This window comes from Oncorhynchus masou, chromosome 20 (genome assembly GCF_036934945.1).
Source record: "Oncorhynchus masou masou isolate Uvic2021 chromosome 20, UVic_Omas_1.1, whole genome shotgun sequence".
NCBI classification, from domain to species: Eukaryota; Metazoa; Chordata; class Actinopteri; order Salmoniformes; family Salmonidae; genus Oncorhynchus; species Oncorhynchus masou.
Genome location: NC_088231.1, coordinates 22,582,849 through 22,654,937, shown reverse-complemented (window position 1 = coordinate 22,654,937; position 72,089 = coordinate 22,582,849). Strand labels below are relative to the sequence as shown.

The window sequence follows — 72,089 nt, the reverse complement described above, 5'->3', positions numbered from 1 at the left end:
ATTAAATTGTTGCTAGCAGCGCAGTTACAGTCACCAATGCTCTGGATAACAGTGACGTGTTCTCTCATTTGTGCCTGGAAGTATCCAGCAAGCTAGCCAATGTTAGCCAGTTAGCTTGGGTGTTTGACTGCCGTTGTGAGGTCAGAATACTCACATCAACCCTACTTCTCGGCCAGAGCATCCAGTGTGCGATCTGAACGCTCCGAGAGCAAATGCTCTGAATTTACAAATGGACAATCTGACAACACTCTGAATTTATGAATGCCCAGAGCATACTCTGAGCACACTTTGGCACTCCAGATTGAATTTACCAGCACACCCTTAAAATAGTAAGATGTCTAGCTAGTAATTTGTTATGCTAAAAAGCTAGCAAGAGGTTGCATAGCAGCAGCATCAACTTCCGGTAGACATGCTTAGCACAACTATGCTCAACTGAAAGGATACCATTTGTTTACAGTATACTAAAATTAACTTGTAGTATATACTCATTAAAAAAAGATGCTCGACTATGCATATAATTGATAGCATTCGAAAGAAAACACTCTGACGTGTCCAGAACTACCGAGATATTTTCTGTGCGTGCCCTAGAACGTGAGCTTCAGGCAAAACCAAGATGAGACGGCATCCAGGAAATGAACAGGATTTTTGAGGCTCTGTTTTCCATTGTCTCCTTATATGGCTGTGAATGCGAGAGGAATGAGCCTGCCCTTTCTGTCGTTTCCCCAAGGTGTCTGCAGCATTGTGACGTATTTGTAGGCAGATCATTGGAAGATTGACCATAAGAGACCACATTTACCAGGTGTCCGCCCGGTGTCCTGCGCCGAAATTGGTGCGCAAAGTCACCTGCCAGTATTTTTCCATGGGATACAGAGAGGAAAGCAAGCTTCCACGAACTGCATATCAATGAAGAGATATGTGAAAAAACACCTTGAGGATTGATTCCAAACAACGTTTGCCATGTTTCGTCGATATTATGTAGTTAATCCGGAAAAAGTTTTACGTTGTAGGTGACTGAATTTTCGGTTCGTTTCGGTAGCCAGACGCAATGTAGAAAACGGAACGATTTCTCCTACACACAGACGCTTTCAGGAAAAACTGCGCATTTGGTATGTAACTGAGAGTCTCCTCATTGAAAACATCAGAAGCTCTTCAAAGGTAAATGATTTTATTTATTTGGTTATCTGGTTTTTGTGAAAATGTTGCGTGCTAAATGCTACTCAAAATGCTATGCTAGCTTTGCATACTCTTACACAAATTAGTCAATTTCTATGGTTCAAAAGCATATTTTGAAAATCTGAGATGACAGTGTTGTTAAGAAAAGGCTAAGCTTGAGAGCAGACGCATTATTTTCATTTTATTTGCGATTTTCAGAAATCGTTAACGTTGCGTTATGCTAATGAGCCTGAGGCTTTAGTCACAAACCCGGATCCGGGATGGGGAGTTCCAAGAAGTTAAGTATGTAGTGTATTATCTGTGGCATACAGCAGGTCAGCCACCAGGGGGAGACTCGTCGAGGGTAGCCATCCAATGCGTCCTCTGTCAGCTAGGAATGTCTCAGAATCGTTTGGTTGACCTGGAACGGAGTCAAGGGTAGGGAAATTCTTCACAAGTTTGTCAAGGTGTTCCGCGCCAAGTGGGTGGAGAGGATGGCTTCATCCTGTGGGGAAATTGGGGCCAAAAGGCCAAGAGGAAGAGCCAAGCTTTGGCTTTGTTGGCGAAGAGGTGCCATATTACTCAGTGCCGAATGGCCAAGAGGAGACTGAGGGACACGAGGGAGACAAAGTCTGAAACCTATCGTCTTCACTCCTTTGAATGCAGGGCTCCTGTTGCTTGGTTAGGTCGTCACGCTGTTGCGCATGAAAGTTCTGGAATTCCACAAGATTGTACCTAAGGCTGGTATTCTGCTGCATTGCAGAGTACACTTCAGAGCTTAAAGTAGATTTTGGACACGTGAGTGGCGCATTTGCTCCTTTCGGTCTCATACTTATCTGTCATGGTTTACAGATAGAGGTCTTGCGAATGGAGCGAGAGATTCAGTAATGAGATTTCCTCTGCTTGCTAAGAAATCAATATTTCCATCCTCATCACTTAAGTTCTCTCATCAGTCAATTGGTCAGCGACTTCAATGAATTCTGCTGATTTGTCATCCAAGTATTTCATGTGTGTTCATTAACTGATCGTCTTTGGTCTAAAGCTGTAACGCTCCGGGTGTCGTGGGTGTGGAGTCAGACGAAGGAAACAGAGTGTGATGCTGTGCTCTTTAATGTGCAAAACGCAACACAGGGTGCTCACAACCAAAATGCACGACCAGGAACAAACACGTTCCTCTACTACAAAACAGAAGGTCACAATTAATTAATCCCGCACAATGAACCAGGCGGGCCGGCTGACTAATAAAGCCTCACTAGTTATACCCAACTAAAAACAGGTGTACTCAATAAACACATAAGGAGGGGGAGGAAAGAATCAGTGGCAGCTAGTAGGCCGATGACTACGACCGCCGAGCGAGCGCCACCCGAACGGGAAGGGGAGCCACCTTCGGTCGGAGTCGTGACAAAAGCATTTGGAGTAGAACAGTGTTACTTTGAGTAACGTTCAACAAAACTGCATGCATGTTATCAAGTTTTGCGCTCCTGTCTGTAGATGACTCATCCGATTTATTGTATTTAGTTTTGGCTAAATCGAGTTGTTCCTGTAGAATACAATTTTGTTCCTGTAGAAGCCGATTTTGTTGAAGAGTTTGTGCTCGTTCATCGTCATAAGTTCTTGCAATTACATTAAACTAGGTGTACTTATTGTTTTGTTGTGCTATCGATAAACTTACACAAACGCTTGTATTGCTTTCGCTGTAAAGCATAATTTCAAAATCTGAGACGACAGGGTGATTAACAAAAGGCAAAGCTGTGTTGCGCTATATTTCACTTGTGATTTCATGAATATGAATATTTTCTAGTAATATTTTTTGACTGTTGTGCTATGCTATTCAGCGTTGCTGATGACAAATACACCGGATCTGGGAGGTGTAGTTCCAAGAGGTTAGGAGAATGGAAACACTAGGCTTTAGAACGCCAATCTTGGTGTTCTCTGGCAAATGAAAAACATCCTGCACGGTGTTGGGCTGTAAGCACAACCCCCACCTGTGGACGTCGGGCCCTCATACCATCCTCATGGTGTCTGTTTCTGACCATTTGAGCAGACACATGCACATTTGTGGCCTGCTGGAGGTCATTTTGCAGGGTTCTGGCAGTTCTCCTCCTGCTCCTCCTTGCACAAAGGCGGAGGTACTGGTACTGCTGCTGGGTTGTTGCCAATCCTACGGCCTCCACCACGTCTCCTGATGTACTGGCCTGTCTCCTGGTTGCGCCTCCATGCTCTGGACAATACGTTGACAGACACAGCGAACCTTGCCACAGCTCGCATTGATGTGCCATCCTGGATGAGCTGCACTACCTGAGCCACTTGTGTGGGTTGTAGACTCCGTCTCATGCTACCACTAGAGTGAAAGCACCGCCAGCATTCAAAAGTAACCAAAACATCAGCCAGGAAGCATAGGAAATGGTCTGTGGTCCCCACCTGCAGAACCACTCCTTTATTGGGGGTGTCTTGTTAATTGCCTATAATTTCCATCCGTTGTCTATTCCATTTGCACAACAGCATGTGACATTTATTGTCAATCAGTGTTGCTTCCTTAGTGGACAGTTTGCTTTCACAGAAGTGTGATTGACTTGGAGTTACATTGTGTTTTTTAAGTGTTCCCTTTATTTTTTTAGCAGTGTAGTTGTTTAAGGTCATACAAAGGTTGAGTGCCAATAGTTTGTAAACTCTGCAAATAATGTTTCAACTCTGAGAATGGATGGTTAATTGACTGTAATTTGCCTTTATTTAACTAGGCAAGTCAGTTAAGAACAAATTCTTATTTTCAATAATGGCCTAGGAACAGTGGGTTAACTGCCTGTTCAGGGGCAGAACGACAGATTTGTACCTTGTCAGCTTGGGGGTTTGAACTTGCAACCTTCCGGTTACTCGTCCAATGCTCTAACCACTAAGCTACCCTGCCCTACCCTAAGAGAATTTAATGTATCCAAATTACAGGATATAAGCAGTATATTTCCAGTGCCTACTGGTGACATATGTCATGGGGAATTGATAAACAATTTTAAAAAAGAGCAAACAATTCACACAATCAAACAAATGAATCAAGAATCAAGAATTGGAGGATGACAGCTGAGAGCATTCTGGAATTGCTGATGAAGTGCATCCATTCTGGAGAGAGATGCCTCCACCACACCCCTCTCTCCTTCTTCTTCTTGCAACATTTTACATTATACTCAAGACATTATCTTCACACATATTTTAGATGCTTTTCACTGACAGCCACAACTCAATCAGCTAGACCTACTGTCACGTGCGCTGCCCAAATTGCAGGCTTCCCACGTAGGCCTTGGCCTGCACACTTGTGATGGGTAACAATCCACAACAAAAATATATTTGTAAATAAGCTAATGATACTCTGTGGTGAAGTCATGCTCTCTTGTGAAGTATTTTGAATGATTTTATGTAGGCAGGACTAATAGATAATTTTGGCAAAACATCAATTTACTTTAGAGGAAACCAGCATCCAAACAGTGCACAGTGTGCACCCGGCAACTTTCCCTTCCATTTCGCAAGAGGCTGAAACCATAGATCTGTAGATAATGAGGTGATGCTCTGCCCTAACAATGGGATTAGTTGTCCCAAAGGCAGGAAGGCAGGCTACAAGCATAGGTCTGCATATTATGCCAATAGAAACACATTGGGTTAGTCCTGGACAGATTTAGGCGAGAGTGAGCCCTCCCGCTTCGCCTCATCCTCTTTGCTTAAACTATCTCACTGGAGAAAGCATCTGAGTGAGTGAAACAAAGCCCCCCTGTCTTACTACACAGTGTTTAGCCCATGTATCAGATGCTGTCTGGCCAGAAATCGCATGATATGCCATACTATTTTGGTCCAGACAGCATCAGATACATGGTCTACACGTACTGAGACAGAGGAGTGCCGTTTCACTGTCCTGACAGCATCAGATACATAGTCTACACATACTAAGTGTGGCAAAGAAGGGGGTCAAGTGATAAATGGCAGATATGTGAGAGCAGAACTAATAAACGGGCTCTGCCCGATCACAAAAATGGCCACCTGTCACACCCTGACCATAGTTTATTTGTATGTTTCTATGTTTTGGTTGGTCAGGGTGTGATCTGAGTGGGCATTCTATGTTGGATGTCTTGTTTGTCTATTTCTATGTCTGGCCTGATATGGTTCTCAATCAGAGGCAGGTGTTAGTCATTGTCTCTGATTGGGAACCATATTTAGGTAGCCTGGGTTTCACTGTGTGTTTGTGGGTGATTGTTCCTGTCTCTGTGTTTTGCACCAGATAGGCTGTAATTAGTTTTCACGTTCCGTTTGTTGTTTTGTATTTATTTAAGTTATTTCATGTATCGCTATCTTCTACATTAAAGACATGAGTAACCACCACGCTGCATTTCGGTCCGACTCTCTTTCAACAAACGAAGAACGCCGTTACAGAATCACCCACCACACACGGACCGAGTGGCATGGTTACAGGAAGCAACAGCAGGAGCAGCGAAGGGAGGACGTTATGGACAGCAGAAGCATGGAGTATACGACGTGGGATGAAATAGACAGGTGGGCGGTCGACCCAGAGAGAGTGCCGGAGCCCGCCTGGGATTCGCTGGAGCAGTGCGAAGAGGGCTATAGGAGAATGGAGTTGGAGAGACAATCACGACGGTACAGAAGAAAGCCAGGGAGTCAGCCCCAAAAAATTCTTGGGGGGAGGCTAACAGGGAGTATGGCTACGCCAGGTAGGAGACCTGCGCAAACTCCCTGTGCTTACCGGGGGGCTAGAGAGACCGGGCAGGCACCGTGTTATGCAGTGGTGCGCACGGTGTCCCCAGTGCGGGTGCATAGCCCGGTGCGGTATATTTCAGCTCCGCGTATTGGCCGGGCTAGATTGAGCGTCGAGCCAAATGCCATGAAGCCGGCTCTACGCATCTGGTCCAAAGTGCGTCTCCTTGGGCCGGCTTACATGGCACCAGCCTTGCGCTCGGTGTCTCCGGTTCGCCTACATAGCCCAGTGCGGGCTATTCCACTTCGCCGCACTGGCAGGGCGACCGGGAGTATTCAACAAGGTAAGGTTGGGCAGGCTCGGTGCTCAAGAGCTCCAGTGCGCCTGCACGGTCCGGTCTATCCAGTACCATCTCCACACCTCAGCCCTCCGGTAGCAGCTCCCCGCACCAGGTTTCCTGTGCGTGTCCTCGGCCCAATACCACCAGTGCCAGCACCACGCATCAGGCCTACAGTGCGCCTCGCCTCTCCTGTGCTGTCGGAGCCTTTCTCCTCTCCTGCGCTGTCGGAGTCTCCCACCTGTTCAGAGCAGCTGGAGCTGCCAGTCTGCAAGGAGCTGCCAGTCTGCACGGAGCTGCCAGTCTGCACGGAGCTGCCAGTCTGCACGGAGCTGCTAGTCTGCACGGAGCTGCCAGTCTGCAAGGAGTTGACAGTCTGCAAGGAGCTGCCAGAGATGCCAATCTACATGGAGCAGCCAGAGCCGCCAGTCAGCATGGAGCAGCCAGAGCTATCAGTCAGCGTGGAGCAGCCAGAGCCGTCAGTCTGCCAGGATCCGCCAGTCAGCCAGATTCTTCCTGATCCGCCAGTCAACCAGACTCTTCCAGATCTGCCAGTCAACCAGACTCTTCCAGATCTGCCAGTCAACCAGACTCTTCCAGATCTGCCAGTCAACCAGACTCTTCCAGATCTGCCAGTCAACCAGACTCTTCCAGATCTGCCAGTCAACCAGACTCTTCCAGATCTGCCAGATCTGCCAGACTCTTCCAGATCTGCCAGACTCTTCCAGATCTGCCAGACTCTTCCAGATCTGCCAGACTCTTCCAGATCTGCCAGACTCTTCCAGATCTGCCAGTCAGCCAGACTCTTCCAGATCCGCCAGTCAGCCAGACTCTTCCAGATCCGCCAGTCAGCCAGACTCTTCCAGATCCGCCAGTCAGCCAGACACTTCCAGATCCGCCAGTCAGCCAGGATCTGCCAGAACTGCCAGCCAGATGGGATCTGCTCTATTCTACTGCCTGGCTGAGCTTCCCCTCTGTCCCGAGCTTCCCCTCTGTCCCGAGCTTCCCCTCTGTCCCGAGCTTCCCCTCTGTCCCGAGCTTCCCCTCTGTCCCGAGCTTCCCCTCTGTCCCGAGCTTCCCCTCTGTCCCGAGCTGCCCCTCTGTCCCGAGCTGCCCCTCTGTCCCGAGCTGCCCCTCTGTCCCGAGCTGCCCCTCTGTCCCGAGCTGCCCCTCTGTCCCGAGCTGCCCTCTGTCCCGAGCTGCCCCTCTGTCCCGAGCTGCCCCTCTGTCCCGAGCTGCCCCTCTGTCCCGAGCTGCCCCTCTGTCCCGAGCTGCCCCTCAGTCCCGAGCTGCCCCTCAGTCCCGAGCTGCCCCTCTGTCCCATGTTATTTAGTAGGGTTGCCGTGGCTAGGAGGTCACAGAGGCGGACAAAGGGGGGGAGGACTAGGATGAAGTTGGGGCCACGTCCAGCTCCGGAGCCGCCACCGCGGACAGATGCCCACCCAGACCCTCCCCGATAGGTTCAGGTTTTGCGGCCGGAGTCCGCACCTTGGGGGTACTGTCACACCCTGACCATAGTTTATTTGTATGTTTCTATGTTTTGGTTGGTCAGGGTGTGATCTGAGTGGGCATTCTATGTTGGATGTCTTGTTTGTCTATGTCTGGCCTGATATGGTTCTCAATCAGAGGCAGGTGTTAGTCATTGTCTCTGATTGGGAACCATATTTAGGTAGCCTGGGTTTCACTGTGTGTTTGTGGGTGATTGTTCCTGTCTCTGTGTTTTGCACCAGATAGGCTGTAATTAGTTTTCACGTTCCGTTTGTTGTTTTGTATTTAAGTTATTTCATGTATCGCTATCTTCTACATTAAAGACATGAGTAACCACCACGCTGCATTTCGGTCCAACTCTCTTTCAACAAACGAAGAACGCCGTTACACCACCCCTATCAGAACTACAGATCACATGCTTCTTTCTGTCGGCACGCGTCAGGGTCAAATAAATGATCAATATATCAATATTTTATTTGGACGTTATGGATGTTATATTCTTCTAGAATAAATAGGTACGTATATATCATTCATTTAAAAGTAAAATTGATGTAGCAACTGCAGAAAGTCCCTTTAAGGACATTTTTCTCCATTCCCCACTTTGCATAGTTACTGATCTTGGCCTTTATAGGTTAGTTATGGACCTCAGGTGGCTGTCTTGGCCTTGGTCCTAGTCTGCTTCATGTCCCTCCTGTCACCATGTGTCCATCTTCCTGAAAACAATAGCACTACACATTGCTTTAAACCTGTTCTGACAGTTCATGTCCTTGAAGATTAGAAGGGTCCAACGTGATTAGCCAAGAAGATGTTAAGATAGTAAATCTGGATGATGACTGTGTGAACTGTCAAACAGATATGTCACATTTCTGCCTTGTCCATAACTTGTTTCCTGCTTGTAGGAGGGTGCGTTTACATGAGTTCATGGAAAATGTTTCTTCATTTGGCAGAGTGCAGAATATCTATTCTGCATTACAATGACAAACAGCATTAACTAACTACAAATTAAATTATTAAATAGATACTACAAAGCTGTATTTCTGGCATAACTAAATTTTGACAGAATGTTGGTCAAAATTGAGTTAGGTACTGCACAGCTGGATTTCAGTCCTATTTCATGTTCTGACAAAATGTCCTGGTTCAATTGTATTCCGTTTCAGAGAAAATTGATTGTAAAATGTGCAGTAACTAAACAATCCAAGTAAAAACCCAGGTAAACAGAAGTAAGTGAAGTTACTTTACTCTGCTTTGTTCCAACATGTTTTCACTACAGTCACTGCAGTTTGTCTTGGTATACATTGGGGCTCCACGTTCAGGCCATCCCAAACATGACACACACCATGAGACAGCCAGGGATCAAGTTTTTACCAGAATAAACATGACACTATCTCACTGGAAAATTATGGTTGAACTTACGTTGAAACGCAAATATCCACATAATGGTAACATAGCAAACAGAATATATAAAAGTTAGCGAACATAAAGCAACTGACAGAATTATAACTATATTCATGTAAAGTCAAATATTCTCCACGATTAAATAGATATTTCATTCATACTGAAAAAATGCTTGAGGGTTACTTCAATATAAAATTCAAAACATGAAAACATGGCTACATAAAACCATTATCTACATCTAGAATGTTAGAACTCTCAAACTGTTTCCATCAAACAGAAAAACAACATGAAAGTTGGATTAACACATTTATATTTCAGATCCTATACTTTGCATTTACCAATATACCACTGCTCAAAAAAATGAAGGGAACACTAAAATAACACATCCTAGATCTGAATGAATGAAATATTCTTATTAAATACTTTTTTCTTTACATAGTTGAATGTGCTGACAACAAAATCACACAAAAATGATCAAGGGAAATCAAATGTATCAACCCATGGAGGTCTGGATTTGGAGTCACACTAAAAATTAAAGTGGAAAACCACACTACAGGCTGATCCAACTTTGATGTAATGTCCTTAAAACAAGTCAAAATTAGGCTCATTAGTGTGTGTGGCCTCCACGTGCCTGTATGACCTCCCTACAATGCCTGGGCATGCTCCTGATGAGGTGGCGGATGGTCTCCTGAGGGATCTCCTCCCAGACCTGGACTAAAGCATCCGCCAACTCCTGGACAGTCTGTGGTGCAACGTGGCGTTGGTGGATGGAGCGAGACATGATATCCCAGATGTGCTCAATTGAATTCAGGTCTGGGGAACGGGCGGGCCAGTCCATAGCATCAATGCCTTCCTCTTGCAGGAACTGCCGACACACTCCAGCCACATGAGGTCAAGCATTGTCTTGCATTAGGAGGAACCCAGGGCCAACCGCACCAGCATATGGTCTCACAAGGGGTCTGAGGATCTCATCTCGGTACCTAATGGCAGTCAGGCTACCTCTGGCGAGCTCATGGAGGGCTGTACAGCCCCACAAAGAAATGCCAACCCACACCATAACCCACAACTCTGAGAATGGAAGGTTAATTGACTGTAATTTGCCTTTATTTAACTAGGCAAGTCAGTTAAGAACAAATTCTTATTTTCAATGACGGCCTAGGAACAGTGGGTTAACTGCCTGTTCTGTGGCAGAACGACAGATTTGTACCTTGTCAGTGTCACGAACCTTGCCGAAGATGGTGCCTCTTCCTGTTTTGGCGGTGCTCGGCGGTCGTCGTCGCCGGCCTATTAGCTGCCATCGATTCCCTTTCCGTTTGTTTTGGGTTATTGTGTAATTGGGTACAACTGTTTTGTATTAGGGTTTGTTTGTAGGGTATTTAAGGGCACTAGGCCCGCTGGGTATTTGTGCGGGCTTGTTCTTGTTACTCTGTTTGATGGTGTGAGTTATTTGTGTATTTATTCTCCGGACTATTTTGTCCTGTTGTTTGGACTGGCAACTTATATACGCCCTGTGTGTTGGCGTGACTGTTTTGTTGCGCTGGGGAATACATTTGAAAGAAACACTGAACCCTGCTCTCTGCGCCTGATTCCACCCACCACTCCTAGTTGATCGTAACAGAAGCCCGCACCTTCAGAAATGGAATCAGCAGGAGCAGCGACCACCCCTCTCCCCACTATGGAGGAGCGTGTCCATCACCACACAGCGGTCCTCCATCGGATTGGTACCGCGATGGACCAGATGATGGAGAGGATGGAACGATGGGAGAGGAGTGGTCTACCGATGTCTACCCCAGCCCCTGCCGACAACACCTACTCCACCTACGTCGTCCTCTGGGTCCAGCGCACTGCGTCTCTCCCCCCCAGGGAGTACGATGGTGCGGCGGCTGGGTGCCAGGGATTTTTGCTCCAGCTAGAGCTCTACCTGGCTACCGTGCGTCCGGCTCCCTCGGGTGAGGAGAGTGTGAGCCTCCTCGTCTCCTGTTTAACGGGCAGGGCCCTGGACTGGGCTAACGCGGTCTGGAACAGTCCAGACTCGGCTCGGGACAACTACCTGGAGTTCAACCGCCGTTTCCGAGCTGTGTTCGATCATCCACCAGAGGGTAAAGCGGCGGGTGAGCGACTGTTCCACCTCAGACAGGAGACGAGGAGCGCACAGGACTTTGCGTTGGAGTTTAGGACCCGAGCTGCTGGTGCTGGGTGGAATGACAGGGCCCTGATGGACCATTACCGGTGTAGTCTCCGGGAGGACGTCCGCCGGGAGCAAGCTTGCAGGGACACAACTCTCTCCCTGGATGAACTAATAGACATGTCTATTCGATTGGACAACCTGCTAGCTGCCCGCGGGCGTTCAGAAGGGGTCCAGTTAATTTCACCTTCCAGCTCTCCCACTCCCACTCCGATGGAGTTGGGAGGAGCTGCATCTAGGGGGATCAGAGGGGGCTCCTCCTGCTCCTATTGTGGACGGCGAGGACACACTTCGGACCGGTGTTGGAGGAGTCCCTCTGAGAGTCGAGAGGGTCGGCGGAACACTCCTCGGCCACCCCAGGTGAGTAAGCACCAAACTCACCCAGAGCTCCCTGTTGGTCACATGGTTTTGTAAAAAAAAAAAACCTGCGTTTTTCCCCTCTATTCAGCATAAGGTGCTAGTCGATTCAGGCGCAGCTGGGGGTTTTATGGATCGTGGACTCGCCCGTAAATTGGGTATTCCGTTAGTGCAGATAGACCCACCTGTCCCCGTGCACTCCTTAGATAGCCGACCGTTAAGGTCAGGGCTGGTCAGAGAGGCCACGATTCCGCTGGACATGGTAATGCAGGGGAATCATAGGGAGAGGATCAGTTTCTACCTTATTGATTCACCTGGGTTTCCGGTGGTGTTGGGCGTTCCCTGGCTGGCTATTCACAATCCCCTTATTTCTTGGAAACAGGGAGCTCTTAAGGGGTGGTTAGATGAGTGTTCAGAGAGGTGTATAGGAGTTTCCATCGGTGCCACGACGGTGGAGAGTCCAGACCAGGTTTCCACCGTGCGCATTCCCCCAGAATATGCCGATTTGGCTATCGCTTTTAGTAAGAAGAGGGCGACCAAATTACCACCCCATCGACGGTGGGATTGCGTGATAAACCTCCAGGAGAACGCTGCACTTCCCCGGAGTCATGTGTACCCGCTGTCACAGGAGGAGACGCTGGCTATGGAAACATATGTCACGGAAGCTCTGAGACAGGGGTACATTCGGCCCTCCATGTCACCCGTCTCCTCGAGTTTCTTTTTTGTGAGGAAAAAGGAGGGAGGTCTGCGTCCGTGCATTGATTATCGAGGTCTCAATTCGATCACAGTGGGTTTTAGTTATCCGCTACCTCTCATCGCTACGGCGGTGGAATCATTCCACGGAGCGCGTTTCTTCACAAAACTGGACCTCAGGAGCGCGTATAATCTGGTGCGTATTCGGGGAGGAGACGAGTGGAAAACAGCATTTAGTACCACATCAGGCCACTATGAGTACCTCGTCATGACGCATGGGTTGAAGAATGCTCCAGCCGTCTTCCAATCCTTTGTAGATGAGATTCTCAGGGACTTGCACGGGCAGGGTGTGGTAGTCTATATTGATGACCTCTTGATTTATTCTACCACACGCGCCGCGCATGTTTCCCTGGTGCGCAGGGTTCTTGGGTGACTGCTGGAGCATGACCTATACGTCAAGGCTGAGAAATGTGTGTTCTCCAAACCAGCCGTTTCCTTCCTGGGTTATCGCATTTCCATCACGGGGATGATGATGGAGTGTGACCGCGTTAACGCCGTGCGTAATTGGCCGACTCCGACCACGTTTAAGGAGGTGCAGCGGTTTTTAGGGTTTGCCAATTACTACCGGAGGTTTATCCGGGGTTTTGTCCAAGTAGCGGCGCCCATTACCTCACTGCTGAAGGGGGGGCCAGTGCGTTTGCGGTGGTCAGCAGAGGCTGATGGAGCCTTCATCCAGTTGAAGGCACTGTTCACTGGGGCTCCCGTGTTGGCGCATCCGGACCCTTCGTTAGCATTCATAGTGGAGGTGGATGCGTCCGAGGCTGGGGTTGGAGCCGTGCTGTCTCAGCGCTCGGGCACGCCACCGAAGCTCCGTACCTGAGCTTTCTTTTCTAAGAAGCTGGGTCCGGCGGAGCGGAACTATGATGTGGAGGACCGGGAGTTACTAGCTATGGTAAAAGCCCTGAAGGTGTGGAGACACTGGCTAGATGGGGCTAAACACCCTTTTCTCATCTGGACTGACCACCGTAATCTGGAGTATATTCGAGCAGCGAGGAGACTGAATCCGCGTCAGGCTAGGTGGGCCATGTTCTTTACACGTTTTAGATTTACGATCTCTTACAGACCAGGTTCCCTCAACACTAAGGCCGACGCGCTGTCCCGTCTCTATGACACCGAGGACCGGTCCATCGAACCCACTCCCATCCTTCCAGCCTCTCGGCTGGTGGACCCAGTGGTATGGGAGGTTGACGTGGACATCGAGCGGGCGTTGAGGGTTGAACCTGCGCCTACACAGTGTCCGACTGGTAGAAGTTACGTACCGCTTGGTGTCCGTGATAAGTTGAGACGGCACTTGTGAAGGTGGTAAATGAAATTTTAATGGCATCGGACCGAGGCTCTGCATCTGTCCTCGTGCTCCTAGACCTTAGTGCTGCTTTTGATACCATCGATCACCACATTCTTTTGGAGAGATTGGAAACCCAAATTGGTCTACACGGACTAGTTCTGGCCTGGTTTAGATATTATCTGTCGGAAAGATATCAGTTTGTCTCTGTGAATGGTTTGTCCTCTGACAAATCAACTGTAAATTTCGGTGTTCCTCAAGGTTCCGTTTTAGGACCACTATTGTTTTCACTATATATTTTACCTCTTGGGGATGTTATTCGAAAACATTATGTTAACATTCAATGCTATGCGGATGACACACAGCTATACATTTCAATGAAACATGGTGAAGCCCCAAAATTGCCCTTGCTAGAAGCATGTGTTTCAGACATAAGGAAGTGGATGGCTGCAAACTTTCTACTTTTAAACTCGGACAAAACAGAGATGCTTGTTCTAGGTCCCAAGAAACAAAGAGATCTTCTGTTGAATCTGACAATTAATCTTAATGGTTGTACAGTCGTCTCAAATAAAACTGTGAAGGACCTCGGCGTTACTCTGGACCCTGATCTCTCTTTAGAAGAACATATCAAGACGATTTCAAGGACAGCTTTTTTTCCATCTACGTAACATTGCAAAAATCAGAAACTTTCTGTCCAAAAATGATGCAGAAAAATTAATCCATGCTTTTGTCACTTCTAGGTTAGACTACTGCAATGCTCTACTTTCCGGCTACCCGGATAAAGCACTAAATAAACTTCAGTTAGTGCTAAATACGGCTGCTAGAATCCTGACTAGAACCAAAAAAAATTATCATATTACTCCAGTGCTAGCCTCCCTACACTGGCTTCCTGTCAAAGCAAGGGCTGATTTCAAGGTTTTAATGCTAACCTACAAAGCATTACATGGGCTTGCTCCTACCTATCTCTCTGATTTGGTCCTGCTGTAAATACCTACACGTACGCTACGGTCACAAGATGCAGGCCTCCTCTAATTGTCCCTAGAATTTCTAAGCACACAGCTGGAGGCAGGGCTTTCTCCTATAGAGCTCCATTTTTATGGAACGGTCTGCCTACCCATGTCAGAGACGCAAACTCGGTCTCAACCTTTTAAGTCTTTTCTGACGACTCATCTCTTCAGTGGGTCATATGATTGAGTGTAGTCTGGCCCAGGAGTGGGAAGGTGAATGGAAAGGCTCTGGAGCAACGAACCACCCTTGCTGTCTCTGCCTGGCCGGTTCCCCTCTTTCCACTGGGATTCTCTGCCTCTAACCCTACAGGGGCTGAGTCACTGGCTTACTGGGGCTCTCTCATGCCGTCCCTGGAAGGGGTGCGTCACCTGAGTGGGTTGATTCACTGATGTGGTCATCCTGTCTGGGTTGGCACCCCCCCTTGGGTTGTGCCATGGCGGAGATCTTTGCGGGCTATACTCAGCTTTGTCTCAGGATGGTAAGTTGGTGGTTGAAGATATCCCTCTAGTGGTGTGGGGGCTGTGCTTTGGCAAAGTGGGTGGGGTTATATCCTTCCTGTTTGGCCCTGTCCGGGGGCGTCCTCGGGTGGGGCCACAGTGTCTCCTGACCCCTCCTGTCTCAGCCTCCAGTATTTATGCTGCAGTAGTTTGTGTCGGGGGGCTGGGGTCAGTTTGTTATATCTGGAGTAATTCACCTGTCCAATTCGGTGTCCTGTGTGAATCTAAGTGTGCGTTCTCTAATTCTCTCCTTCTCTCTCTCGGAGGACCTGAGCCCTAGGACCATGCCCCAGGACTACCTGACATGATGACTCCTTGCTGTCCCCAGTCCACCTGGCCGTGCTGCTGCTCCAGTTTCAACTGTTCAACTGTTTCAACTGTTCTGCCTTATTATTATTCGACCATGCTGGTCATTTATGAACATTTGAACATCTTGGCCATGTTCTGTTATAATCTCTACCCGGCACAGCCAGAAGAGGACTGGCCACCCCACATAGCCTGGTTCCTCTCTAGGTTTCTTCCTAGGTTTTGGCCTTTCTAGGGAGTTTTTCCTAACCACCGTGCTTCTACACCTGCATTGCTTGCTGTTTGGGGTTTTAGGCTGGGTTTCTGTACAGCACTTTGAGATATCAGCTGATGTACGAAGGGCTATATAAATAATATATAAATAAATTTGATTTGATTCGGTGGGCCCACACACTACCGTCTGCGGGTCATCCGGGGATTGATAGGACAGTGCGGGGTCTTAGGTGGAAATACTGGTGGCCCACCTTAGCTAGGGATGTGTTGCTCTATGTCTCTTCCTGTTCGGTATGCGCCCAGAGTAATGCTCCTAGGCACCTTCCTAGAGGGAAGTTACAGCCCCTCCCGGTTCCACAACGGCCATGGTCCCATCTCTCGGTAGATTTCCTTACTGATCTTCCCCCATCTCAGGGGAACACTACCGTTCTGGTCGTTGTGGATCGGTTCTCTAAGTCCTGCCATCTCCTCCCATTGCCTGGTCTCCCTACGGCCCTACAGACTGCATTGGCTCGATTTACCCACGTCTTCCGGCACTATGGGGTTCCAGAGGATATCGTCTCCGATCGGGGTCCCCAGTTCACGTCTCGGGTTTGGAAGGCGTTTATGGAGCGTCTGGGGATCTCGGTCAGCCTTACCTCTGGATATCACCCCAAAAGCAATGGGCAGGTGGAGAGAGTAAACCAGGAAGTGGGCAGGTTTCTGAGGTCGTATTGCCAGGACCCGCCAGGAGAATGGGCGAGGTACGTCCTGTGGGCAGAGTTAGCCCAGAACTCTCTTCGGCATTCGTCCACGAATATGTCGCCATTCAAATGCGTACTGGGCTACCAGCCGGTCCTGGCTCCGTGGCATCAGAGTCAGACCGAGGCTCCTGCGGTGGAGGAGTGGGTACAGCGCTCTAGAGAGACCTGGGGGGCAGTCCAGGATTCTCTCAGGCAGGCCAGTGAACAGCAGAAGAGAGACGCTGACCACCACCGCAGCGAGGCCCCGGTGTTCGCACCAGGGGACAGGGTCTGGCTCTCGACCCAAAACCTGCCCCTCCGCCTGCCCTGCCGGAAGCTGGGGCCGCAGTGTGTGGGGCCATTTAAAGTCCAGAGGAGGATGTGTTATAGATTGCAACTTCCCTCTTATTATCATATTAACCCCTTGTTTCATGTGTCTCTCCTCAGGCCGGTGGTAGCTGGTCCCCTACAAGACAGTGAGGTACCGGAAGTCCCTCCACCCCCTCTGGACATTGAGGGGTCCCCGGTGTACACAGTACGAGCTATTCTGGACTCGAGACGCCGGGTGAGGGGCCTGCAGTACCTCGTGGACTGGGAGGGGTACGGTCCGGAGGAGAGGTGTGTCACGAACCTTGCCGAAGATGGTGCCTCTTCCTGTTTTGGCGGTGCTCGGCGGTCGTCGTCGCCGGCCTATTAGCTGCCATCGATTCCCTTTCCGTTTGTTTTGGGTTATTGGATAATTGGGTACACCTGTTTTGTATTAGGGTTTGTTTGTAGGGTATTTAAGGGCACTAGGCCCGCTGGGTATTTGTGCGGGCTTGTTCTTGTTACTCTGTTTGATGGTGTGAGTTATTTGTGTATTTATTCTCCGGACTATTTTGTCCTGTTGTTTGGACTGGCAACTTATATACGCCCTGTGTGTTGGCGTGACTGTTTTGTTGCGCTGGGGAATACATTTGAAAGAAAGACTGAACCCTGCTCAATAGCACTACACATTGCTTTAAACCTGTTCTGGCAGTTCATGTCCTTGAAGATTAGAATCGTCCAACGTAGTTAGCCAAGAAGATGTCAAGATAGTAATCCTGGATGATGACTGTGTGAACTGTCAAACAGATATGTCACATTTCTGCCTAGTCCATAACTTGTTTCCTGCTTGCAGGAGGGTGCGTTTAGATGAGTTCATGGAGGGTGTCTAATGCAGGTCAAGGTATCCTTGGATTGATTGTTAACAAGAGGCATACCAAGCATTGTTGAAATAACTATGCTATGGTAAAACCTGAACATAGCAGTTCACACTATTGGATTCGAGAATTTGAACATTTATATATTAAGTAAATGATAGGAAAGAAGCATAGAATCAAAGGAGAAAGAGACTGGGCCTCTGTAGAAAGACAGATAGCTGTGGAATGTGTTGGAATGGGTTGGGGGAAGGGAGCAGAGCAACGGTTGAGATAGGGGAGACAGATGGACCTCTGTGGACTAGGGGAAGGAGGTCAGGAGGTGAGGTCAGTTCCCCTTGAGGGAGTAATCAGAGATTAGTGTCTGGTTACCTTCTTCCTGTTGAGCATAAGATTTAAGGATTGGAGAGAAGGAGTGGCTTAAGTGGGAAATGATATCTGGATGGAACAAATGTTGGGTTGTCTGAATTACAGCTGTACAGAACCTTTGGGAAGAATTAAACTTGGTTAAAGCTTCTCTAGTGTCCATGGGTTATTTACTCTGAAAAATAAGAACCTAACAACACCCTAAAAGAAGACAAGGTTCCAATGTAGTTCATGAAGAGGTAGGCCTATTAGGATTATGTGCACAGCTATTCTGCCATACAATTACAAACAGCAGTAACTAACTACACATTAAATTATAAAATAGATACTACAAAGCTGCATTTCGGGCAAAACTACATTTGGACAAAATGTTGGTCAAAATTGAGTTAGGACTGAAATCCAGCTGTGCAGTATCTATTTTATGTTGTGACAAAGTGTCCTGGTTCAATTGTATTCCGTTTCAGAGAAAATGAATTGTAAAATGTGAAGTAAATAAACAATCCAAGTAAAAACCCAGGTAAACAGAAGTAAGTGAAGTTACTTTAATCTGCTTTGTTCCAATGTGTTTTCACTACAGTCACTGCAGTTTGTCTTGGTATTCATTGGGGCTCCAAGTTCAGGCCATCCCAAACATGACACACACCATTTATGTAGCCATGTTCAATGAGTTGCATAATTAAATAGTTATTTCCTTCAGACATAAGAAATGCTTGAGGGTTATTTCAATACAACATTCAAAACATGAAAACATGGCTACATAAAACCATTATCTACATCTAGAATGTAGTTAGAACTCTCAAACTGTTCCCATCAAACAGAAAAACAACAAGAAAGTTGGATTAACACATTTATATTTACCAATATAATTGTTTAAGGTCATACAATGGCAGAGTGTGGTATCAGCCTTTTGGGGTCATAAGGTCAGATCTGTGTGCATGGTTGATGTACCAAATTACTTCTTAATAAGATAATAGTCCAGCAGTGGATTATCACTTATCGACCTACAACATATTTGTCTTTACAACCAAACACTTTAAAGGGCCAATCCCCAGTTCAAACAATAAAAATGTAGGCACCTTGCCTATGTTTTGGTAAAAAGGTTACGGGCTGGGGCTGGGCCTGGATACATGTAACCGCTCTCAAATTCATAGACAATGCTATGGATGCAAGGACTGACCATCCATGAAATCAACAGTAAGGTTTAACCATGTGTTGAGGCTATACAGTGTATGTTTACTGTGGAAGGACCACCAGAGGGCAGGCTGGGCTCATGGATAGTAGCCCAACAAGGCATGGGAGACAAGGTAACCAGAGGCAATTAAGCACAGCTGACAGTACTAATGACATACTCTCCTTCCCCTATAAGAGAGAGAATGGAACCAGCAGAGAGGGGTTGAAACTATTTCTGGAAGATGGCCACGGAGAGAGAGGAGCTATCCAGGAAGAACCACTAAGACGGTGACAATCCTGTGACTTTTTGTTGTAGTTTAAAGATAATCCTATTGTGTTCCTGTTTCATCTGGAGAAGAAGATGTATGTTTTTCCTTGGAAGATTTTCATTGATTATGTTGGAATGTTTGTGTTGACCAAATGCCCTCAATAGAGAACTGTGTTCAATCAAGAAAACCTACTCCGGACTCGTTTATTCCACCTTCCCGCTTTAGAGTGACGCCCAATTACTTGGTCCGCTCATATTACATTTACATAGTTTACAAACATTGGAGTCAAACTTACTGCTTGGGCAGTGCGCTACCCTGAAGGAGCAGAGCTGTACACTATGTATACAAAAGTTTGTGGACACCCCTTCAGATTTGGCTATTTCAGCCACAACAGTTGCTGACAGGTGTATGAAGTCGAACACACAGCCACGTAATTTCCATAGACAAACCTTGGCAGTAGAATGGCCTTCCTGAAGAGCTCAGTGACTTTCCATGTGGCACCGTCATAGGATGCCACCTTTCTAATAAGTCAGTTCGTCAAATTTCTGTAGTGGAAACGCCTAGGAGCAACAACTGCTCAGCTGCAAAGTGGTAGGCCACACAAGCTCACAGAACGTGACTGCTGAGTGCTGAAGCTCATAAACATTGTCTGTCCTCGGTGGCAAAACTCACTACCGAGTTCCAAACTGCCTCTGGAAGCAACTTCAGCACAATAACTGTTTGTTGGGAGCTTCATTAAATGGGTTTCCGAGCAGCTGCACATAAGCCAAAGATCACCATTCGTAATGCCGAGCGCCGGCTGGAGTGGTGTAAAGCTCGACGCCATTGGACTTGCTAGGAGAGCGCTAACTGCCCCAATGCATAGGGTCAATTGTAAAGATTGGTGGAGCAGGAATAATGGGCTGTTTTTCATGGTTATGATTAGGCCCAGTAGTTCCAGTGAAAGGAAATTTTAAATCTACAGCATAAAATTACATTCTATACGATTCTGTGCTTCCAACAATGTGGCAACAGTTTCGGGAAGGCGCTTTCCTGTTTCAGCATGACAATGCCCCCATGCACAAAGTGAGGTCAATACAGAAAGAATTTGTCGAGATCGGTGTGGAAGAACTTGACTGGCCTGCGCAGGGCCCTTACCAACCCCATCGAACACCGTCGGGATGAATTTGGAACTCCAACTGCAAGCCAGGTCAAATCGCCCAACATCAGGGCCCGACCTCACTAATGCTCTTCAGGCTGAATGGAAGCAAGTCCCCGCAGTCCCCGCAGCAATGTTCCAACATCTAGTGGAAAGCCTTCCCAGAAGAGTGGAGGCTGTTATAGTAGCAACTCCATATTAATGCCCATGATTTTGGAATGAGATGTTCAATGAGCAGTTGTCCACATAATTTTGGTCATGTAATGTATATTGCCAATCTTATATTTTTTGATTTAACAAGTCACATTTAACAAGTGACAGTAAGGGATCATACCTTTCACCTGTATTCACCTGTATTCACCTGGTCAGTCTGTCACGAAAATAGCAGGTGTTCATAATCTTTAGTACACCGTGTAAACGCCTCATGAGCTTAGTTCTATTGTCATTCCCCATAGAGACCCCCAAAATAAGCTTGTTTCGCTCCAATGTTTGCTTAGTTCTACTGTCGTAAATATAGAGACCCAAAATATACTCTTGTTTTGCTCCAATGTTTGCTTAGTTCTACTGACGTAAATATAGAGACCCAAAATATACTCTTGTTTAGCTCCAATGTTTGCTTATTTCTACTGTCGATACCATAGAGACCCCAAAATATAAGCTTGTTTTGATCCAATCTTTGTTTAGTTCTATTGTCGTGCCCCGTAGAGACCCAAAATATAAGCTTGTTTTGATCCAATGTTATATTGATGCTTTGCTTGGGCAGTGCGCTACCCTAAAGGAGCAGAGCTTATAATCGCCAAGACTTGCATTATTCATTATTTAACCCTATGAGTCAATGTCCGTGCCCCCATGGACATCTAATTGGCCTAATAATAATAAACACTCCCCATAAAAGTCTATTCATCTTTTTTACATGGCCTGCCTCTCAATCCACCACATCCGCTGATGTCGGCCTTCCGCATCTGGCAGAACTACAGCGATGTTTGCCAGACCATTAGACATCTCACGAAAACGTCTGCAGCGTCCGAATGGTTTGGCCGACAAACTACTATGACCCTTTTATGGAAAGAACAGTATCTCCGTTTTGCTCTATGACCCCCACAAGCGACACGGGACTCGGCTGAAGTCGATACCACAGATCTGCCAACTTCTATTTGTAGCGCCTGAACAGTTTGGGTTACGCACTAATATCACCCCTTTGTGGAAAGACGAGTCTCTCACGAACACATAAACATCAGTATATTTTGCTAGCAATGGGTCCCGGACAGACGGGAGACTCCGGCAGCGCCGGACAGGTAGGAGCTGGCGTCGGCGACGTGAAAGGCGGGAGACTGGCATCGGCGATGTGAAAGGCGGGAGACTGGCATCGGCGACGGACAGGCGGGAGACTGGCATCAGTGACGTGAAAGGCGGGAGACTGGCATCGGCGCCGGACAGGCGGGAGACTGGCATTGGCGACGTGAAAGGCGGGAGACTGGCATCGGCGACGTGACAGGCGGCTCTGGCTGCTCCTGGCTGACTGACGGCTCTGGATGCTCATGGCTGACTGACGGCTCTGGCTGCACCTGGCTGACTGACGGCTCAGGCTGCTCCTGGCTGACTGACGGCTCTGGGTGCTCCTGGCTGACTGACGGCTCTGGGTGCTCCTGGCTGACTGACGGCTCTGGCTGCTCCTGGCTGACTGACGGCTCTGGCTGCTCCTGGCTGACTGGCGGCTCTGGCTGCTCCTGGCTGACTGACGGCTCTGGCTGCTCCTGGCTGACTGACGGCTCTGGCTGCTCCTGGCTGACTGACGGCTCTGGCTGCTCCTGGTTGACCGACGGCTCTGGCTGCTCCTGGCTGACTGACGGCTCTGGCTGCTCCTGGCTGACCGACGGCTCTGGCAGGTCCTGGCTTACCGACGGCTCTGGCAGGTCCTGGCTTACCGACGGCTCAGGACAGACTGGCGGCTCTGGCAGCTCAGGACAGACGGGAGACTCTGGCAGCTCAGGACAGACGGGAGACTCTGGCAGCTCAGGACAGACGGGAGACTCTGGCAGCTCAGGACAGACGGGAGACTCTGGCAGCTCAGGACAGACGGGAGACTCTGGCAGCTCAGGACAGACGGGAGACTCTGGCAGCTCAGGACAGACGGGAGACTCTGGCAGCTCAGGACAGACGGGAGACTCTGGCAGCTCTGGACAGGCGGGAGCACCTTTAGGAAGGAGATGGAGAGACAGCCTGGTGCGGGGGGCTGCCACTGGAGGGCTGGTGTGTAGAGGTGGCACCGGATAGACCGGACCGTGAAGGCGCACTTGAGCTCTTGAGCACTGAGCCTGCCCAACCCTATCTGGCTGGATAATCCCCGTAGCCAGGCCAATGCGGCGAGGTGGAATAACCCGCACTGAGCTCTGCCGGCGAACCGGGGACACCATGCGTAAGGCTGGTGCCATGTACCCCGGCCCGAGGAGACGCACTGGAGACCAGATGTGCAGAGCCGGTTTCATGGCACCTGGCTCGATGCCCACTCTGTCCCGGCCGATACGAGGCGCTGCAATGTACCGCACCGGGCTATGCACAAGCAGCGGAGACACCGTGCGCTCCACCGTATAACACGCTGCCTGCCCGGTCCGTCTCTCTATCCACGGTAAGCACGGGAAGTTGGCGCAGGTCTCTTACCTGACTTCGCCACACTCCCCGTGTGCCCCCCCAATAAAGTTTTGGGGCTGCCTCTCAGGCTTCCTTGCCAGCCGTGTTCCCTCAAAGCGCTGGCTCCCTTCAGCTGCTGCCTCCATTCTCCTGGCTGCCTCCATCTTTGATTACACACAGGTGGATTGTATTTATCATCATTAGTCATTTAGGTCAACATTGGATCATTCAGAGATCCTCACTGAACTTCTGGAGAGAGTTTGCTGCACTGAAAGTAAAGGGGCTGAATAATTTTGCACGCCCAATTTTTCCGTTTTTGATTTGTTAAAAAAGTTTGAAATATCCAATAAATGTCGTTCCACTTCATGATTGTGTCCCACTTGTTGTTGATTCTTCACAAAAAAATACAGTTTTATATCTTTATGTTTGAAGCCTGAAATGTGGCAAAAGGTCGCAAAGTTCAGGGGGGCCGAATACTTTCGCAAGGCACTGTATAAATATATATATATATACACACACACACACACACACACACACACACACACACACACACACACACACACACACACACACATACATACAACAACAGGGGTCCTAAAATTAAAAATCAAATAGGTAAATTATCCTTGGTATGTCCATCTTTAAAACAATTCCATATGTTAGCAAATCCATAACTTGTTTCCTTTAAGCAAGATGCTTTACCAGATTTTGTTCAAATAACCATTGTAATTATTTTTAATTAAATCTAAACATACCAGTTCATGCCCTAAAATAAGAAAATGTTGTTCTGTAGTAAATTTAGAAGAATTAGGATTATTTGCACAGCTATTTTTCTCATGTGGCTGCCTTGCCCTTGCCCTTAGTCAACCCGTGCCTTGCATCCTAACTACTGTATGACACTTGATCATTTAAAAAAAAACTAATCTATCCTTGATCGCGGATTTATAAACTGTTCATAAATATCCTGATAAGAAATCAGTCAAATTCAAAGTAGAAGTGTGAGGTTTTGTGTTACCTTCTCATTTGTTAAATGAATAACAGCTGTGCTGCTGCCCGTTACAAACAGGAATCCCTTTCCCATCATCTTGCCTGCTGCCTCCAGTGTGTCCCTGTAATGGGTGTGTGCTGGTGGCAGGGAAGTCAGGTGCAGGAGAACGAACTTCCTATAAATGGAATCGTTTAATAAGTGCTCACAAAACTCTGAAAACAAAAATATACAAAATAATGAAAGTGGGTACAAAACCTGTCGTGCACCAGAACATAACATGCACATCACATGCAAACAAACAATCACCGACAAGGACATGAAGGGAAACAGAGGATTAAATACACAACATGTAATTGATGAGATTGGAACGAGGTGTGATGTAAGACAAGACAAAACCAATGGAAAATGAAAAATGGATCAGCGATGGCTAGAAGGTCGTGACGTCGACCGCCGAACACAGCCCGAACAAGGAGCGGGACCGACTTCGGAGGAAGTCGTGACAGTCCCAAAGTGTCCTTCCTAACTCACTTTCATCCTCCAGATTCATCGAGCTTGCGCTAATTGTTTCATCCACAGCTAAAATTGTCTTTGTAGGTAGCCTAGCGGTTAAGAGTGTTTGGCCAATTAACTGAAAGGTCGCAGGTTTGAAAAAATTTACATGTGTCACGCCTTGGTCTTAGTATTTTGTGTTTTAGTTTATTAGTTGGTTAGGCCAAGGTGTGACATGGGTTTATTGTTTGTTGTATTTAGTGGGGTTTTTTAGTTATTGGGATTGTAGCTGATTAGGGGTGTGTGTTACATAGGTTTGGCTGCCTGAGGCGGTTCTCAATCAGAGTCAGGTGATTCTCGTTGTCTCTGATTGGGAACCGTATTTAGGTAGCCTGGTTTTCACTTTGTATTTCGTGGGTGATTGTTCCTGTCTCTGTGTTAGTGTTCACCAGTCAGGCTGTAATAGGTTTCACGTTCCGTTTTGTTGTTTTGTATTTATTAGTTATTTCATGTATAGTTTTGTTATTTGTTTTCACTAATAAACATGAGTAACAAACACGCTGCATTTCGGTCCGACTCTCTTTCGACAAACGAAGAACGTTGTTACAGAATCACCCACCACACACGGACCGAGCAGCGTGTCAACAGGCAGGAGCAGCCCAAAGAGGAGCAGCCCAAAGAGGAGCCGCGTATTAAGGATTTCTGGACATGGGAGGAAATCCTTGACGGTAGAGGACCCTGGGCTAAACCAGGGGAGTGTAGCCGCCCAAAGGTGCAGCAGGCGAAGAGGAAACAGGAGCTGGAAGGAAAAGGACCCTGGGCTCAGCCTGGTGAATATCGCCGCCCTAAGGAGGAACTAGAAGCGGCTGAAGCAGAGAGGCGCTGGTATGAGGAGGCAGCACGGCGACGTGGATGGAAACAGGAGCAGCCCAGAATGGAGTACAGTATGGATATTACGACGTGGGAAGAAATAGACAGGTGGGCGGCCGACCCAGAGAGAGTGCCGGAGCCCGCCTGGGATTCGCTGGAGCAGTGCGAAGAGGGCTATAGGAGAATGGAGTCGGAAAAAAAGACACGGCGGCGCAGAGCGAAGCCTCAAAAATTTCTTGGGGGGGGCTATCAGGGAGTATGGCTGCGTCAGGTAGGAGACCTGCGCAAACTCCCTGTGCTTATCGGGGGCTAGAGAGACCAGGCAGGCACCGTGTTATGCAGTGGTGCGCACGGTGTCCCCAGTGCGGGTGCATAGCCCGGTGCGGTATATTTCAGCTCCGCGTATCGGCCGGGCTTGATTGAGCGTCGAGCCAAATGCCATGAAGCCGGCTCTACGCATCTGGTCCCCAGTGCGTCTCCTTGGGCCGGCTTACATGGCACCAGCCTTGCGCTCGGTGTCTCCGGTTCGCCTACATAGCCCAGTGCGGGCTATTTCTCCTCACAGCACTGGCAGGGCAACCGAGAGTATTCAACCAGGTAAGGTTGGGCAGGCTCGGTGCTGAAGAGCTCCAGTGCGCCTGCACGGTCCGGTCTATCCAGTACCACCTCCACACCCCAGCCCTCAGGTAGCAGCTCCCCGCACTAGGCTTCCTGTGCGTGTCCTCGGCCCAATACCACCAATGCCAGCACCACGCATCAGGCCTTCAGTGCGCCTCGCCTGTTCAGCGCAGCCAGCGCTTTCTCCCTCTCCGGCGCTGTCGGAGTCTCCCGCCTGTTCAGCAGTTCTAGAGCCTTCCTCCTCTACAGCGCTGCCGGAGCCTCCTGCCTGTATAGAGCAGCTAGAGCTGCCAGTCTACATGGAGCAGCCAGAGTTGCCAGTCTGCATGGAGTTGCCAGTCTGCATGGAGTTGCCAGTCTGCATGGAGTTGCCAGTCTGCATGGAGTTGCCAGTCTGCAAGGAGCTGCCAGTCTGCAAGGAGCCGCCAGAGCTGTCAATCTGCATGGAGCAGCCTGAGCCGCCAGTCAGCATGGAGCAGCCAGAGCCGCCAGTCAGCATGGAGCAGCCAGAGCCGCCAGTCAGCATGAAGCAGCCAGATCTGCCAGTCAGCCAGACTCTTCCAGATCTGCCAGTCAGCCAGACTCTTCCAGATCTGCCAGTCAACCAGACTCTTCCAGATCTGCCAGTCAGCCAGACTCCTCCAGATCTGCCAGTCAACCAGACTCTTCCAGATCTGCCAGTCAGCCAGACTCTTCCAGATCTGCTATTCAGCCAGACTCTTCCAGATCTGCCATTCAGCCAGACTCTTCCAGATCTGCCAGTCAGCCAGACTCTTCCAGATCTGCCAGTCAGCCAGACTCTTCCAGATCTGCCAGACAGCCAGACTCTTCCAGATCTGCCAGACAGCCAGACTCTTCCAGATCTGCCAGTCAACCAGACCTCTTCCAGATCTGCCAGTCAGCCAGACTCTTCCAGATCTGCCAGTCAGCCAGACTCTTCCAGATCTGCCAGTCAACCAGACTCTTCCAGATCCGCCAGTCAACCAGACTCTTCCAGATCCGTCAGTCGGCCAGGATCCGCCAGTCGGCCAGGATCCGCCAGTCGGCCAGGATCCACCAGTCGGCCAGGATCCGCCAGTCAGCCAGGATCTGCCAGATCTGCTAGTCAGCCAGGATCCGCCAGTCTGCCAGGATCCGCCAGTCAGCCAGGATCCGCCAGTCAGTCAGGATCCGCCAGTAAGCCAGGATCCGCCAGTCAGCCAGGATCTGCCGGATTCAACTGCCTGGCTGGGCTTCATCTCAGTACTGGGCTTCTTCTCAGTGCTGGGCTGCCTCTCAGTGCTGGGCTGCCTCTCAGTGCTGGGCTGCCCTTCAGTCCCGAGCTGCCCTTCAGTCCCGAGCTGCCCCTGAGTCCCGAGCTGCCCCTCAGTCCCGAGCTGCCTCAGTCCCGAGCTGCCCCTCAGTCACAAGCTGCTCCTCTGTTCAGTAGGGTTCTGGGTGAGGACTATTCGGCCATGGTCGGTGGCGAGGGTGGATCATCCCAGGACGCGAAGGGGAGGTACAATGACATTTATTAAGTGGGGTCCACGTCCCGAGCCGGAACCGCCACCATGGACAGACGCCCACCCGGACCCTCCCTATGGTTTTGAGGTGCGTTCGGGAGTCCGCACCTTAGGGGGGGGAGTTCTGTCACGCCTTGGTCTTAGTATTTTGTGTTTTAGTTTATTAGTTGGTCAGGCCAAGGTGTGACATGGGTTTATTGTTTGTTGTATTTAGTGGGGTTTTTTAGTTATTGGGATTGTAGCTGATTAGGGGTGTGTGTTACATAGGTTTGGCTGCCTGAGGCGGTTCTCAATCAGAGTCAGGTGATTCTCGTTGTCTCTGATTGGGAACCGTATTTAGGTAGCCTGGTTTTCACTTTGTATTTCGTGGGTGATTGTTCCTGTCTCTGTGTTAGTGTTCACCAGTCAGGCTGTAATAGGTTTCACGTTCCGTTTTGTTGTTTTGTATTTATTAGTTATTTCATGTATAGTTTCGTTATTTGTTTTCACTAATAAACATGAGTAACAAACATGCTGCATTTCGGTCCGACTCTCTTTCGACAAACGAAGAACGTCGTTACAACATGGAATATTTTTCACATAATATGGTTGTGTTCTCTGTCTTTTAAGGGCTGTAATTTGTCTTACTTAAATAAAAGTTAAAGATTAAAGCACTCTCAACTGATTGGTGTTGGGATGAAGCATAAAATTGCAGAACAGGATTAACACATTTTCTCAGAATAATAGCAAAATAATGAATCTTAAAAATCAAAGATGTTGACATTCCTTTTCTTACTGAGGTATAATAGATTCCTGTCCCCCCTCAAAATAAAAGTTCTATGAAAATATTGGAAAATTATTAATTTGACAATACCCAACAAAAACAAACATTCAACCAGATCTTTCAGCACTCCATCAGACAAAAATCTGACGGTTTACATTTTAGTGGTACACTAAGTAGCAATTTTGTGTGGTTTTTGATTATAAAATGTAATCGAAATGAACATATTTGAACCTTAATTTAGATTCTGAATCTATAAGGAAGATGGAGGTTACATGTAATGATTGGGACCAGTGATATTGATCATGTTTGTTAAAACCTATCAAAAGTAGAGGACTTTCTGGACAATGAGTTGTCTTGTTGCACTGCATGTAATGAGGACATGAAGAAAGGTCCTGACAGAGTTGACTGTAACTCCAAATTTGTAATCACAATTTTGAGATACATTTTCAGCGTCACAGAGGGCTATTGTAAGAAACAACATAACATTATTTTTCAGTTAATATTAATTTTAAACACTTTGTGATCCTTTGCTTTGGACAAGGGCATTTCCTTGCACGGAGCCGACATGGAAATAAAAAATCTTGAAAATATTTAGAAAATTAAAAATCCGAAACTCTTTCCTTATAAAATTCCCCTTGAAGTAATTTGTAAGATAAAAATACAAAATATAAAAAATATATACTATAACAATGTAATTTCCCTACTGGACAAGGATCATCCCTACTTTTAAGAATCCCTGGCTGAATAAATGTGTTATGACAGGTGTTTTGAATGATACGTGTTATGACTGGTTTCATCAGGGTGTTATGTATACCCCTTCATATGTATACCCCTTCATATAAAGGGTAACGTGTGTGTGTGTGTGTGTGTGTGTGTGTGTGTGTGTGTGTGTGTGTGTGTGTGTGTGTGTGTGTGTGTGTGTGTGTGTGTGTGTGTGTGTGTGTGTGTGTGCGCGTGTGTGTGTACAATCCAATGTGAGGTTGTGAGTGTGTGTTTGTGTATGTGTTCATGTGCATTGGTTTGTGTGTGTGCTTCCAATTGGTGGAGGGTGGTATGTTCATCAACATGAAGAAAATAATGCATAACAACATTGACTTTAGTTTTTACATGATCAGTTGAAGTTATTAGATTATTAATACAAAACATTGTTACTCACCTGATGTTGTAATTACAACATAATAACATAATAACTTGCTGGATAAGTTAAATATTTTTCTGAGAAATATACAGATTAGGTTGGTATAAGTATATTTTGTAGTTACCAATCATATCGTCTTATTTCTTTATTATGTTGTTAAGTATTTCACATATACTATTGCCTGTTTGTTTTTTGTTTTTCTCATGTTCTCTTATGCTCTTATTCTACCCAGACTACCGGGACCACTGAATTGTGGTTCAGATCGGACAATTCTGTCTTGTCTGTAGTGTTTCTGTAGTATAGTTGTTTTCTCTATCAGTGTGCCTGTTAGTCTAAATACATGAAACCACAATTGTCCCCCTTTCTTTTATTCCATAGATAATAACATTGTATATTTTAATGATATATTGACCACCAAACTGGAAATGTCCCCGGTTTTCATTTCAGAAATCTGGTCACCTTACTTTTGAGCCTGTGTAGGGACATGATAAGAATTAGTTTTTTTCACAGAAAAGCAGGTTGATTTTGTTTAGTTAATTATTATTTATTTCTATGTTTTTGATAGTTTGTATGATATTTGATTTATTTTTACCCACATGATTTCCTTTTTGGGGGGATTGTTGTTCACCTACACAGTAGGTGGCAGAATACACATCAAATTGTTGCAAACTCCATTATACCATAGAAGATGCTCATGTGAAGCGGGAAACGTTTTGTGTACTTAGTTTTTTCCTCTAAATGGGTTTAACTGCACTCTACTCTACTCACCTTAACAAAATAAGATTTATAGTTTAATATTTTAACGAGAGAGTCATCTCAATTCGCTTGCTGCTTGGCTGGATTAACAAAGGTTCCAGACGGTTCGGCAGCCAGCTTGGGTTTGTCGCATCGGGAGCTGGAGAGGACGGTTTGGTCTGAGGGAATTTGAGGGCTTCGTTGAATTGAATTATAAATAGGTAACAGCCTTGGAACTGTTGGTTTCAACAGGTTTCTGGAAAACCATGAGTAACAGTGGGGTTAGCCTAGTGTTTTTTTGAGCTCCAACGGCACCAACTAACATTTTCAGTTTAGCACCCAGGTTTAGGTTTAGTCTTGTTTTAAAATTGTATGGTGTCATGTGTATTGCGGATTGAATGAAAGTGTATCGTTCATTATTTTCTATATAACCATTCTATCTGTAGGTAAGAACCCTGGTCTCTGGTTTTTCCCTAGCAAGTTAAGTAATACCAGGTTTATTATATACCGAGTGTCCGATTCACCATACTTACTGGATCGATTTATCTGAGCCTGTGGTGAGAGGGTTACAGTTGTTTATAATACAGTATCTGAATTCATGTTTTCTCCCATTCCTGTGAGTCATTATGTCAAGGAGTTGATCTTCCTCTGCTTGCTTTAACTTCATCAGTAGTACAGTGTGAAACACTTGTTATTGTAGAGAGGATTTAAAATGATGTTTCCACCCCCATGCTTCACAGTAGGTATGGTGTTCTTTGGATGCAACTCAGCATTCTTTGTCCTCCAAACATGACGAGTTGAGTTTACCAAAAAGTTATATTTTGGTTTCATCTGACCATATGACATTCTCCCAATCTTCTTCTGGATCATTCAAATGCTCTCTCGCAAACTTCAGACGGGCCTGGACATGTACTGGCTTAAGCAGGGGGACACGTCTGGCACTGCAGGATTTGAGTCCCTGACGGTGTAGTGTGTTACTGATGGTAGGCTTTGTAACTTTGGTCCCAGCTCTCTGCAAGTCATTCACTAGGTCCCCCCGTGTGGTTCTGGGATTTTTGCTCACCGTTCTTGTGATCATTTTGACCCCACGGGGTGAGATCTTGCGTGGAGCCCCAGATCGAGGGAGATTATCAGTGGTCTTGTATGTCTTCCATTACCAAATAATTGCTCCCACAGTAGATTTCTTCAAACCAAGCTACTTACCTATTGCAGATTCAGTCTTCCCAGCCTGGTGCAGGCAGCCTCCTTGGCCTACGCACTTGTGATGTGTAACAATCCACAACAAAAATATATTTGTAAATAAGCTAATGATCCTCTGTGGCAAAGTCATGCCCTCTGGTGAAGTATTTTGAATGATTTTATTTAGGCAGGAGTAATTACATCATTTTTGCAAAACATCCATTTATTTTAGGGGAAGCCAGCATCCAAACAGTGCACAGTGTTCACCTGGCAACTTTCCCTTCCAATTCCCAAGAGGCTAAAACTAGAGACCCGTAGATAATGATGTGATGCTCTGCCCTAACAATGGGATTAGTTGTCCCAAAGGCAGGAAGGCAGGCAACAAGCTAAGGTCTGCATATTATGCCAGTAGAAACACATTGGGTTAGTTCTGGACAGATTTTGCAGGAAGCATCAGATACATGGTCTACATATACTGAGACAGAGGGGAGCTGTTTCACTGTCCAGACAGCATTGGATACATGGTCTACATATACTGAGACAGAGGGGAGCTGTTTCACTGTCCAGACAGCATCAGATACATGGTCTACATATACTGAGACAGAGGGGAGCTGTTTCACTGTCCAGACAGCATCAGATACATGGTCTACATATACTGAGACAGAGGGGAGCTGTTTTGCTTGTTTGGACTCTTTATCTGAGATTCATGCTTCTGTCTGGTAGGGCGGGCTAGGAGGCATGGTAGGGCGGGCTAGGAGGTATGGTTGGGCGGGCTAGGAGGTATGGTTGGGCGGGCTAGGAGGTATGGTAGGGTGGGCTAGGAGGTATGGTTGGGTGGGCTAGGAGGTATGGTAGGGTGGGCTAGGAGGAATGGTTGAGGGGCTAGGAGGTATGGTAGGGCGGGCTAGGAGGTATGGTAGGGCGGGCTAGGAGGTATGGTAGGGAGGGCTAGGAGGTATGGTTGGGCGGGCTAGGAGGTATGGTTGGGCGGGCTAGGAGGTATGGTTAGGGGGCTAGGAGGTATGGTAGGGGGGCTAGGAGGTATGGTAGGGCGGGCTAGGAGGTATGGTACGGCGGGCTAGGAGGTATGGTAGGGGGGCTCGGAGGTATGGTAGGGCGGGCTAGGAGGTATGGTAGGGAGGGCTAGGAGGTATGGTAGGGAGGGCTAGGAGGTATGGTAGGGAGGGCTAGGAGGTATACTAGGGCAGGCTAGGAGGTATGGTTGGGCAGGCTAGGAGGTATGGTAGAGCGGGCTAGGAGGTATGGTTGGGCGGGCTAGGAGGTATGGTAGGGCGGGCTAGGAGGTATGGTAGGGCAGGCTAGGCCTCCTAAGGTCCGCCCATAACATTGTCCCTGTTGCCAGGAAACAAAACCAAAGCATGGATTGCTGTCACACCTTGTCCATAGACAGCTTACAGGGTAAGGAATCCAATGTGTTATTTTCTAATTTGGGTGAACTATCCCTTTAACACATTTATATTTTAGTTACCACACTTTGCGTTTGCATTACCCATATACTGTAGTTGTTTAAGGTCCTACAATGGCAGAGGGCAGTATCCGCATTTTAGGGGTCAAAGGTGTCGTGTCTTTGGCTATGCCGGATTAAGTGATATGACATACTATTCTATAAAACCCTTTCTCCGTAATTAAATTACCTGATTGAGCTAATCATGTAAATGTAATTAACAAGAAAGTCTGGACACCACAAAATTATATTTATAGAGCTGTTATCTTCCGAATAAACTCTTAAAACCTGTTTGAGATCGAGTTACTTTTTTCAACATTCTGTTAAAAATCGCGCACCATTTCAACGTCCTGCTACTCATGCCAGGAATATAGTATATGCATATGATTAGTATGTGTGCATAGAAAACACTCTGAAGTTTCTAGAACTGGTTCAATGGTGTCTGTGACTATAACAGAATGAGTTCCGTTGTCAAAATCGCAAGAAAACCTGGTCACTAAATCGAAGAAGAAAAAATCATTCCGCCAGTGTTTGTATTGTCTATGGCTTTCCATAAATGATTGAACTGTGTTTGCAATTCCTACAGATTCCACACGATGTCGCCAGTGTTGTGATCTCCAGGCCCATTTATTCTTGGTCTTATCACTGAATACCACATCCGGTCTTCAGATGTGCACCCAAAAAATATCTCGGCTAGAAATTGCACTTCGTTTTCTAAACTTCTAGTTATTGAATACAGAACGCTCCGTGATCAATTTGAACGTTTATTAACGTTTACTAATACCTAAACTTGGATTACAGAAGTAGGTTGAAGTGTTTTGTCAAAGTTTATAGGCAACTTTATGAATTTTAAAAAATTACGTTGCGTTGGGAAACGTGCATTTTCCATGGATTTCACGGTGTTCATAAATGGACATTTTGGGTATATATGGACCGATTTAATAGAAAAAAAGACCCAATTGTGATGTTTATGGGACATATAGGAGTGCCAACAAAGAATCTCGTCAAAGGTAATGAATGTTTTATTTTTTATTTCTGCGTTTTGGGTAGTGCCGGCTACGCTAATTTCTTTGTTTACGTCCCCTTTGTGTGTATCTGGGGGCAGATAATAGCTTGTCATGCTTTCGCCGAAAAGCATTTTACAAATCTGACATGTTGGCTATATTCACAACGAGTGTGGCTTGATTTGAGTACCCTGCGTGTGAATTTTAATGAAAGATTCAGTTTTAACGAGTACAATTAGTTGGCGCTCTGGAATTTACGGCTCATTTGGTTCCTGTACAGGAACCAACTCCTGAAGAAGATAAAGACCTAGTAATATTTTACATCAACAGCAGTCAATATTAATCGTCACCTTAATTCAGTCTCATCTGAACGTTGTAAATTCTTGGTTACCTTCACGAACCCTGGCTAACAAGTTGAATCAACAATGCAAAATTGGGTTTAATTATTTATTTCCTAAATAACTAACTAATCACACAGAATTACATATACACAGAATGAATCATACCTTGATTACAAATGACGTCATAAAGGAAAACGTCCCTAGCGGACGGAACAGATATGACAGCTACACAAAAGAAAAGGGGGCTGGGTTTGAGTGAAAGAGCGAGAAGATTTGAGGAACAAAGGGAGACGCCATGCTATAGTTTTAACCATGTTTTGATGCTATACAGTGTTCTGAACTAAGCTCATCAGGCATTAATCAGTCATATTCTTCTAGACAAAATAGGCATATATCATTAATTTCAAAGTAAAATGGATGTAGCAACTGCAGATAGTCCCTTTAAGGACATTTTTATCAGTTTCCCTGTTTGCATAGTTACTGATCTTGGCCTTTATAGGTTAGTTATGGACCTCAGGTGGCTGCCCTGCCCTGTTTCCTAGTCTGCCTCATGTCCCTCCTGTCACCATGTGTCCATCTTCCTGAAAACAATAGCACTACACATTGCTTTAAACCTGTTCTGACAGTTCATTTCCTTGAAGATTAGAAGGGTCCAACGTGGTTCGCCAAGAAGATGTTAAGATAGTAATCCTGGATGATGACTGTGTGAACTGTCAAACAGATATGTCACATTTCTGGTCCGTCCATAACTTGGTTCCTGCTTGTAGGAGGGGGCGTTTACATCAGTTAATGGAAAATGTTTCCTCAGCCTAATGCAAGTCAAGGTATCCTTGGATGATTGTTAACAATAGGCATACTCAGCATTGTTGAAATAACTATGCTATGGAAAAATCTGAACATCGCAGTTCAGACCCTAGAAGAAGACGAGGTTCCAATGTAGTCCATGAAGAGGTAGTCCATGAAGAGGTAGTCCATGAAGAGGTAGTCCATGAAGAGGTAGTCCCTGAAGAGGTAGTCCATGAAGAGGTAGTCCATGAAGAGGTAGTCCATGAAGAGGTAGTCCATGCAGAGGTAGTCCATGAAGAGGTAGTCCATGAAGAGGTAGTCCATGAAGAGGTAGTCCATGCAGAGGTAGTCCCTGAAGAGGTAGTCCATGAAGAGGTAGTCCATGCAGAGGTAGTCCATGAAGAGGTAGTCCATGAAGAGGTAGTCCATGAAGAGGTAGTCCATGCAGAGGTAGTCCATGCAGAGGTAGTCCATGCAGAGGTAGTCCATGCAGAGGTAGTCCATGAAGAGGTAGTCCATGAAGAGGTAGTCCATGAAGAGGTAGTCCATGAAGAGGTAGTCCATGCAGAGGTAGTCCATGCAGAGGTAGTCCATGCAGAGGTCCAGAGGTAGTCCATGAAGAGGTAGTCCATGAAGAGGTAGTCCAGAAGGTAGTCCATGAAGAGGTAGTCCATGCAGAGGTAGTCCATGCAGAGGTAGTCCATGCAGAGGTAGTCCATGCAGAGGTAGTCCATGAAGAGGTAGTCCATGAAGAGGTAGTCCATGAAGAGGTAGTCCATGCAGAGGTAGGCCTATTAGAATTATGTGCACAGCTATTCTGCCATACAATTACAACCAGCAGTAACTTACTACACATTAAATGATAAAATAGATACTATACTACAAGGCTGCATTTCGGGCCTAACTACATGTTGACAAAATGTTGGTCAAAATTGAGTTAGGACTGATATCTGGCTGTGCAGTTTCTATTTAATCTTGTGACAAAGTGTCCTGGTTATGTTGTATTCCGTTTCAGAGAAAATGAATTGTAAAATGTGCAGTAACTCCACAATCCAAGTAAAAACCCAGGTAAACAGCATTAGGTGAAGTTATTAAGTGAAATTAATTTACTCTGGCTTTGTTCCAACATGTTTTCACTACAGTCACTGAAATTTGTCTTGGTATTCTATGGAGCTCCAAGTTCAGGCCATCCCAAACATGACACACACAATGAAACAACCAGGGATCAAGATCTTACCAGAAATAACATGACACTATCTCACTGGACTCGCATTGAAACGCAAATACCCAGATAATGGTAAGATACCAAACAGAATATGTAAAAGTTAGCTAACATTAAGCAACTGACAGTATTATAACTATATTTATACAAAGTCAAATATGTCTTAAGTATAAATATTCTCCACAATTAAAAAGTTATTTCCTTCATACCGAAAAAATGCTTGAGGGTTACTTCAATACAACATTCAAAACATGAAAACACGGCTACATAAAACCATTAAATACATCTAGAATGTTAGAACTGTTTCCATCAAACAGAAAAACAACAAGAAAGTTGGAGTAACACATTTAGATTTCAGATCCTATACTTTGCATTTACCCATATAGTTGTTTAAGGTCATACAATGTCAGAGTGCAGTATCAGCGTTTTAGGGGTCATTAGGTTAATCCAACTCGTTGTTTTTCGGGGCGGCAGGTAACCTGGTTAGAGCGCTGGACTAGTAATCGAAAGGTTGCAAGGTTGAATCCCCAAACTGACAAGGTATAAATCTGTCGTTCTGCCCCTGAACAAGGCAGTTAACCCACTGTTCCTAGGCCATCATTGAAAATAAGAATTTGTTCTTAACTGACTTGTCTAGGTAAATAAAGGTAAAATTAAACAAATCTGTGTGCATGGTTGATGTACCAAATTATTAATCGTAAAATAATAATCCCTCAGTGGATTATCACTTATCGACCTACAACATATTTGTCTATACAGCCTAAACATTTTAAAGGGCCAATCCCCAGTTCAAACAATAACAAAGAGGGTACCCCGCCTCTGTTTTGGTAAAAAGGTTAAGGGCTGGGCCTGGATAAATGTAACCACTCTCAAATTAATAGACAAAGCTATGGGTGCAAGGACTGACCATCCATGATGTCAACAGTAAGGTCTATACAGTGTACTTTTTTTACATTTACATACATTTACATTTACATGCACTACACTGAAGGAGCAGAGCCGTACACTATATATACAAACATATGTGGACACCACTTCAAATGAGGAGATTTGGCTATTTCAGCCACACCAGTTGCTGACAGGTGTATAAAATTGAACACAGAGCCACGTAATTTCCATAGACAAACATTGGCAGTAGAATGGCCTTACTGAAGAGCTCAGTAACTTTCATGGTGACACTGTCATAGGATGCAACTTTCTAACAAGTCAGTTTGTCAAATTTCTGTCGTGGAAACGCCTAGGAGCAACAACTACTCAGCCACAAAGTGGTAGTCCACACAAGCTCACAGAATTTGACTGCCGAGTGCTGGAGCGCATAGCTCATAAAAATTGTCTGTCCTCGGTTGCAACACTCACTTCCTAGTTCTAAACTGCTTCTGCAAGCAACTTTAGCACAATACCTGTTTTTTCGGGAGCATTAAATGCATTTCTGTGCAGCCACACACAAGCCAAAGATCACCATGCGCAATGCCAAGTGTCGGCTGGAGTGGCGTAAAGCTCGCCGCCATTGGACTTTGGAGCAGTGGAAACACATTCTGTGGAGCGGTGAATCTCGTTTCACCATCTGGCAGTCCGACGGACGAATCTGGGTTTGGCGGATGCCAGTAGAGCGGTACCTGCCCCAATGCATAGTGTCAAATTGTAAAGTTTGGTGGAGGAGGAATAATGGTCTTGGACTGTTTTTCATGGTTCAGGTTAGGCCCATTAGTTCCAGTGAAGGGAAATCTTAAATCTACTCAATAAAATGACATTCTAGACGATTCTGTGCTTCAAACTTTGTGGCAACAGTTTGGGGAAGGCACTTTCCTGTTTCAGCATGACAATGCCCCTGTGCACAAAGCGAGGTCCAAACATAAATAATTTGCTGAGATCGGTGTGGAAGAACCTGACTGGCCTGCACAGAGCCCTTATCTCAACCCCATCGAACACCATCGGGATGAATTGGAGCGCCGACTGCGAGCCAGGCATCATCACCCAACATCAGGGCCGACCTCACTAATGCTCTTGCGGCTGAATGGAAGCAAGTCCCCGCAGCAATGTTCCAACATCTAGTCGAAACCCTTCCAGAAGAGTAGAGGCTGTTATAATAGCAAAGGGGGGACAAACTCCATTTTAATGCCCATGATTTTGGAATGAGATGTATTTTCAGATTTAACAAGTGACATTAGTAAGTGATCATACCTTTCACCTGGATTCACCTGGTCAGTCTGTTATGGAAATAGCAGGTGTTCATAATCTTCAGTACACTCAGTGTAAATGCCTCATGAGCTTATTTCTAATGTTGTTCCCCATAGAGACCCAAAAAATAAGCTTGGTTTGCTCAAATGTTTGTTTAGTTCTACTGCCGTAACTATAGAGACCAAAATATACTCGTTTTGTTCCAATGTTGTTACGTTCTACATTAGTAACCATAGAGACCCAAAATATGAGTTTGTTTTCCTCCAATGTTTGCTTAGTTCTACTGTCTTAAAACCTGTTGGGGCCAGGGGTTCCGCTAGCGGAACGCTTCGACAACATCCGGTGAAACTGCAGCGCGAAATTCAAAGAAAATATAAAAAATATTTAACTATTATATTTTCACAGGTTCAACACACCAAATTAAAGCTGCATTTCTTGTTAATCTAGCCATGGTTTCAGATTTTAAAAAGGCTTTACGGTGAAAGCAAACAACACTATTATCTGAGGTTAGCACCCCATCAAACAAGCACAGAAAATCATATTTCATCCCGCCAGGTGCGACACAAAACTCAGAAATAAATATAAATCATGACTTACCTTTGAAGATCTTCTTTTGTTGGCACTCCAATATGTCCCATAAACGTCATAAATGGTCCTTTTGTTCGATTAAATCCATCGTTATATATTCAAAATGTCCATTTAGTTGGCGCGTTTGATATTTGTGGGCAGAACTGAAAAAGCATGTGCGAGCAAGGAGACCTACAAACCTGATTCAGTTACACCAGCTCTGTCAGGAGGAATGGGTCAAAATTCACCCAACTTATTTTGGGAAGCTTGTGGAAGGCTACCCGAAACGTTTGACACAAGTTAAACAATTCAAAGACAATTCTAACAAATATGAATTGAGTGTATGTAAACTTCTGACCCACTGGGAATGTGATGAAAGAAATAAAAGCTGAAATAAATCATTCTCTCTACTATTATTGTAACATTTCACATTCTTAAAATAAAGTGGTGATCCTAACTGACCTTAAACAGTTACTTTTTACGAGGATTAAATGTCAGGAATTGTGAAAAACGGAGTTTAAATGTATTTGGCTAAGGTGTATGTAAACTTCCGACTTCAACTGTATATATAGAATAATTTATTTAAATGGCGTTATTTTGATTTGATTTAATACTTGTTCTCCATTTGAAGAATACATCAAAAGTCATTTGTATTACATTAAACAAAATGTTGAATCATTTTGACACTACAGGAAATAGGTTGACTGCTATGTTAAACAACAACAGTCATGGCTGCCTTGGTTGTCAACATCCTTGTGGCTGTTGAAGTCTTTTTACCGTAGAAAAACAGGAATCCCTAAAGTTGTTGCTGGTGAGGCATACGGCATGTGGGGCGGCAGGGTAGCCTAGTGGTTAGAGCATTGGACTAGTCACCGAAAGGTTGCAAGTTCAAATCCCCGAGCTGACAAGGTACAAAATCTGTCGTTCTGCCCCTAAACAGTTAACCCACTGTTCCTAGGCCGTCATTGAAAATAAGAATTTCTTCTTAACTGACTTGCTTAGTAAAATAAAGGTAAAAAAAAAAAATGCAAGGGTGGGGCAACTGTTCCTGCCCCTGAACTAGACAGACTGGAACAACCTCCGTGACTTACAGGAAATCACCTGACTGTCTAGAAATGGAAAACCTTCAAACTAAGGGTGACCTATCACTTCATGAAGTACAACTTGGCCCCACATGACTATAAAACATCAGCTGTCAATCCTCCCGCAGACATACAACTCCAGATACCCAACTCAACAGGCAGGTAAAGACATCTATAAAGGCACTATTACAAGACACAAGCCTGATACAAGAAATGGGTGTTTTGTCTTTCTAAATTGACATGAAATGAAGTATGACTTTTGTAAAGGATATATGCAACTTATTTTTTACATATCTGGATGGTGAACGGTGGGACTAATGACAACAAGAGAAGTCATGTAAAATATACTGTGTCCGTAAAATGCTTTGGTTCAGAACTTTTGTGAAACAGAACAGTTAAAAATATATGGCAAATAGAAATCAAACTGGATGGACATCAGAAATAGATGGGAGAGGTTGAGGAAGGACATGACTAAAAACGAACTACATTAAACTAAATATAACTATTGTAAATTAGATTGCGTCTGTAAAATGTATATAGTATGTATTAGCTGGAAATAGAAGCCTAAGTGTTGTTGTTCATTAATTTACTCCAGTTAGAGGAGAGGTGGTAGGGTTAGGGCAAAACAATAAAATAAAAATTTATTTAAATACATGTGTATATGTATTTATATGTATGCATGTAGGTACGGTGCATTTGGAAAGTATTCAGACCCCTTGACTTTTTCCACATGTTGTGACGTTACAACCTTATTCTAAAATTGATTACATTAAATACATTATTCGCTCATCAATCTACACACAATACCCCATAATGACAAAGTGAAAACAGGTTTTTAGAAATATTTGAAAATGTAAAAAATAAAAAATAAAAAACAATACCTTATTTACATAAGTATTCAGACCCTTTACCATGAGACTCGAAATTGAGCTTAGGTGCATCCTGTTTCAATTGAAACTTGATGTTTCAACAACTTTATTAGAGTCCACATGTGGTAAATTAAATTGATTGGACATGATTTGGAAAGGCATACACCTGTCTATATAAGGTCCCACATTTGACAGTGCATGTCAAAGAAAAAAAAACAAGAGGTTGAAATAATTGTTCGTAGAGCTCCGAAATAGGATTGTGTTGAGGCACAGATCTGGGGAAGGGTACCATCAAATGTCTGCAGCCTTGAAGGTCCCCAAGAACACAGTGGCCTCCATCATTCTTAAATGGAAGAAGTTTGGAACCAACAAGACACTTCTTAGAGCTGGCCGCCCGGCCAAACTGAGCAATCGGGGGAGAAGGGCCTTGGTCAGGGAGGTGACCAAGAATTCAATGGTCGATCTGAGAGAGCTCCAGAGTTCCTCTGTGGAGATGGGAGAACCATCTCTGCAACACTCCACCAATAAGGTCTTTATGGTAGGGTGGCCAGACAGAAGACGTTCCTCAGTAAAAGGCACATAACAGCATGCTTGGAGTTTCAGAATCTCAGATTTTTGGTCTGATGAAACCAATATTTAACTCTTTGGCCTGAATGCCAATCGTCACGTCTGTAGGAAACCTGGCACCATCCCTATGGTGAAGCATGGTAGTAGCAGTATCATGCTGTGGGGATGTTTTTCAGCAGCAGGCACTTGGAGACGAGTCAGAATTGAGGCAAAGATTAACGTAGCAAAGTATAGAGAGATCCTTGATGAAAACTTGCTCCAGAGCGCTCAGGACCTCAAACTGAGGCAAAGCTTCACCTTCCAACAGGACAACGACCCTAAGCACACAGCCAAGACAATGCAGGAGTGGCTACGGGACAAGTCTCTGCATGTCCTGGAGTTGCCCAGTCGGAGCCCGGACATGAACCCTATCGAACATCTACGGAGAGACCTGTTTTTGCTTTGTCATTATGGGGTATTGTGTGTAGATTGTTGGGAAAAAACAATTGAATCAATCTAAAAAACTAAAGGGTTCTGAATGCACTGAATATGTCTATATGTGACTCACCACCTGGATTCGATCATATGTCGATCTTATGTCGATCTTATGTCGCTCTTGACGCTTCTGGTTAGATAGACATTTACTGACACCAGCCATATTCAACGGTTGTTGTACACACGTGACATTACGTTAGCTAACAAGCCAGCCAGCTAATGTTAGCTAGTTAAACAACAATGAGCAGTGGCAAAAATGCCACAGTGCAGTGAGCTAACCACCCAGGTTCGATGTTAGCTAGCTAACATTAGGCTCTAACTATAAAAGCAAACTGCTCTGGGATACGAATAATAACGTCAGCTAGAGAGCCAGACAGCTAATGTTAGCTAGCTAACAGTACACGTTAGCTTAAGACATATAGCTAGCTAGCTAGGTAAACAACGTACCTACCTAGGTAAACAAAGTTTAGGTTCACACACATCACTTAACGTTAGCTGACAAGCCAGCCAGCTTGCGTTAGCTAGTTAAACAACAATGAACACAGTGCCAACAATGCCACAGTGCTGGGATCTAACCAACCAGGTTCAATGTTAGCTAGCTAACATTAAGCTCTAACTAGCAAAGCAAACGGCTCTGGTATACTAATAGTAACATCGGCTATGGAGCCAGCCAGCAAACGTTAGCTAGCTAACTGTGCACTTTAGATTGAAATGAAACCACTTTCTGTCAAAATTAGAAACGTGTAATATCTGAAAATGTCTCAACTGTATACATCCTCATGCATGATTGACGTGTCTCCCTGTCAGGAATGCCATACCATGGTAGCCTTTAGATTGAAGATGTAATCCAGAGACAGACGAAGCTACTATATGGCAGACCAAACCAAACTCTTCTCTCGGCATGTCCAGCCCACTCATTATCTCAGCCAATCATGGCTAGTGGGAAGGTAGCTTCCTTTTTCCGTGGCTTTACCAACAAGGATCGTAATTAAACAACTGTATTCGTATTTACCAATGACATACAAGTTTGTTAATAAGGCCTATGATGTAGGCATTATGATGTCGGCATTATGATGTAGGCATTATGATGTCGGCATTATGATTTAGGCATTATGATGTAGGCATTATGATGTAGGCATTATGATTTTAGGCATTATGATGTAGGCATTATGATGTCGGCATTATGATTTAGGCATTATGATGTAGGTATTATGATGTAGGCATTATGATGTAGGCATTATGATGTTGGCATTATGATGTCGGCATTATGATGTCGGCATTATGATATAGGCATTATGATGTAGGCATTATGATATAGGCATTATAATGTTGGTATTATTACCATTCCTAAAAGGGACTAATATGGTCTTCAATATTTAATACACATTCTGAACTTCTGATTCTGCCTGGTAAATAATTCAACAATGTGAGCCTGCACTATAAATACTCTTTCACCTTTTTAACTGTATTAGATATGTCAACTGACAGTTTTGTAAAATACCTACAGTTCTGCTAAATATTTAAAGGAGGGTTCGGCTCCTCTTCCCGTGCAGTAGTGTCTGAGCATTGTCGGCATCCCCCTTGGCTGTGGTCTCGGGGGAAACAAATCAGACAAGAACAATCGTGATCAGACTCCCACCTCAGGAACACACCCAGATTGGACGTCTATCCATGTCCTGAGGACGTCTGTAAATGCTTTAAAAAGCCTCCACTAGTGCTATTGAGTGCCATGAGTGCTATTACCATCAATTAAGCTTGAGTTTAGCAGAATGTTGCATGTTCAACCCCTGGTTTTAATCCCTGGTTTTATTTGAACCATGTCCCAAAATGTAAGCCTTACTTTAATCACTTGGAATGAGTGCCAAAACATAATGTTTTATCCCTATCCCAAAACGTACCCCTAACCTTAACCCAGGGGTTCCCAAACGTTTGGGGCCCACAACCCCATTTTGATATATGCAAATTCCTGCGCCTCCAACCATATGTACAATTTTTATGTAATTAACAGCCAATATCATATCATACTTTTAAAGTGGGGCTATGACAGTCAATTACAAATTAGTGTGACATAATGTCTCTTATCTCACCACCACTAATGAGATGGGTGTGGCTTGATGCATGTCACGTCGGAGCTTCTCAAAGTCAGGGGGTGTGGTCAACAGTGCTCACCTCATCTCTGCTGTCACATCCAACCTGGATTGACATTTGTTTTAATGCATATGAGAGCACTGAATCAGCGTACCATGGGTTTTAATGCTCGGAGGGAGACGGCACAGTATTCCCTTTGAGTCAGGAACCAAAAACTCATCCATAGTGACTCGGTAATGCTTTGTATGCAGCATTCGGTGACATGACAGCTCAATCAGCTGTTCAATTTCACTTACATGTACCTGCATGTCAACTGAGCCAGGATCACAGTTAAATGGATGTCACTGATTCGGTCAATCATCTGTAGAACTTTTTTATATTTTTTATATTTCACCTGCATGCTGGCATTCAGTTTGTTCAGTTTCCCAAATATGTCTGTAGGCAAGGAGACACATTTTATTTTCATTACATAGAAAGTCAACAAAGCCTTTTTTTTTTACATCCATTGCGAATAACAGTTCCAACACTCCCCCTCGATAACCACCGAGCCTCGGTGTGAATAAAACATTGTCATGCTCTAATGCCATATATCCACATAGTTTTGCAAACAGGCGTGCACAATGTAGTTTACAATCAAAGTTACCTGTTGAACTTCTGCATATATCAGAGTCCTGCGCTCAACTCTTTTGCTGCTAGTTGCCATCGGTGTATCCATTATAGCTCAGTGGGTGTATCATACGCTCATAACTAGAGTGTAGAGGCCTGCCCGCCGTCTGGTAATAGATGGAGCCCCATCTGTGCAAAAGCCCACCATTGTTTCCCATGGAATCTGTTTTTTGTCAATATAGCCACGTAGCACACTGAACCGTTTCATGGTCGGGAATCGTGAGACAGAACAATATGTTCTTGTGAATAGCATCCCTCGACATGTAGCGAACATTAGTCAATGCATCTCGGCCCTCACAGCCAATGTTCTTTTGGATGGCATAAGGTGGTGAGATATAGCACCAATTCTTAGCTTCACAGTGTTTTCTGACGAAGGTATTGATGCCAGTTTGTGCCTCTGCCTCCCCACACATTGTTTTCACCATATTAGTGTCACACCCTGACCTTAGTATTCTTTGTTTTCTTTATTATTTTGGTTAGGTCAGGGTGTGACATGGGTGATGTATGTGTTTTTTTACTGTCTAGGGGTTTTGTAGGTTTATGGGGTTGTTTACCATCTAGGTGTTTATGTATGTCTATGGTTGCCTAGATTGGTTCTCAATTAGAGGCAGCTGTTTTTCGTTGTCTCTGATTGGGAACCATATTCAGGCAGCCATATTCTTTGGGTATTTCGTGGGTTATTATCTATGTCTATGTGTAGTTGCCTGTGTCTGCACTGTTTATATATATATATATAGCGTCACGTTTGTTGTTTTGTAAGTTTGTTCTAGTGTTCTTTCTTCATTAAATATATAACATGTATTCATATCACGCTGCGCCTTGGTCTCCTCCATTCAACGAACGTGAAAATTAGTGTGCACTTTCATAGCTTAGTGGGCTTAGTCATTCAGCGTGGGAATGACTCAAGTGCAACGGTCAAGTGCGGCTTTTTCCCACTATCTGAGGGCGCTCTGGTTTAATTTAAACTTTTAGATTTAATACATTTTCATTTCAATTTTTTTAGGGTTGACCACAATGATTTAGAAAGACTGAGACGATATAATTTACACCATTTTCATATAAGTGTGTGTCAAATCGGAAGGCCTGTTGTCTGGACCTCTGGCAGTCTCTATGGGGGTGCCACAGGGTTCAATTCTCGGGCCGACTCTTTTTTCAGTATACATCAATGATGTCGCTCTTGCTGCTGGTGATTCTCTGATCCACCTCTACGCAGACGACACCATTCTGTATACTTCTGGCCCGATGCTGAATGAAGAGCTCTTCACTAGATACCAACACACTCAAAGGCGATTTTCTGAAAAGTGAGTTTACAAGTTGATCAACTTTCAAAGCAGAATTGCTTTCGCATTGGTCCTCAAATGCAGTGTATGATATAACATGTTGTAGCTCTGAGTCTCTATAAGGTCAAAACATAATTTGTTGCTACATAAGACCGAATCTAGGTGATGAGTCACAGATAGTATTGTACATCAGCATACATGCAGAAAGTGGTTCTTATGCAGAATGAACATATGCATTGTTTCATTGTTGTGTATTGTGTCTTTATCCAAAGCCGCCAGAAAACGTGTGGCGAGACCCCATTTGCTCCAGTACTTTTCGATCTGCTGCAGCGCTGCTACACCACTTTCAGAGCAGCAGCACCAACCAAGACACTTCTCAGCACATTTTTTTGCATTCCAGTTCAACATTTACCTGCTCTGTTGCAGTCTATCGTTCTACTTCTGTGGGTTTTATGGCGGACTACAACCCCAAAATGTGTGTTCCCGCCACCAACTTCATGGGGTTGAAAAAACAAGGTAAAAATAAAATCCATTCTAACTAACCTAATCCACCCTAGTAAAAATAATACATAGAAAAACACAAAACTCCCACTTCTTCCTTCATGTCTCCCTTCTCAGGCTCTAGGGCCTGGGAGGGTGGTATGGCTTGTGACAATAGAGTAGCCATATCTAGGAAAACAATAGTTTAGAAGAGGTCTTACAATCAGTTTTGTAGTGATTATGTTGATGTAAAGAATATTTGCTGGTCTGTGGATGATTTATTGAATGATTTGGTACCTATTGGAGAGCTCTCCTTTGTCTACACCCATTCAGCATTGTTCACATTCTCTTAAACCAGCCCCACCCATCTCTTTACGGATTCACATGAGGTCATGTGCTAAACAGTGAGTAGTGTAGTAAAGATTAAGATAAAAGTGGTAGTAGCCTACAATAAGGAAAAACCCCAGGTAAACAGAAAGTGTCCAGATAAAAATCTTTTGCAAATATTAGATGACGCTTACCCAGACACACTTGTCTAAATTGATGGGTCATGTTAAATAAATGCTATAACCCCCAGCCATATTCAGTGGTGGAAAAAGTACTATATTGTCATACTTGAGTAAAAGTATAAATCATTTCAAATTCCTTATATTAAACCAGACGGCACAATTTGTTCTCTTGTTTTTATTGGCGGATAGCCAGGGGCTCCAACACTCAGACATCATTTACATGTGTGTTTAGTGATACATGTAACAAGTACTTTTGGGTGTCAGAGAAAATGTATGGAGTAAAAGGTACAATATTATCTTTTGGAATGTAGTGCAGTAAAAGTAAAAGTTGCCAAAAATATAAATAATAAAGTAATGTACAGATACCCCACCAAAATGCTTAAGTACTTTTGACCACTTCCCAAATGCCTTCACACCAGTACATTAGCATACTTTATATACTGTTACACACCCACTTATCAAATAGTATTCGATACAAAAGTTAAGGTCATGCAATCTGAGTTGAAACCTGAGTGAGGTGCACATGTACAGCACATAAAAGATGTATGCTCCATATACAGTGGGGAGAACAAGTATTTGAAACACTGCCGATTTTGCAGGTACTTACAAAGCATGTAGAGGTCTGTAATTTCTTTATGAGTACACTTGAGTACACTTCAACTGTGAGCGACGGAATCTAAAACAAAAATCCAGAAAATCACATTGTACGAATAAGTAATTACTTTGCATTTTATTGCATGACATAAGTATTTGATCACCTACCAACCAGTAAGAATTCCGGCTCTCACAGACCTGTTGGTTTTCCTTTAAGAAGCTCCCTGTTCTCCACTCATTACCTGCACCTGTTTGAACTCGTTACCTGTATAAAAGACACCTGTCCACACACTCAAACAGATTTTAACCTCTCCACAATGGCCAAGACCAGGAGCTGTGTAAGGACATCAGGGATAACATTGTAGACCTGCACAAGGCTGGGATGGGCTACAGGACAATAGGCAAGCAGTTTGGTGAGAAGGCAACAACTGTTGGTGCAATTATTAGAAAATGGAAGAAGTCCAAGATGACGGCCAATCACCCTCGGTCTGGGGCTCCATGCAAGATCTCACAACGTGGGGCATCAATGATGGGATCAGCCCAGAACTACATGGCAGGACCTGGTCAATGACCTGAAGAGAGCTGGGACCACAGTCTCAAAGAAAACCATTAGTAACACACTACGCCGTCATGGATTAAAATCCTGCAGCTCACACAAGGTCCCCCTGCTCAAGCCAGTGCATGTCTAGGCCCATCTGAAGTGTGCCAATGACCATCTGAATGATCCAGAGGAGGAATGGGAGAAGGTCATGTGGTCTGATGAGACAAAAAGAGCTTTTTGGTCCAAACTCCACTCGCCGTGTTTGGAGGAAGAAGAAGGATGAGTACAATCAAGAACATCATCCCAACTATGAAGCATGGAGGTGGAAACATCATTCTTTTGGGATGCTTTTCTGCAAAGGGGACAGGACAACTGCACCGTATTGAGGGGAGGATGGATGGGGCCATGTATCGCGAGATCTTGGCCAACGACCTCCTTCCCTCAGTAACAGCATTGAAGACGGGTCGTGGCTGGGTCTTCCAGCATGACAACGACCCAAAACATATAGCCAGGACAACTGAGTGGCTCTGTAAGAAGCATCAAGGTCCTGGAGTGGCCTAGCCAGTCTCCAGGCCTGAACCCAACATAGAATCTTTGGAGGGAGCTGAAAGTCCGTATTGCCCAGCGACAGCCCCGAAACCTGAAGGATATGGAGAAGGTCTGTATGGAGGAGTGGGCCAAAATCCCTGCTGCAGTGTGTGCAAACCTGGTCAAGATCTACAGGAAACGTATGATCTCTGTAATTGCAAACAAAGATTTCTGTACCAAATATTAAGTTCTGCTTTGCTGATATTTCAAATACTTGTCATGCAATAAAATGCAAATTACTTAAATCATACAATGTGATTTTCGTTTTAGATTCTCACAGTTGAAGTGAAGCTATGATTTTAAAAATTAGACCTCTACATGCTTTGTAAGTAGGACAACCTGCAAAATCTGCAGTGTATCAAATACTTGTTCTCCCCACTGTATTTGTGGTGGACACTTGATACGGCCACATGGTATTGTTGTGGTATGTCACAAAATCATGTTACGACCACATATCAACAAATGCTTTTTCAATATTTTGCTCAGTCTTGCTAAGTGGATGGGTCTCTAGAGAAGGTGTTAATGGTACAGCCAAATGGTTACTTGCATAGTAGCAATATCAGAAATAGAGTCAAAACAAAATACATTATGTACAAGAACGATATTGTTCAGTTATTTTTTTTCCCGAGTAAATAACTCACGGACACTAGAGAAGCTTTAACCAAGTTTAATCATTTCCAAAGGTTCTGTACAGCTGTAATCAGAGAGCAAAGCATTTCTTTCTTCACAGTTATATACATCCTACTTAATAAGACACTCCTCCTCCTTACAGATTATGGCTCCACAGGAACTAATAAAGAGGGTAACAGGATGACAAACCTTTATTACTGCCTTAAGAGAATCTGTCCTCACCTCCTGACCTCAACACATTCATCTAATCCACAGATGTCCATTGTTTTTCCTCAGAAAACCATTAACTTCTGACATAACCCAGTCTCTTTCATTTCCTATCATTTATTTCCTATCTCAATGATCATAGTTTAGCCGATTCCAATAATGATATCAGTGGCAGACGAGGTAGTTCTAGGCATACAATCAGGGGTAAAGTGGCTGAGCAGCAGGATAAAAAGAATTGTAGCAGCAACATTCCCCATCCAACCTGGCAGAGTTTGAGAGGATATGCAGAGAAGAAATGAGGAAAAGTACCCGAATACAGGTGTGCCCAGCTTGTAGTCATACCCAGGAAGACTCAAGGACTATAACGGCTGTCTTCCTCCTCCGACGACGAGGAGGAATAGTAAGGATCGGAGGACCAATGCGCGGCGTGGTACGTGTTCATGCTCTTTATTAAAACAAGCGAACACTGAAACAAAACAATAAAGGACAGGTGAAATAACTAACTGAAACAGTTCCGTGTGGAACACACAGACACAGAAAATAAACACCCACAACTCAAAAGTGAAACCAGGCTACCTAAGTATGGTTCTGAATCAGGGACAACGATAGACAGCTGCCTCTGATTGAGAACCATACCAGGCCAAACACAGAAATCCCACAACATAGAAAAAGGAACATAGACAACCCACCCAACTCACACCCTGACCATACTAAAATACATAATAAAATAAATAAGGTCAGAACGTGACAAGGATGTAATCGCTGCGAATGGTGCTTCAACAAAGTACAGAGTAAAGGGTTTGAATACTTTTGTAAACGTGATATTTCAGTTTTCCAAATCCATTATAGAAGAAGGTTGTAATATAACAAAATGTGGAAAATGTCAAGAGATCTAAATACTTTCCGAATGCACTGAAGATGTTACATTACAAATTCAACTTCTGCTGGATTTGGTTACTGGCCGAACACTCTAACCAAGAGGCTTCCTGCCTCTACCTTACCCCTACCTACAGTACCCTCTGTTAATATTGAGGCTACCAGCCTCTACCTTACCCCTACCTACAGTACCCTCTGTTAATATTGAGGCTTCCTGCCTCTACCTTACCCCTACCTACAGTACCCTCTGTTAATATTGAGGCTTCCTGCCTCTACCTTACCCCTACCTACAGTACCCTCTGTTAATATTGAGGCTTCCTGCCTCTACCTTACCCCTACCTACAGTACCCTCTGTTAATATTGAGGCTACCAGCCTCTACCTTACCCCTACCTACAGTACCCTCTGTTAATATTGAGGCTACCTGCCTCTACCTTACCCCTACCTACAGTACCCTCTGTTAATATTGAGATTACCAGCCTCTACCTTACCCCTACCTACAGTACCCTCTGTTAATATTGAGATTACCAGCCTCTACCTTACCCCTACCTACAGTACCCTCTGTTAATATTGAGGCTTCCTGCCTCTACCTTACCCCTACCTACAGTACCCTCTGTTAATATTGAGGCTACCAGCCTCTACCTTACCCCTACCTACAGTGCCCTCTGTTAATATTGAGATTACCAGCCTCTACCTTACCCCTACCTACAGTACCCTCTGTTAATATTGAGATTACCAGCCTCTACCTTACCCCTACCTACAGTACCCTCTGTTAATATTGAGGCTACCAGCCTCTACCTTACCCCTACCTACAGTGCCCTCTGTTAATATTGAGGCTACCAGCCTCTACCTTACCCCTACCTACAGTGCCCTCTGTTAATATTGAGGCTACCAGCCTCTACCTTACCCCTACCTACAGTACCCTCTGTTAATATTGAGATTACCAGCCTCTACCTTACCCCTACCTACAGTGCCCTCTGTTAATATTGAGGCTTCCTGCCTCTACCTTACCCCTACCTACAGTACTCTCTGTTAATATTGAGGCTACCTGCCTCTACCTTACCCCTACCTACAGTGCCCTCTGTTAATATTGAGGCTACCTGCCTCTACCTTACCCCTACCTACAGTACCCTCTGTTAATATTGAGGCTACCAGCCTCTACCTTACCCCTACATACAGTGCCCTCCGTAGTTATTGGGACAGTGAGCATGTTTTCTTCTAAGGCTCTATACTCCAAAAGTTTGGATTTGAAATAATGACTGAGGTTAAGGTGCAGACTGTCAGCTTTCATTTGAGGGTATTTTCATCCATATCAGGTGAACCATTTAGAAATAACACCATGTGTAATAAAGTTGTGAAAAGTTTAAAATTCTCGGGATATCAGGCACGGGCTGAAAAACATTTTAACATTGCATTTTTTTTAAGGGGCAGGATAATTACAGAGGAGGAAACTCAAATGAACTTTGAGCTCTTTAATTCACATTTTTACATTGCAAGCACTAAGAATTATTGTTCATGCCACGATCCGGAAAATAGGTTCTGGAATCCATCAGTCCAAAACTAAGAGCTGCTGGATCCTGTTCCTGCAGAATCCAGCTCAAATAAAACACTGATGCAGTAAAACGCATTAACACATTACCAAAGATCTGACTTTAATAACTTGTTATTCAGTACATTTTCAAAGGTGGAAGAGACCCTCCAGAGTTGCTGCAGTGTGTGTTCTACTGGCTGTGATCATAGGCCTGTGGGATTCCTGTAAGTGAACATTGACTACAAATGTTTTAGTAAAAAACAATGTTGAGACAGTTACACATTTTGATTGACTTTTCCCCTTTACAGATGCAACTGCAGAGAGAGACCAGCTACAAAAAAGTCTAAATACCTCAACCAGAGAGAGAGACCAGCTACAGAATAGTCTGAATACCATGACCACAGAGAGAGACCAGCTACAGAATAGTCTGAATACCATGACCACAGAGAGAGACCAGCTACAGAATAGTCTGAATACCATGACCACAGAGGGAGACCAGCTACAGAATAGGCTACATACCATGACCACAGAGAGAGACCAGCTACAGAATAGGTTAAATACCATGACCACAGAGAGAGACCAGCTGCAGAATATTCTAAATACCATGAACACAGAGAGAGACCAGCTACGTAATAGTCTATTTTCCACGAACACAGAGAGAGACCAGAAATGTAATAGTCTATTTTCCACAACCACAGAGAGAGACCAGCTACAAAATAGTCTAATTTCCATGACCACAGAGAGAGAACAGCCACAAAATAGTCTAATTTCTACGACCACAGAGAGAGACCAGCTACAGAATAGTCTGAAAACCATGACCACAGAGAGAGACCAGCTACATAATAGGTTAAATACCATGAACACAGAGAGAGACCAGCTACGTAATAGTCTGTTTTCCACGAACACAGAGAGAGACCAGAAATGTAATAGTCTATTTTCCACAACCACAGAGAGAGACCAGCTACAAAATAGTCTAATTTCCACGACCACAGAGAGAGAACAGCCACAAAATAGTCTAATTTCTACGACCACAGAGAGAGACCAGCTACAGAATAGTCTGAAAACCATGACCACAGAGAGAGACCAGCTACAAAATAGTCTAATTACCACGGCCATAGAGAGAGATCAGCATCAGAATAGTGTAAATACCATGAACACAGAGAGAGACCAGCTACACAATAGGCTAAATTCCATGGCCACAGAGAGAGACCAGCTACAGAATAGGCTAAATACTATGACCACAGAGAGAGACCAGCTACAGAATAGTCTAAATACCATGACCACAGAGAGAGACCAGCTGCAAAATTGTCTAATTTCCACGACCACAGAGAGAGACCAGCTACAGAATAGTCTAATTACCACTGCCACAGAGAGAGACCAGCTACAGAATAGTCTAATTACCATGGCCACAGAGAGAGACCAGCTACAGAATAGTCTAATTACCATGGCCACAGAGAGAGACCAGCTACAGAATAGTCTAAATACCATGACCACAGAGAGAGACCAGCTGCAAAATAGTCTAATTTACATGACCACAGAGAGAGACCAGCTACAGAATAGTCTAATTACCACGACCACAGAGAAAGAACAGCTACAAAATAGTCTAAATACCAGAACCACTGAAATAGATGAGCTGACGAAGAGTCTGAACACTGCGGCTATGGAGCGTGACCAGCTACAGAAGTTGATAGAAAGGCTGAACTGGGAGAACAAAGGTAAGGACAGCCCCCCCCCCCCACACACACACACACACAGGTTTGGTAGTTGACCTATTATCTCACACATAAGCATATTCAAGAAGTATTGTTCCACATTTAAGCTGCAACATAACTGAAGATGCATTTTCCAATCTGTGTCGAAAGTGTAATGTAATTAATTGTCCCAGTTTTTAATTAGTCATTCTAGAAGAGACTAGAGATGTCAGATACATTGGAAGTGTTTACTTGTACATCAAGCTGCCTCTACAGAAACAGGAGCAGGAGCGTAGATCCTATGAGCTCTTCTGGCCTCTCACAAGCCAAGGCTCGTGCAAAGCTACTTATTGAACGTGTGAATAAATAATAGTTGCACAAGTTATGTTTAACGTGTAAATGTCAGATACACTGAACAAAAATATAAACGCAACATGTAAAGTGTTGGTCCCATGTTTCATGAGCTGAAATGAAAGATACCAAAAATGTTCCATACACACAAAAAGCCAGTTTCTCTCAAATGCTCAAATTTGTTTTCATCTCTGTTAGTGAGCATTTCTCCTTTGCTAAGATAATCCATCCACCTGACAGGTGTGGCATATCAAGAAGCTGATTAAACAGCATCATAATTACACAGGAGCAACTTAGAAGTGCTTTATCTGTGTCATGTTCTTTTTATTTTGTGTAATATAAATGTTCATAACATTCGAGTGTCAAAGATAGTAAATGTGAAACTTCTAGGGTCCTGTCCTGAAGGATGGAGAAGGTTTGGCTGCAGCTGTTACTACCTCTCTACTGAGAAGAAATCCTGGGAGGAGAGTAGACAGGACTGTCTGGAGAGAGGAGCAGATCTGGTGATCATTAACAGGGAAGAGGAACAGGTGAGAGACAGAGATACTTTATTTATTAGTCCATCATGTATAATTAACAATGCTTTTCTGTGTCACAACAGACATTCATCAATGGGTTTGAATCAGTCAAATATGCCTGGATTGGTCTGACTGACTCTGTTACTGAGGGGACCTGGAAATGGGTGGACGGCACCCCACTGACCACAGCAAGGTAAGAGACTACTGATCTAATAACACTGACCACCCCAAGGTAAGAGACTACTGATCTAATAACACTGACCACCCCAAGGTAAGAGACTACTGATCTAATAACACTGACCACCCCAAGGTAAGAGACTACTGCTCTATAATAACACTGACCACCCCAAGGTAAGAGACTACTGCTCTAATAACACTGACCACCCCAAGGTAAGAGACTACTGCTCTAATAACACTGACCACCCCAAGATAAGAGACTACTGCTCTAATAACACTGACTACCCCAAGGTAAGAGACTACTGCTCTAATAACACTGACCACCCCAAGGTAAGAGACTACTGATCTAATAACACTGACCACCCCAAGGTAAGAGACTGCTGCTTTAATAACACTGACCACCCCAAGGTAAGAGACTACTGATCTAATAACACTGACCACCCCAAGGTAAGAGACTACTGATCTAATAACACTGACCACCCCAAGGTAAGAGACTACTGATCTAATAACACTGACCACCCCAAGGTAAGAGACTGCTGCTTTAATAACACTGACCACCCCAAGGTAAGAGACTGCTGCTTTAATAACACTGACTACCCCAAGGTAAGAGACTACTGCTCTAATAACACTGAACACCCCAAGGTAAGAGACTACTGATCTAATAACACTGACCACCCCAAGGTAAGAGACTGCTGCTTTAATAACACTGACCACCCCAAGGTAAGAGACTACTGCTCTAATAACACTGACCACCCCAAGGTAAGAGACTACTGATCTAATAACACTGACCACCCCAAGGTAAGAGACTGCTGCTTTAATAACACTGACCACCCCAAGGTAAGAGACTGCTGCTTTAATAACACTGACTACCCCAAGGTAAGAGACTACTGCTCTAATAACACTGACCACCCCAAGGTAAGAGACTACTGATCTAATAACACTGACCACCCCAAGGTAAGAGACTGCTGCTTTAATAACACTGACCACCCCAAGGTAAGAGACTACTGCTCTAATAACACTGACCACCCCAAGGTAAGAGACTACTGATCTAATAACACTGACCACCCCAAGGTAAGAGACTACAGCTCTAATAACACTGACCACCCCAAGGTAAGAGACTACTGATCTAATAACACTGACCACCCCAAGGTAAGAGACTACAGCTCTAATAACACTGACCACCCCAAGGTAAGAGACTACAGCTCTAATAACACTGACCACCCCAAGGTAAGAGACTACTGATCTAATAACACTGACCACCCCAAGATAAGAGACTACAGCTCTAATAACACTGACCACCCCAAGGTAAGAGACTACTGATCTAATAACACTGACCACCCCAAGGTTAGAGACTACTGATCTAATAACACTGATCACCCCAAGGTAAGAGACTACTGATCTAATAACACTGACCACCCCAAGGTTAGAGACTACTGATCTAATAACACTGACCACCCCAAGGTAAGAGACTACTGATCTAATAACACTGACCTCCCCAAGGTAAGAGACTACTGATCTAATAACAGTGACCACCCCAAGGTAAGAGACTACAGCTCTAATAACACTGACCACCCCAAGGTAAGAGACTACTGATCTAATAACACTGACCACCCCAAGATAAGAGACTACAGCTCTAATAACACTGACCACCCCAAGGTAAGAGACTACTGATCTAATAACACTGACCACCCCAAGGTTAGAGACTACTGATCTAATAACACTGATCACCCCAAGGTAAGAGACTACTGATCTAATAACACTGACCACCCCAAGGTTAGAGACTACTGATCTAATAACACTGACCACCCCAAGGTAAGAGACTACTGATCTAATAACACTGACCTCCCCAAGGTAAGAGACTACTGATCTAATAACACTGACCACCCCAAGGTAAGAGACTACTGATCTAATAACACTGATCACCCCAAGGTAAGAGACTACTGCTCTATAGTAACACTGACCACCCCAAGGTAAGAGACTACTGATCTAATAACACTGACCACCCCAAGGTAAGAGACTACTGATCTAATAACACTGATCACCCCAAGGTAAGAGACTACTGCTCTATAGTAACACTGACCACCCCAAGGTAAGAGACTACTGATCTAATAACACTGACCACCCCAAGGTAAGAGACTACTGATCTAATAACACTGACCACCCCAAGGTAAGAGACTACTACTCTAATAACACTGACCACCCCAAGGTAAGAGACTACTGCTCTGTAGTAACACTGACCACCCCAAGGTAAGAGACTACTGATCTAATAACACTGACCACCCCAAGGTAAGAGACTACTGATCTAATAACACTGACCACCCCAAGGTAAGAGACTACTGCTCTAATAACACTGACCACCCCAAGGTAAGAGACTACTGCTCTAATAACACTGACCACCCCAAGGTAAGAGACTACTGCTCTAATAACACTGACCACCCCAAGGTAAGAGACTACTGATCTAATAACACTGACCACCCCAAGGTAAGAGACTACTGCTCTAATAACACTGACCACCCCAAGGTAAGAGACTACTGCTCTATAATAACACTGGCCTCTACCTTACCCCTACCTACAGTACCCTCTGTTAATATTGAGGCTACCAGCCTCTACCTTACCCCTACCTACAGTACCCTCTGTTAATATTGAGATTACCAGCCTCTACCTTACCCCTACCTACAGTACCCTCTGTTAATATTGAGGCTACCTGCCTCTACCTTACTCCTACCTACAGTACCCTCTGTTAATATTGAGGCTACCAGCCTCTACCTTACCCCTACCTACAGTACCCTCTGTTAATATTGAGGCTACCAGCCTCTACCTTACCCCTACCTACAGTACCCTCTGTTAATATTGAGATTACCAGCCTCTACCTTACCCCTACCTACAGTACCCTCTGTTAATATTGAGGCTACCAGCCTCTACCTTACCCCTACCTACAGTACCCTCTGTTAATATTGAGGCTACCAGCCTCTACCTTACCCCTACCTACAGTACCCTCTGTTAATATTGAGATTACCAGCCTCTACCTTACCCCTACCTACAGTACCCTCTGTTAATATTGAGATTACCAGCCTCTACCATACCCCTACCTACAGTACCCTCTGTTAATATTGAGGCTACCTGCCTCTACCTTACCCCTACCTACAGTACCCTCTGTTAATATTGAGGCTACCAGCCTCTACCTTACCCCTACCTACAGTACCCTCTGTTAATATTGAGATTACCAGGCTCTACCTTACCCCTACCTACAGTACCCTCTGTTAATATTGAGATTACCAGCCTCTACCTTACCCCTACCTACAGTACCCTCTGTTAATATTGAGGCTACCAGCCTCTACCTTACCCCTACCTACAGTACCCTCTGTTAATATTGAGATTACCAGCCTCTACCTTACCCCTACCTACAGTACCCTCTGTTAATATTGAGGCTACCTGCCTCTACCTTACTCCTACCTACAGTACCCTCTGTTAATATTGAGGCTACCAGCCTCTACCTTACCCCTACCTACAGTACCCTCTGTTAATATTGAGGCTACCAGCCTCTACCTTACCCCTACCTACAGTACCCTCTGTTAATATTGAGGCTACCAGCCTCTACCTTACCCCTACCTACAGTGCCCTCTGTTAATATTGAGGATAGCAGCCTCTACCTACAGTACCCTCTGTTAATATTGAGGCTACCAGCCTCTACCTTGCCACTACCTACAGTACCCTCTGTTAATATTGAGGCTACCAGCCTCTACCTTACCCCTACCTACAGTACCCTCTGTTAATATTGAGGCTACCAGCCTCTACCTTACCCCTACCTACAGTACCCTCTGTTAATATTGAGATTACCAGCCTCTACCTTACCCCTACCTACAGTGCCCTCCGTAGTTATTGGGACAGTGAGCATGTTTTCTTCTAAGGCTCTATACTCCAAAAGTTTGGATTTGAAATAATGACTGAGGTTAAGGTGCAGACCGTCAGCTTTCATTTGAGGGTATTTTCATCCATATCAGGTGAACCATTTAGAAATAACACCATGTGTAATAAAGTTGTGAAAAGTTTAAAATTCTCGGGATATCAGGCACGGGCTGAAAAACATTTTAACATTGCATTTTTTTTAAGGGGCAGGATAATTACAGAGGAGGAAACTCAAATGAACTTTGAGCTCTTTAATTCACATTTTTACATTGCAAGCACTAAGAATTATTGTTCATGCCACGATCCGGAAAATAGGTTCTGGAATCCATCAGTCCAAAACTAAGAGCTGCTGGATCCTGTTCCTGCAGAATCCAGCTCAAATAAAACACTGATGCAGTAAAACGCATTAACACATTACCAAAGATCTGACTTTAATAACTTGTTATTCAGTACATTTTCAAAGGTGGAAGAGACCCTCCAGAGTTGCTGCAGTGTGTGTTCTACTGGCTGTGATCATAGGCCTGTGGGATTCCTGTAAGTGAACATTGTTTTTTACTAAAACATTTGTAGTCAATGTTGAGACAGTTACACATTTTGATTGACTTTTCCCCTTTACAGATGCAACTGCAGAGAGAGACCAGCTACAAAAAAGTCTAAATACCTCAACCAGAGAGAGAGACCAGCTACAGAATAGTCTGAATACCATGACCACAGAGAGAGACCAGCTACAGAATAGTCTGAATACCATGACCACAGAGAGAGACCAGCTACAGAATAGTCTGAATACCATGACCACAGAGGGAGACCAGCTACAGAATAGGCTACATACCATGACCACAGAGAGAGACCAGCTACAGAATAGGTTAAATACCATGACCACAGAGAGAGACCAGCTACAGAATAGGTTAAATACCATGAACACAGAGAGAGACCAGCTACATAATAGTCTGTTTTCCACGAACACAGAGAGAGACCAGAAATGTAATAGTCTATTTTCCACAACCACAGAGAGAGACCAGCTACAAAATAGTCTAATTTCCACAACCACAGAGAGAGAACAGCCACAAAATAGTCTAATTTCTACGACCACAGAGAGAGACCAGCTACAGAATAGTCTAATTACCACGGCCATAGAGAGAGATCAGCAACAGAATAGTGTAAATACCATGAACACAGAGAGAGACCAGCTACAGAATAGGCTAAATTCCATGGCCACAGAGAGAGACCAGCTACAGAATAGGCTAAATACTATGACCACAGAGAGAGACCAGCTACAGAATAGTCTAAATACCATGACCACAGAGAGAGACCAGCTGCAAAATAGTCTAATTACCACGGCCACAGAGAGAGACCAGCTACAGAATAGTCTAATTACCACTGCCACAGAGAGAGACCAGCTACAGAATAGTCTAATTACCATGGCCACAGAGAGAGACCAGCTACAGAATAGTCTAATTACCATGGCCACAGAGAGAGACCAGCTACAGAATAGTCTAAATACCATGACCACAGAGAGAGACCAGCTGCAAAATAGTCTAATTTACATGACCACAGAGAGAGACCAGCTACAGAATAGTCTAATTACCACGACCACAGAGAAAGAACAGCTACAAAATAGTCTAAATACCAGAACCACTGAAATAGATGAGCTGACGAAGAGTCTGAACACTGCGGCTATGGAGCGTGACCAGCTACAGAAGTTGATAGAAAGGCTGAACTGGGAGAACAAAGGTAAGGACAGCTGTCCCCCCCCCCACACACACACACACAGTTTCGGTAGTTGACCTATTATCTCACACATAAACATATTCAAGAAGTATTGTTCCACATTTAAGCTGCAACATAACTGAAGATGCATTTTCCAATCTGTGTCGAAAGTGTAATGGAATTAATTGTCCCAGTTTTTAATTAGTAATTCTAGAAGAGACTAGAGATGTCAGATACATTGGAAGTGTTTACTTGTACATCAAGCTGCCTCTACAGAAACAGGAGCAGGAGCGTAGATCCTATGAGCTCTTCTGGCCTCTCACAAGCCAAGGCTCGTGCAAAGCTACTTATTGAATGTGTGAATAAATAATAGTTGCACAAGTTATGTTTAACGTGTAAATGTCAGATACACTGAACAAAAATATAAACGCAACATGTAAAGTGTTGGTCCCATGTTTCATGAGCTGAAATGAAAGATACCAGAAATGCTCCATACACACAAAAAGCCAGTTTCTCTCAAATGCTCAGATTTGTTTTCAAAGATAATCCATCCACCTGACAGGTGTGGCATATCAAGAAGCTGATTAAACAGCATCATAATTACACAGGTGCAACTTAGAAGTGCTTTATCTGTGTCATGTTCTTTTTATTTTGTGTAATATAAATGTTCATAACATTCGAGTGTCAAAGATAGTAAATGTGAAACTTCTAGGGTCCTGTCCTGAAGGATGGAGAAGGTTTGGCTGCAGCTGTTACTACCTCTCTACTGAGAAGAAATCCTGGGAGGAGAGTAGACAGGACTGTCTGGAGAGAGGAGCAGATCTGGTGATCATTAACAGGGAAGAGGAACAGGTGAGAGACAGAGAGAGAGACTCTATTTATTAGTCCATCATGTATAATTAACAACGCTTTTCTGTGTCACAACAGACATTCATCAATGGGTTTGAATCAGTCAAATATGCCTGGATTGGTCTGACTGACTCTGTTACTGAGGGGACCTGGAAATGGATGGACGGCACCCCACTGACCACAGCAAGGTAAGAGACTACAGCTCTAATAACACTGACCACCCCAAGGTAAGAGACTACAGCTCTAATAACACTGACCACCCCAAGGTAAGAGACTACAGCTCTAATAACACTGACCACCCCAAGGTAGGAGACTACAGCTCTATAATAACACTGACCACCCCAAGGTAAGAGACTACTGCTCTATAATAACACTGACCACCCCAAGATAAGAGACTACTGCTCTATAATAACACTGACCACCCCAAGGTAAGAGACTACTGCTCTAATAACACTGACCACCCCAAGGTAAGAGACTACTGCTCTAATAACACTGACCACCCCAAGGTAAGAGACTACTGATCTAATAACACTGACCACCCCAAGGTAAGAGACTACTGCTCTATAATAACACTGACCACCCCAAGGTAAGAGACTACAGCTCTAATAACACTGACCACCCCAAGGTAAAAGACTACTGCTCTATAATAACACTGACCACCCCAAGGTAAGAGACTACTGTTCTATAATAACACTGACCACCCCAAGGTAAGAGACTACTGCTCTATAATAACACTGACCACCCCAAGGTAAGAGACTACTGCTCTATAATAACACTGACCACCCCAAGGTAAGAGACTACTGCTCTATAATAACACTGACCACCCCAAGGTAAGAGACTACAGCTCTAATAACACTGACCACCCCAAGGTAAGAGACTACTGCTCTATAATAACACTGACCACCCCAAGGTAAGAGACTACAGCTCTAATAACACTGACCAACCCAAGGTAAGAGACTACTGCTCTATAATAACACTGACCACCCCAAGATAAGAGACTACTGCTCTATAATAACACTGACCACCCCAAGGTAAGAGACTACTGCTCTAATAACACTGACCAACCCAAGGTAAGAGACTACTGCTCTATAATAACACTGACCACCCCAAGATAAGAGACTACTGCTCTATAATAACACTGACCACCCCAAGGTAAGAGACTACTGCTCTAATAACACTGACCACCCCAAGATAAGAGACTACTGCTCTAATAACACTGACCTCCCCAAGGTAAGAGACTACTGATCTAATAACACTGACCACCCCAAGATAAGAGACTACAGCTCTAATAACACTGACCACCCCAAGGTAAGAGACTACTGCTCTATAATAACACTGACCACCCCAAGGTAAGAGACTACTGATCTATAATAACACTGACCACCCCAAGGTAAGAGACTACTGCTCTATAATAACACTGACCACCCCAAGGTAAGAGACTACTGCTCTATAATAACACTGACCACCCCAAGGTAAGAGACTACAGCTCTAATAACACTGACCACCCCAAGGTAAGAGACTACTGCTCTATAATAACACTGACCACCCCAAGGTAAGAGACTACAGCTCTAATAACACTGACCAACCCAAGGTAAGAGACTACTGCTCTATAATAACACTGACCACCCCAAGATAAGAGACTACTGCTCTATAATAACACTGACCACCCCAAGGTAAGAGACTACTGCTCTAATAACACTGACCACCCCAAGATAAGAGACTACTGCTCTAATAACACTGACCTCCCCAAGGTAAGAGACTACTGATCTAATAACACTGACCACCCCAAGATAAGAGACTACAGCTCTAATAACACTGACCTCCCCAAGGTAAGAGACTACTGATCTAATAACACTGACCACCCCAAGATAAGAGACTACTGATCTAATAACACTGACCACCCCAAGATAAGAGACTACAGCTCTAATAACACTGACCACGCCAAGATAAGAGACTACAGCTCTAATAACACTGACCTCCCCAAGGTAAGAGACTACTACTCTAATAACACTGACCACCCCAAGGTAAGAGACTACTGCTCTATAATAACACTGACCACCCCAAGGTAAGAGACTACTACTCTAATAACACTGACCACCCCAAGGTAAGAGACTACTACTCTAATAACACTGACCACCCCAAGGTAAGAGACTACTACTCTAATAACACTGACCACCCCAAGGTAAGAGACTACTACTCTAATAACACTGACCACCCCAAGGTAAGAGACTACTACTCTAATAACACTGACCACCCCAAGGTAAGAGACTACTACTCTAATAACACTGACCTCCCCAAGGTAAGAGACTACTACTCTAATAACACTGACCACCCCAAGGTAAGAGACTACTACTCTAATAACACTGACCACCCCAAGGTAAGAGACTACTACTCTAATAACACTGACCTCCCCAAGGTAAGAGACTACTACTCTAATAACACTGACCACCCCAAGGTAAGAGACTACTGATCTAATAACACTGACCACCCCAAGGTAAGAGACTACTGCTCTAAATAACACTGACCTCCCCAAGGTAAGAGACTACTGATCTAATAACACTGACCACAGTGGAAGGAGTAGGACTGATTCTCTGTGGTTCTGAGAGAGTGGTCAGTCTAACTCGGTGTTGTTCATACTCTAGGTTCTGAGAGAGTGGTCAGTCTAACTCGGTGTTGTTCATACTCTAGGTTCTGAGAGAGAGGTCAGTCTAACTCTGTGTTGTTCATACTCTAGGTTCTGAGAGAGTGGTCAGTCTAACTCTGTGTTGTTCATACTCTAGGTTCTGAGAGAGAGGTCAGTCTAACTCGGTGTTGTTCATACTCTAGGTTCTGAGAGAGTGGTCAGTCTAACTCGGTGTTGTTCATACTCTAGGTTCTGAGAGAGAGGTCAGTCTAACTCTGTGTTGTTCATACTCTAGGTTCTGAGAGAGAGGTCAGTCTAACTCGGTGTTGTTCATACTCTAGGTTCTGAGAGAGTGGTCAGTCTAACTCGGTGTTGTTCATACTCTAGGTTCTGAGAGAGAGGTCAGTCTAACTCTGTGTTGTTCATACTCTAGGTTCTGAGAGAGTGGTCAGTCTAACTCTGTGTTGTTCATACTCTAGGTTCTGAGAGAGAGGTCAGTCTAACTCTGTGTTGTTCATACTCTAGGTTCTGAGAGAGAGGTCAGTCTAACTCTGTGTTGTTCATACTCTAGGTTCTGAGAGAGAGGTCAGTCTAACTCTGTGTTGTTCATACTCTAGGTTCTGAGAGAGAGGTCAGTCTAACTCTGTGTTGTTCATACTCTAGGTTCTGAGAGAGAGTCAGTCTAACTCGGTGTTGTTCATACTCTAGGTTCTGAGAGAGAGGTCAGTCTAACTCTGTGTTGTTCATACTCTAGGTTCTGAGAGAGTGGTCAGTCTAACTCTGTGTTGTTCATACTCTAGGTTCTGAGAGAGAGGTCAGTCTAACTCTGTGTTGTTCATACTCTAGGTTCTGAGAGAGGTCAGTCTAACTCTGTGTTGTTCATACTCTAGGTTCTGAGAGAGAGGTCAGTCTAACTCTGTGTTGTTCATACTCTAGGTTCTGAGAGAGTGGTCAGTCTAACTCTGTGTTGTTCATACTCTAGGTTCTGAGAGAGAGTCAGTCTAACTCGGTGTTGTTCATACTCTAGGTTCTGAGAGAGAGGTCAGTCTAACTCGGTGTTGTTCATACTCTAGGTTCTGAGAGAGAGGTCAGTCTAACTCGGTGTTGTTCATACTCTAGGTTCTGAGAGAGAGGTCAGTCTAACTCTGTGTTGTTCATACTCTAGGTTCTGAGAGAGAGGTCAGTCTAACTCGGTGTTGTTCATACTCTAGGTTCTGAGAGAGAGGTCAGTCTAACTCTGTGTTGTTCATACTCTAGGTTCTGAGAGAGAGGTCAGTCTAACTCGGTGTTGTTCATACTCTAGGTTCTGAGAGAGAGGTCAGTCTAACTCGGTGTTGTTCATACTCTAGGTTCTGAGAGAGAGGTCAGTCTAACTCTGTGTTGTTCATACTCTAGGTTCTGAGAGAGAGGTCAGTCTAACTCGGTGTTGTTCATACTCTAGGTTCTGAGAGAGAGGTCAGTCTAACTCTGTGTTGTTCATACTCTAGGTTCTGAGAGAGAGGTCAGTCTAACTCGGTGTTGTTCATACTCTAGGTTCTGAGAGAGAGGTCAGTCTAACTCGGTGTTGTTCATACTCTAGGTTCTGAGAGAGAGGTCAGTCTAACTCGGTGTTGTTCATACTCTAGGTTCTGAGAGAGAGGTCAGTCTAACTCGGTGTTGTTCATACTCTAGGTTCTGAGAGAGAGGTCAGTCTAACTCTGTGTTGGTTCTACTGCAGGTATTGGGATGATGGACAGCCCAATGGTGGTACATTCCAGAACTGTGGGGGAATCATTTACAAGTCGTCAGGCCAAGGAGCATTGTGGGATTTTGATTGTATCTATTCAAAACAATGGATCTGTGAGAAATAGGCTTCTCATAAGTACTTTCTCTGAACTGCTGATTAATGAACTCTACTGTATGTTAATGATGGTCTGAAAGACTGATGGGATTTGATAGAATGGTACAAACACATGCACACATTCAGAAACACACACACACACACACAAAGACACTGATCTGAACCTGAGTCTCCCATGGGGGAAACCAACGTCTTAATTAGACAAGGTAATTCCCTCTCGGACTGAGATCTGACACTGATTTTGAAGTTGCAGGCAGGGCTACCTCATCACTTGACCATGGGCAACCAATCATGACCAACTCATGTCCACTTCACAAGCTGACACAATAATGTATTCATTTGTCAATCAATAAGGTGTAGAATATCATTCAATTGTCACTGTCAATCAATCACTGTTACGTTTTACACTTCAAAATAGATTTGAAATGACTGTATATGTTTATTAGGTAGCTTACTTCCTCTGCGTTTATTATTCTGAACATAAACATTGTGTACTTCCTGCTAATTCAATAAATAATTCAACCAAGATTAAAGACATTTCCTGACTAGGACATTATTGTTCTCAACTCTGTTTTATACTTTATCTAATATTATCATGGAATCTAGTAGGACAAGACACCTCTGTTTTATACTTTAATATCAACATGGAATCTAGAAGGACAAGACACCTCTCTGTTTTATACTTTAATATTACCATGGAATCTAGAAGGACAAGACACCTCTCTGTTTTATACTTTAATATTAACATAGAATCTAGAAGGACAAGACACCTCTGTTTTATACTTTAATATTAACATGGAATCTAGAAGGACAAGACACCTCTCTGTTTTATACTTTATCTAATATTAACATGGCATCTAGAAGGACAAGACTCCTCTCTGTTTTATACTTTAATATTAACATGGAATCTAGAAGGACAAGACACATCTGTTTTATACTTTATCTAATATTAACATGGAATCTAGAAGGACAAGATACCTCTCTGTTTTATACTTTAATATTAACATGGAATCTAGAAGGACAAGACTCCTCTCTGTTTTATACTTTATCTAATATTAACATGGCATCTAGAAGGACAAGACACCTCTCTGTTTTATACTTTATCTAATATTAACATGGCATCTAGAAGGACAAGACACCTCTCTGTTTTATACTTTATCTAATATTAACATGGCATCTAGAAGGACCAGACACCTCTCTGTTTTATACTTTATCTAATATTAACATGGAATCTAGAAGGACAAGACACCTCTGTTTTATACTTTAATATTGACATGGAATCTAGATAGGCAGGACACCTCTGTTTTATACTTTAATATTAACATGGAATCTAGAAGGACAAGACACCTCTCTGTTTTATAGATTATCTAATATTAACATGGAATCTAGAAGGACAAGACACCTCTGTTAAATACTTTAATATTAACATGGAATCTAGATGGGCAGGACAACTCTCTGTTTTATACTTTAATATTAACATGGAATCTAGATGGGCAGGACAACTCTCTGTTTTATACTTTAATATTAACATGGAATCTAGATGGGCAGGACACCTCTCTGTTTTATACTTTAATATTAACATGGAATCTAGATGGGCAGGACAACTCTCTGTTTTATACTTTAATATTAACATGGAATCTAGATGGGCAGGACAACTCTCTGTTTTATACTTTAATATTAACATGGAATCTAGATGGGCAGGACAACTCTCTGTTTTATACTTTAATATTAACATGGAATCTAGATGGGCAGGACAACTCTCTGTTTTATACTTTAATATTAACATGGAATCTAGATGGGCAGGACAACTCTCTGTTTTATACTTTAATATTAACATGGAATCTAGATGGGCAGGACAACTCTCTGTTTTATACTTTAATATTAACATGGAATCTAGATGGGCAGGACAACTCTCTGTTTTATACTTTAATATTAACATGGAATCTAGATGGGCAGGACAACTCTCTGTTTTATACTTTAATATTAACATGGAATCTAGATGGGCAGGACAACTCTCTGTTTTATACTTTAATATTAACATGGAATCTAGATGGGCAGGACAACTCTCTGTTTTATATTTTAATATTAACATGGAATCTAGATGGGCAGGACAACTCTCTGTTTTATACTTTAATATTAACATGGAATCTAGAAGGACAAGACACATCTGTTTTATACTTTATCTAATATTAACATGGAATCTAGAAGGACAAGATACCTCTCTGTTTTATACTTTAATATTAACATGGAATCTAGAAGGACCAGACTCCTCTCTGTTTTATACTTTATCTAATATTAACATGGAATCTAGAAGGACAAGACACCTCTGTTTTATACTTTAATATTGACATGGAATCTAGATAGGCAGGACACCTCTGTTTTATACTTTAATATTAACATGGAATCTAGAAGGACAAGACACCTCTCTGTTTTATAGATTATCTAATATTAACATGGAATCTAGAAGGACAAGACACCTCTGTTAAATACTTTAATATTAACATGGAATCTAGATGGGCAGGACAACTCTCTGTTTTATACTTTAATATTAACATGGAATCTAGATGGGCAGGACAACTCTCTGTTTTATATTTTAATATTAACATGGAATCTAGATGGGCAGGACAACTCTCTGTTTTATACTTTAATATTAACATGGAATCTAGATGGGCAGGACAACTCTCTGTTTTATACTTTAATATTAACATGGAATCTAGATGGGCAGGACAACTCTCTGTTTTATACTTTAATATTAACATGGAATCTAGATGGGCAGGACAACTCTCTGTTTTATACTTTAATATTAACATGGAATCTAGATGGGCAGGACAACTCTCCGATGACAAATCACAATGACTTGCCAAAATCACAAAGACTTGCCAAACAAAAGGGATCGAAACAAACTGCAGGAAAACAACCTGGTTGGGAGGCTACTTTCATATAACTTCTCTGATATGTAATCAACTGTCAACCATCCACACCTGAGAGCAACGTCTTCGTAGACTTTTCAAACTATGGCGAGTGACATGGGTCAATGTGCCTATAAATCAGCATCTGGTGTTTTTTATTGCCGCCGTCTTGGAGCTAGAATTGGGATCATGTGTTCATTCCAATACTAACAAAGAGTAACGGAGAGTACTGGGCAATATGGCAAATTTAGCAGATGAAGTGTTTGTGGTAAGTACATGAGGGCCACCATGTTTATGCACCTTCGCCATTATTGGCAAAAAAGCTGACCTGATTGGTCAAAAGACTAACTTTGTCTCATTACTTTGGCTGCATTTACACAGGCAGACAAATTCAGATATTTTTTTCACTAATTGGACTTTTTGACAAATCAACACACATCACATATTTTTCAGAGTGGTCCAGAGACCAATTATATATAAAACAAATATTCAGAATTGGGCTGCCTGTGTGAACGCAGCCATGGAGAAGCGTAGAGTAAAATGTGAATTTCAGTTTGTTCCCTGAATTGACTTCTACATCTGCATTGCTGACTGTTTGGGTTTTAGGCTGGATTTCAGTATAAGCCCTTTGTGACATCATATTTGATTTGATTTTGGTTTGACTGAATGGAATTGACCCCAGCCCTGGTGAGAAATCACTCATTCTTAAAGGCCCAGTCCTCTAAGAACCTGGCCCTGCCTGCTACTGCCCCCTAGTGGGAGAGGATGTGAGTAGTTGAAAAAGACTGGTTTTGTCTCCATAATCTCTCCCTCCTGAAGTGTGCGCTTGTTCACTACTCCCCACAAATGTAAAAGCATTGGATTGGTGTAGGCACAGAGGGAGTTTCCATACAGAGTACCAGTCATTATCCTTCAAATCTATGAAGGGAAGGGAACAAGTGCACACTACAGGAGAAAGGTGATATTTGGAGGACACCTGTTTCCCTGACATTCCTAACATCATATCACTGTATCCCATATAAAAAAAATGTTTTGCGAGTTGTGACAATTACTAAATGCTTTGAATAGAATGTGACTGAATGTGACTGGACAAAATGGTTTGAAAGTAGTTCTGTTGTGAACATTGTAAATTAAATGTGTGATATTTTCCTTGTCCCAAATGACAGGTATTTATCCATGGCCTGAGAAGGGAGGTCTGGATAGGAGTTCATGACAGATATACAGAGGGAGTTTGACAGGGGGTTGATGGGACACCTTACTACCTCATGACAGATATACAGAGGGAGTTTGACAGGGGGTTGATGGGACACCTTACTACCTCATTACAGATATACAGAGAGTTTGACAGGGGGTTGATGGGACACCTTACTACCTCATTACAGATATACAGAGAGTTTGACAGGGGGTTGATGGGACACCTTACTACCTCATGACAGATATACAGAGGGAGTTTGACAGGGGGTTGATGGGACACCTTACTACCTCATGACAGATATACAGAGAGTTTGACCGGGGGTTGATGGGACACCTTACTACCTCATGACAGATATACAGAGAGAGTTTGACAGGGGGTTGATGGGACACCTTACTACCTCATTACAGATATACAGAGAGTTTGACAGGGGGTTGATGGGACACCTTACTACCTCATTACAGATATACAGAGAGTTTGACCGGGGGTTGATGGGACACCTTACTACCTCATTACAGATATACAGAGAGTTTGACAGGGGGTTGATGGGACACCTTACTACCTCATTACAGATATACAGAGGGAGTTTGACAGGGGGTTGATGGGACACCTTACTACCTCATTACAGATATACAGAGAGTTTGACAGGGGGTTGATGGGACACCTTACTACCTCATGACAGATATACAGAGAGTTTGACAGGGGGTTGATGGGACACCTTACTACCTCATTACAGATATACAGAGAGTTTGACAGGGGGTTGATGGGACACCTTACTACCTCATGACAGATATACAGAGAGTTTGACAGGGGGTTGATGGGACACCTTACTACCTCATTACAGATATACAGAGGGAGTTTGACAGGGGGTTGATGGGACACCTTACTACCTCATTACAGATATACAGAGAGTTTGACAGGGGGTTGATGGGACACCTTACTACCTCATTACAGATATACAGAGAGTTTGACAGGGGGTTGATGGGACACCTTACTACCTCATGACAGATATACAGAGAGTTTGACCGGGGGTTGATGGGACACCTTACTACCTCATGACAGATATACAGAGAGTTTGACAGGGGGTTGATGGGACACCTTACTACCTCATGACAGATATACAGAGGGAGTTTGACAGGGGGTTGATGGGACACCTTACTACCTCATTACAGATATACAGAGAGTTTGACAGGGGGTTGATGGGACACCTTACTACCTCATTACAGATATACAGAGAGTTTGACAGGGGGTTGATGGGACACCTTACTACCTCATTACAGATATACAGAGAGTTTGACAGGGGGTTGATGGGACACCTTACTACCTCATTACAGATATACAGAGGGAGTTTGACAGGGGGTTGATGGGACACCTTACTACCTCATTACAGATATACAGAGGGAGTTTGACAGGGGGTTGATGGGACACCTTACTACCTCATGACAGATATACAGAGAGAGTTTGACAGGGGGGTGACGGGACATCTTACTACCCAGAGAGTTGACCACCTGGTTCTCTGTGTTGAACAAGATGATTTGGTTACACTTTATAACAACCCTCATGAATAGGCCATTATAAATGTCAATAATGTTTTGTAAATTCATTTCTTATAAATTGTAATAGCTATAATATTTAGAAATGGTTTATAAATGTTTACAAATAAGACAATAATAATGTATTAATACTATGTACATTATTTATGAAAAGTCTATTAAAATATGCTTATTCATCAGTAATTCAATGTCATTTTAAACAACTTCTTTGGCATTGAGGCATGTGCTATTTTCACCCAAAGTTAGTCAGAACCATTGAAGAGCTGGAACAATGTAGGGTGCATTATGAAAATGGACTGTGCGTCTGAGAACCAGACACACAATCAACTGGGTCTGTGAGAACCAGACACACAATCAACTGGGTCTATGAGAACTAGACACACAATCAACTGGGTCTATGAGAACCAGACACACAATCAACTGGGTCTGTGAGAACCAGACACACAATCAACTGGGTCTATGAGAACCAGACACACAATCAACTGGGTCTATGAGAACCAGACACACAATCAACTGGGTCTGTGAGAACCAGACACACAATCAACTGGGTCTGTGGGAACCAGACACACAATCAACTGGGTCTGTGAGAACCAGACACACAGTCAACTGGGTCTGTGAGAACCAGACACACAGTCAACTGGGTCTGTGTTGGGTTAAGGTCACTACAGTATAAACTCAGTATAGACCAGGTTATGAGGTTGCTAGGTGTTGGGTTAAGGTCACTACAGTATAAACTCAGTATAGACCAGGTTATGGGGTTGCTAGGTGTTGGGTTAAGGTCACTACAGTATAAACTCAGTATAGACCAGGTTAT

At 44.1% G+C, this 72,089-nt stretch overlaps 2 protein-coding genes across 2 annotated transcripts; both read left to right on the top strand.

Moving 5' to 3' along the window:
- The first annotated feature begins 41,225 nt into the window (after positions 1–41,225).
- Positions 41,226–54,770, top strand: LOC135506591 (putative leucine-rich repeat-containing protein DDB_G0290503). Its single transcript, XM_064925926.1, has 6 exons — positions 41,226–41,468; positions 41,760–41,883; positions 52,100–52,183; positions 52,268–53,674; positions 54,392–54,531; positions 54,603–54,770. Exons 1-6 carry the CDS (start codon positions 41,226–41,228, stop codon positions 54,714–54,716), a joined length of 2,112 nt encoding a protein of 703 aa, XP_064781998.1. The 3' UTR covers positions 54,717–54,770.
- Positions 54,771–58,636: 3,866 nt separating this feature from the next.
- On the top strand, positions 58,637–66,117 carry LOC135506590 (CD209 antigen-like). The gene is made up of 6 exons (XM_064925925.1): positions 58,637–58,697; positions 59,053–59,136; positions 59,221–60,333; positions 61,022–61,161; positions 61,237–61,346; positions 65,499–66,117. Exons 1-6 carry the CDS (start codon positions 58,637–58,639, stop codon positions 65,629–65,631), a joined length of 1,641 nt encoding a protein of 546 aa, XP_064781997.1. The 3' UTR covers positions 65,632–66,117.
- The last annotated feature ends 5,972 nt before the right edge of the window (positions 66,118–72,089 follow it).

Excerpts from the sequence above, each read along its gene's own strand:
- LOC135506591 (XM_064925926.1), top strand. The coding sequence starts at position 41,226 with ATGTCTGCAGCCTTGAAGGTCCCCAAGAACACAGTGGCCTCCATCATT. Across the intron at positions 41,469-41,759 it reads CCACCAATAAGGTCTTTATG|AGCGCTCAGGACCTCAAACT; the intron begins GTAGGGTGGCCA and ends AACTTGCTCCAG. Across the intron at positions 52,184-52,267 it reads CATAGGCCTGTGGGATTCCT|ATGCAACTGCAGAGAGAGAC; the intron begins GTAAGTGAACAT and ends TCCCCTTTACAG.
- LOC135506590 (XM_064925925.1), top strand. The coding sequence starts at position 58,637 with ATGACTGAGGTTAAGGTGCAGACCGTCAGCTTTCATTTGAGGGTATTT. Across the intron at positions 58,698-59,052 it reads GGTATTTTCATCCATATCAG|TACATTTTCAAAGGTGGAAG; the intron begins GTGAACCATTTA and ends CTTGTTATTCAG. Across the intron at positions 59,137-59,220 it reads CATAGGCCTGTGGGATTCCT|ATGCAACTGCAGAGAGAGAC; the intron begins GTAAGTGAACAT and ends TCCCCTTTACAG.